Raw genomic sequence first — 70,831 nt, 5'->3', positions numbered from 1 at the left:
TGGGTACAAACACAAATAAAACTTTAAAAAATATGGGCACAAAAAGAAACTAATATATGGGTACAAATTAAAAATGAAAAGAAAATTGGTACAAATTAAAAAATATTTGCAAATTAAAAATAGGTACAAAAAATAAAAATATATGATAAAAATTTTAGCCATAAATATAAATATACTAATTGTAACATTTTTAACACTAAAGGAATATATTTAAAAATAAAAATATTTTATTATTCAAATAATTAATGATGTTATTAATACCCAAGGACCTTGATAAAAAATTGAAAATGAATAGGATTTTAATTAATGGAGTAACAAAAAGAAGAATGTGAACCTAATTTTCCCTTAACGTTATCAGTAGACCATTTCCCTCACTTGAATGTGATCACCATAAAAGGGGTGATGCCAACGTCACAGAAGCTTTTGGTTGTTGCTTGTAGGGTGTTAAGGCCATTATCGAGCATCTTTCATGTCTCCCAACAATTGTATTTTCTAGGTGTTATCATGAGCTCGTAGAGCAAATATGCTAAGACGGAGGCTTGGATCGTTTAAGGCCTGATATAGCAGTGCAACTTATCTTGAAGCTTAGATTTCATCCCATCTTAGCCTATTATTGGAAGGAAATATCAACTTAATCACAATCATATCAATTAGTGTCCCACCATGATATCAATTTATGTTTGCCTTAATAGGTTTTTCCATTAGTCAGTTATATTAGCGTCTAAGACTTCACGATTCTTACTTTATTAGGGTTTTTACAAAATTACTTGTCAATCAAGTAATCTCAATAATATCGCGTTGACATTCACAACATGATCTCATTGATTTCACAACGACATCTTACACATATACATAGTAATCCCTAATCGAGCTCTAATCTTTCTTAGATGGTGACATTGAAGGTTTTCGTTTCGACGTTTGCAAATCAAATCGGATTCATCATGCATTTTTTTAGTGGGTTTTCACAACAACACAAGAATATAAACAAAAGATTAGAATCCGTTTGAAGAATTTAAAAGAAAAATCTTTAGAAGCTTTTTTGTACCTCGTATTTTGTCTAATTCAATGCATAGACAAGACTTTCACATAATAAACATGAATAAGTTGAGGTTTTACCATAAAATTAATTGGAATATGGAACATAGTCTAACTACTTATAAGCACATGAGAGGTCCGTATTTTCCCCAGCGTGAGATTTACTGTCAACACGTCCCCTCACGTGTAGCGACTTTTTAAGCCTAATATGTGGACAACACAAATCAAGTGACGTCGAGGACATGTGGATGGTGGACTTCACACATGGCCAACCTACTCTCAATGACAATATGAGAAGTAGTCGAACTATTTATAAGCACATGCGAGATCCCTCCATGGGATACACTCTCAACAAAACATGCTAATTTTACATACAAAGTTTATCCCTGCCATTCGATTCATCATTTCCTTGTTTTTATATGCAAATACTCTCTTCTCTTGCGTATGGAATTTTGGTCAACTTTATCAAAATGCTTTTTGACAAACTAAAGAACGTGACAAATGATCAACAGCGAGAGAGAGAGAGAGAGAGAGAGAGAGTTTGTATGAATCTCCGTGTAATGGCCAAGAATGATCCAATTGGTAATTACAATGTTCCACCATAGAGTTTGTCTTAACTACTCAAATATCCTGATAAAAATAAAATGGCTCAAATTAGTACTGGAGTGGGCTTTGTATTCCAAAAGTCTAAGCAGTGCTCTTGTTTTTTTTTTTTTTGGAAGTCAGCAGTGCTCTTGTTTTTTCCTCCTTCAGGTACTTATGTAGTGTTTCATGTGTCTTGTATTCTGTAAGATTTGATCAGCTACAGTTCGTAATTTATCAGTTTCCTTTTTTTAATGAAGTCGCTTTATATGTTTTGGTGCACCATTATTCGAGTAGGGCAATTTAAAATATACGGTCATGTTAGAAAAAGAAATAAAAATTTAGTCTAAGGTAACTGTTAAACTATAGTTAGTCTATTCATTTGATCTCCAAGCAGGCATACTTGCCTTGCAAGTAATACAACACAATCACATGTACTATAATTAATTGGTAATGCTAGGGAGATTAAATTTGTGTATCACCAATAAAAATAAGCACGTTTATTAACGCTTAAGTAATAAACCAATCATTAACTTTCATGTCCTTTAATTTCAAAAATTGTCTATAAATTTAGTCTTCCTAGCATTATCCATAATTAATATCACAAACGTAATGAAGGTTTGTTACCATTTAGAAACAAGAAAGAGCTACATGTTTTCAATGGACATCGATATGGTCAGGACAGGGTAACATTATATGTCAATTGTAAACAAAAAAAAGGATTTGGGGGTCTTTTCTTGTTGCTATATACAAGAATGCTCTTGGTTGCATAACAAGTATCAAGAACAAGTGGCTATGAAACATAAATACGCGGACGAGATATCACAAATTAATATGTTCATCTTTACAAAAAGGTTAAGTAGAAGTTATGGACTTGAGTTAGTTGTCGAAAACGTAAGGAAACACTCATATCTTTAACGAAACAACATTGTGCCACAAAAATAGTTCAAGAGAAAAGCTCAAGCAAAACCCCCGAATCTCAATTTCCACTAAAACAGGTCCCATTTGCCAAATTTCACAACACACACACGCATATATAATGTCCTTACACGAAAAGTAGAACAACACTTGATAAAGCATAATAACGAAATATATACCATACTAGGGACGACAAAATACTCTGAAGATGAAACATTTGTCTGACCAAGTGCGAGAAAAACAACCACGAAAGAAGCACACAGAGGTAGCTCCAAGAAGAGACTTCCTACCAGAACACACAGCCTGAATTCCAGGGGATTGATCAGTCGTTTTATATCAAGATATCAGGGTCGTCCTCCGGCCACGTGTTCAACTGTTGCATTTCGGCTAGGGACATGTTGGCCAACATCTCTGGCGTGATCTCCCCAAGAAGAACTTGTCTGCGCAAATCTTTGTTCCAAGCGTGGTTAATAAGAGTTATTAGAAGTGAATACTTATAAGCCACTGGTTCCAACGTTTCATCGGGACCCCAGTGTTTAAACAGCGCAGCCTCCACTTGAGTAGCAACTTTACAAGGGTCAGATGCATTGACAGAATCCATATATCTTTCATCAACTTCCTCAGACACCTTGGACAAACCACCGGCAATACAAAGCCTTAGAACACACCGCTCTGTTTTGACAGTTTCAGAAAACAAAGCTAGCACTAAAATCAAACTTAAAAAGAAAAAAAAGGGAGAGATTGGGGCCGAATCAATCACCTCGGGAGGGAGGCAGCAAGATTTGCCGTGAGTTTGCTGGATACTTCTGCCGCAGTTCGGCTATGGGCATGTTGAGCAACATCTCTGGCGTGATCTCTCCAAAAAGAACTTGTCTGCGCAAATCTTTGTTGCGCCAAAGAGTATCTAACAGAACTGGACGCTTTACTACCAATGGTTTGTCATCGGGACGCGAGTGTTCAAATTGAAAAAGCGCAGCCTCCACTTGAGCAGCAACTTTAGAAGGGTCAGATGCCTTGAAAGAAACCTTATATCTTTCATAATCTTGACAAAGCTCGCGCAATGCAGTCCCTTATACGATCCCGTCCTGTCGTGACAGTTTCTGAAAAACAAAGCTAACATTATAATCAAAGTAAATAATTACAAAAAGAAAAAGAGAGGGGGAGAGAGAGATTGGGGGCGAATCAGTCACCTAGGGAGACAGGCGCTGGCGTAAATTGTGCAGGAGTTACACCTCTTCCTATGGGGATATCAATCAGCCATGGCACTCTCTCTCTGAGGTTGGGACATTGTAAAGGGGTGTATTCAAATTGAAATTTAAAAAAAAAATCCAAATTAAATCCTACGTATAGAACCAGATTTCATGTTTATAGATTAAGAAACCAAACAGATGCTTGCTAAGCTAACCAACTGTGGTAGAACCAGCACTAAAAAAGGGATAAAAGTAGCATTAGAATCTTACCATGTGGTGGGTAGATCTCTTGGTTTATCTCAAGAGTACCTGTAGCAAAATATGAGAGGGAGGGAGGGAGATGCAGGGGAAAGAGAAAGAATATTGTTTGGTGTGTAAATTGGTACGATTTCTCTTGAAGACATACTGTCGCCGGCAGTGAGAGGCGTGTTCATGGCAGAGGTGTGATGATTCTGTGCAAGGGCACATGCTTTTACCGTTTCATAACAAAGTGGGAGAGAGGAAGGGAGAGGAGAGAGAGGACTAGGGTGATGCATACCCTAATAAAGGTATTTTTCTTTTCCATTTAAACATGTTAGTAATTACTAATTAGTTTTCTTGTAAACCACGGGCAAGGATCTAATCCTTGGTTAGCAAGAAAACTAATTACTAACAAGTTTAAATGGAAAAGAAAAATACCTTTATTATTAGGGTATGCAGCACCCTAGTCCTCTCTCTCCTCTCCCTTCCTCTCTCCCACTTTGTTATGAAACGGTAAAAGCCTATGCCCTTGCACATAATCATCACACCCCTACCATGAACACGTCTCTCACTGCCGGCGACAATATGTCTTCAAGAGAAATGGTACCAATTTACACACCAAACAGTATTCTTTCTCTCTCTCTCTCCCCTTTTCCTTCCCCTGCATCTCTCTCCCTCCCCCTCTCTCTCATTTTTTTTTCTTTAATTTTGCTACAGGTACTCTTGAGATGAACCAAGAGATCTACCCATAAGATTCTAATGCTACTCTTATCCCTTTTTTCAATGCTGGTTCTACCACAGTTGGCTAGCTTAGCAATGAAATCTAGTTCTATACGTAGGATTTAATTTGGATTTTTTTTTTTAAATTTCAACAATAAATTTAAGGGCAGACGCCAAACCTTGATATCAAGTAGACAACTGTATAAAGGTTCTTTTAAAAGGGGAAAATTACTTGAGCAACGAATTCTCCATCTTGAAGTTTCTGAACACCTCCAAACTTAATTATGGTTGCAGTGTTATCCTGCGAAAGAAATCTCACTTCTTAAATGATACATTGAGTAAAACTGCATGCACTACAAACTGAACTGAAGCAGGGAGATACCTCATTATCTGCAAGATCATATAGACAAAACACAGCATTGTGTTGAAGAGATATGTTTTGTGAACCAAGAAGCTCGATTAGAGGCATGATACCACCATTTTGAGCAATGCCAGCTTGGTTATGTATTTCCTAATAAGAATCATTGAGGAATCCAGTAAGCTGTATATTCCTTTGAAAAATTAACCACCACTTAAACAAAGTAAAATAATCTAATGACAGAGCACACAAAATTGACAAATAACCACATGCCAGTAACCATTTATGATGAAGAAACAATATAGCCAATAAGAGATTTAACACTAGTACAAAAAAAACCTTGCATTACAAGTAGACGTGCCTATGATACTGCAGCCTTTCCCTTTCCTAAAAGTACAAAACAATCCGAAAGTACCATAACACTATTAGGGTTCCTATCAAAGATACATTATACAAAAACAAAAGTAAAAATGAGTTCTGGGATTGTTTAACAACCAGCCGCTATTGCTAGTATGATACTTGCAACTGCCTTATTATGCTTTTATACATATATGCACTAAAGAATCGAAAATGAATAAAAGTAAAGCTAACCTGTGCCAACCTCCCAAGCGTAAAGGCAGACATCTCCTTAACCTGTGCATCAGGTGACTTAAGCATCTCAATTAATGGTTTTAAAGCACCCCTCTGAACAATATGTTCCTGCATTGACCGCACAGTTATAACATCAAACAAAATCATCTTACGAAAAGAGGATGAGGGTAAAAAACACAAGTTTAACCAAAATGGTTTATTTTACCTTGCAATCTGTATCAGTTGCAGCAAACTGACCAAGTAATAAAGCAGCTTCTCTTTGGCTCTCCGTACAGTCGGAACTGTCAATAAAGAAATGAACAAGGGAGATGTCATTGTTTGAAAACAGCAACAACATGATTGTTCAAGGAAAAAGTACAAAGTTCAGAATCACCTGAGCAATCCAATAATAGGTTGTAAAGCACCAGCAAGAAGTACTAATTTCTTGATGTGTGGGGATGAGTGGACAAGATTGCCTATTACACCAACCTGATAAACCCCACAAAATTTCAGCAAGAGCTTACAGAACAATGAGGTCCGAACTCTCAAAATACGAGAGAAGAAATATTAAGTATATCTCAAAGCTCACCGCTTCAAAGGACATCACAGGATCCTCAGATTGAAGCATTAGTACCAGGGTAGGCAAAGCACCGCACTCTACTACAATCTGGAATTTTGCAATCCAAATCAGCTAAATACTAAAGATTCCTAAATCAGTTATGTAAAATCTCATAAGGAAAACTTAAATACCTGATTTTTGTTTTCATCATTTTTAAATGCCAGAGTCCGAAGGGCACCTGCAGCCGCTATCTGTACCTTTGTGTTGAAGAAGTTAAGCAGTTCAACAAGAGGAGGGATTCCACCTTCAATCCTGAAAGTCCAAAGATAAAAAAAGAGGTAAGTACCGAGACTTCCCTAATATGAGACTCGGGAGAGGAGATGCAAACAGACCTGACAAGGTTCTTAGTGTTGCCATTTTCATGGGCAATGTGAGCAATTGTATCACAAGCTCTCCTGATCACAGCATCAGGTGCCGGTGATTCACTTCCCCGCTTGTGCCTTTTTAACAGATCAACAAGATGTGGTAAAGCTCCGGCATCAACCACGAGTTGTTGATACTCCAGCTATATAACATAAACACAGATACAGAACAAAACCCATCAAATAAGAGCACACAAACTGAGATTAAACCAATTTTTTTCAGCATCCAAATCAAGAAAAAGCTACCCACTAAGAGATCAAACATTTGTATTGCAGTGAAGGTATTGTTTTTACAGAATCATAATCTTAATTAATGCCCCAAATATTTACAATCCTCATAAGATTTACCATAACAAAAAATTTCTTACAAATGGATACAAAGAACAGGCAAAACCAATTTAGTTACCGTACTAATGTAATAAAGGTGTTAAATTTACCTTAATGGCAATAAGTCCCAGGGCATAAGCACAGTATTTCTCGACCTCGTGCTCGTAAGGGATCGGACAGTTTCGGCCGTCAGCCGCCGGCGCCCGCAGATGCTTAACCAGAGCCGGAACAGCTCCACAGTCCACCAAGATGTCCACGAGCTCCTCTGCATCCAAATTACCAAAAAATACTTAAGCTCCAAACAATCTCACAAGATTTCGATCAGATTAAAGATGAAAAAACAAGTAAACTCCAATAACACCCGCCAAAAATAGAAGAAAACGGTGGGTACGCTACCTTCCTTGGCGGTGAGAGCGAGGCCATGGGCGGCCTGCTTGGCGAGTAGGCGGTCGGATTGGGCAGACGAGAATTTGGACTCCAGAATCTGAACCTGCTCGCGAACCCGAACGACGAGATCTGGGCGATCGTCTTGCGGTTCGACCACGGGCGGGACTTTCCGGTCCGGTTCACCCTCAACCCTTTCTTCTCTGAAGTCTTCTTCGAGCTTCCGCTTCAAGCCTCTTTTGGTAGTGACGGCTCGCGTCTGAGAGCGTTCCATGACGGATGGCAGAAATGGTAAATTTGGAGAGGCGTCGGGGATGGTTCGGGAATAAAAGTGTGGCGGATGGGATTTTCAGAAGTAAATCTGGGGTGGAGCTTAAATATCACACCGTTAATTTCTCATCTCCCGCCGAAATATAATTTCAGAGACTTATTACAAATTTCTGCTCCCGCCAATGTAAATTTGCGTTTGGTTTTTATTTGATTTTACTATTTGGGCCTCGTGTTTTCGAAAATCTTGTATTTTTCTTCTTGGGCTTCCGTAAAATGGGAGTGACTTGGGCCTATTAAGGTAAATTGAGCTACGCTTTATATTTGGTTGTTGGGTCTATTTAGACAAGTACTAGCCCCTCATTTTGGGGCAACTTTTGGTAAGATTTGGAACAACCACCACCAAGTCTTATGTCACTATTTATAGTCGGTTGTATAAATCTTAGAATGTTGCTGTGTTCGATTTTACACTTTTATTATGCTTTGGTAACCATTTGTAATTTTAGCTTTTTACTTTTTCTGATTAACATATGCGAAAATGATTAATAAGACAGAAGGGTGAGACGGTGAGTAAGAAACAAAAACTAATAATTAAAACAAAATTTTGAAAATGAAAACAACTTAAAATAGTTTTAGTTTTCATTTTGTATATATCTCTCACGCCATCCTTCCTTAACTCTTCTATATCATCATTTCTCTAATATAGTTTTCTCTGTATTTCTAACACAAAAATAAAAACGTAAATTGATAAATAAAATGGTTATTAAGCGAATCCTTAACGAATCTTGCTTTTTAGGGGTTTTTGAATGACATTAATAACTAGTGGGGAAATGTTCTTGTTGATGGCACTAACATTATAGGTAAATTGGCAAGGGAATTGTTATTAGCACTCCAAAAATCTTATTTGGCACTCCAAACTTTTTATAATTAGAAAGAAAAATGCACTTTGTGAGGAGTGTAGAATGAGATTTTCGAAGTGTTAATAACAGTTCCCATTGGCAATATCAACATTATTGACAACGTGTCAATACGTTATTTATGTCATGTGAAAGCTATTACGGTGGTGAGAAGATACAAACATAGTGAGACTTTTGCTATAGTAATAGAGATTCTTGATAACACTTCCAGGTCGTAGTTTTCCTTCTTTTTTTGTTTCATTCAATAACAAACGTCCATGGTTTCAGCTCGGTTAATTCTCAAATATCCTATAATTGTGTGTCATTAAATCGAATGAAAACTAATGAAAATAGCTTGAAAACTTTGAGTTTTAACGATAAGGACAAAATAAAGGGTAAAGTGAATAGTATCATATTTGACTTTTTAGTCTAAAAATATGGTATTTTGTTAAAGTGAACAGTACCGCGGGCTTTTCGTTAAAACTCCCTTAAATCAAACGATCATTTGATATTGATGATGGAAGAGCCATACAGCATAGGGGTTTTGTTGGGATATAAAAAAAAAAAAAAACAAAGTGTGCAGTGCCAGAATGATATAATAGTAAAGAGTACACTCGTAATGTACTGGCAATGGAAGGTGTAGTGAGTCTCGGCGGTGCAAAGTAACAAGTAAACAAAAGAGTGAAGAAGCTTCCCAAGTGGTTTTCAATAGATTGCATCAACATCATCAACAAGAACACGACCTCCATCTCTCCCCTTCAGATTCCCTCTCTCACAGCTAAGCCAGAGAGCCAGCCATTCCTACATGCACACACATATAAATATATACATAGTTTTTAACTTCGTGTAAAAAATGGACAGATTCACTCTGAATTTCACTCTTTAGAGTCTAAAGATCAGATAATCTAAACAATTAAAATTAAATTCGACAGTCTCCATTAACTCAGTCTACTACCCCATCTCACACAACTTAAGGACTCCAAATTCTCTTTCACACAAACCAAGAGCTCAAATTTCTTAGTACTTAGACTCTGAACACTAAGATCCGAAGAGAATCAAAATTAACGCAAAACTCAACAGTTTTGTCCTTCTCCCATTCTCCAACACATAAATGACCTTCTTCATCTACACAACATGGGCTAGGGCAGGTGTTTTGTCCTCGAATAATAATAAAATTATAATTGAATCCAAATCGTACAAATGAGATTTTTTTTTATTTGATCTTCTCACTATTACGTAATTTTATATGTTTGTTAATATTAGAATACTTATTTTATTATATTAAATTTGTAAATTAATTGGTTAAGAGAATTAACCTAATTACACAAAGTTTCAAGTTCGTTTCTCTTTCTAAATATCGTTAATATAGAATAATATATGATCTTTTAATTAATATCATATAGATATTTAATATATTGTTCATATCAAAGCACATCAATTTATAATTTTATATGATGATGTGACGATATGACGATCAAATTAAAAAAGATTTCATGTCACACAATACTATACTAATGCACGTGTAAAATGACCATGCCTGTCATATGAGAAGTCGAGTGGAGCAGGTTACACCATCGATGAGTCATATACAAGATTATGTGTAACAGTGTAAGCATCCATTTCCACATCACGGTAATGCTAAACATATTTTACAAAAGTCTCACATGCCATGCAACTAGAGTTCTAAACGAGTTGAGCCAAACCGAATATTATTGTGCTTAAATTTGATTTGTTTAATTATTTTTTATCTCTAGCTAGACTTCGCTTTTATGCAAGCCAAGCACAAATGAGTTTAAAAATTTCAGCCTAATGCAAGCTCGACTTGTTTCGAGCTGATATACAGCCCTACACGCATATGTTATTTCGTGACAAGTTTTTCACGTGAGTATATGTACTATTGAGTACATGTATACTTAACGGAATTCTTTAACAAGAGGGATCCTCATTTAAAAAAAAATGACAATACCAGCTTGACCGTTAGATTTGACTTTAATGAAATAGTGTGGTTGAGATTGTGTGGCATGTGATTTAATCTCAATCACACAATTTCATTAAAACCAATCCAACGATTAAGAGGGTGTTCCTCTTTTATTTTTTAAATGAGAATCCCTCTTGTTAAAGGGCCTGATATACTTAACTGTAGGGGCAGGTAACTCAATTGGCCAGTACAATAGTATATAGTACTACTGCTAGATGTGCCTGCATTTGTAGTTGTTGGGATCTCTCTCTCTCTCTCTCTCTCTCTCTCTCTCTCTCTCTCTCTCTCTCTCTCAATAATCCTACCAATCTTATGTTAATTTAGCTAATTCAAATCATTTAACTAAAACTAAACTTTAATTAGGCATTGATTAAGTTTAATAAAATCTGTCCTTGAGATCCAAAGAACATCTTTCGAGGGGTGAGCTAGCTAGCAATATGCTTCACGGGGCTCATACACGTACGTTCCTACACAGTCCACAATCGATTCCATTAACAGAAGTATTAAATCTTAAGTAATCTCTATTAATTAATTTATAAAGTAATTTAAATTAATTACTTTAAGGTCAATGGTTCTGACTGAATTAAATGCCAATTCCATTCGTGTGCGTGTGACCAAGGAGGACTTGTTTGACTAAATTAAGTTGCAAGTCAAACAACAATTTTATGCAGAGTAAGGACGCAAGAGTTCGTGAAACATACTAAGTAGGTGGTAGGAAAAAAGCTAACAATCTTCTTATTTGAACTTGCTAACTCTTTTTCTTAGTTTTTTTTTTTGTCACATTCTACATTATTACACATGATTTTTGCCTTTCATTTTCAAGGTTACATTTAATTTAAAGATCCAGTCTATCAAAAATTAGTTAAATTTTAAAATTATGTAGTCATCTAGCAGTTATTTAATAAATAAACGAAGTATATTATTTAACTAAATATGAAAAATTTTACAATTCGAATTTTAGCATTTTATGATTTAGTTAGTTTCTTGCAAAATTGTTCTTTAAAGAGTAAATTAAAAATATATAAGATTTTGTTTTGAAGAAACTGAAATTTTTCTCCATCTGATATCCTTTTAGTATGTTATTGGAAATTTCCTTCCTTATATCCTTTTCTTTTCAGTATTAGTTATTGGAACTTTCCAAAGGAAAGCACCATTAATATTACATACGAGGAACATCGTATGAGTATGATGGTGATCAGCCATGCACATGTGTGGCAAGTGGCTTGCTTAGAATAAATAGAGTTTTAGCGAAAAATTTTCGGTACTATTCACTTTAACGAAAAATCACATTTTTACACTAAAAAGTCAATCCTGATACTATTCACTTTACCCTTTATTTTGTCCTTATCGTTAAAATTCAAAGTTTTTAATTCATTTTCATTAGTTTTCCTTAAAATAAAAGCATGAAGCCACGAACCCTAACAAACCAAGATCCAAATTCACTCAAAAAAAAAAGAACCAAATTAACACGGGATGCAATACATCCTCTATAAAATATACTAAAAAATCAGTAAGATTGTAACAAGGAAACAAAAGCGTCACTATTAAACAATCATGAAAGCTTTTCTGGATTTTAGTTGGTACTTGCAGTGAGAGATTCCAACATCCACAGAAAACTCTGAAGCATGCCCCAGAGAGCCATACATGGTGCAGCCCATGACAATTAATATGCCTATGTATTAAACATATTGTTGGTGGCTTTTCATCTTTTAAAGTCATGTTCTAATTAGATGTTTAGAAACTATAATTTTTACATTATGTTTGGATGAGGGAAATGAACTTAGAATTTGGATAAAAATCAAAATTTATAAATTGACATGCATCAATTCTTTTGTTTGGATTGATAAACATAGAAATTTAGAATTTCCGCGTGAAAACAAAACTTGGAATTTGGGATCTCCAATTCTCAAATTTAAATTTCATGTAAATAGGTGTCGTTTCCCAATTTCTATGATTGAGAGTTTAAAAATAACAAATTCCGTATTCAATTCCATTGTTCCCTTAGGTTAACCAAACAAGAAAATTCACAAATTCTAGAAAATAAAATCCCGTCATTTCAATTACTGTCATTTTAAAATGCCTTACACTATGTTTGAATGAAGAAATTTAAGATTATTAAGAAATTTTAAAACGATTGAAATTGAAATGACGGAATTTTATTTTCTAGAATTTGTAATTTTTTTTGTTTGGTTAACCTAAAAGAACAATGAAATTGAATACATATTTTGTTATTTTTAAACCCTCAATCATAGAAATTAGGAAATGAAACTTATTTACATGGAATTTAAACTTGGGAATTGGAGGTCCCAAATTCCAAGTTTTTTTCCACATGGAAATTCTAAATTTCTATATTTATGAATCTAAATAAGGGAATTTGTGCATGTCAATTTATAAATTCTAACTTTAGTCGAAATTTCAAGTTTATTTCCCTCATCCAAACATAGTGTTAGTAATCTTAAATTTCTTCATCCAAACATAGTGTCAGTATTAAATATTTATCCTATCAATTACTGTACTTTCCCTATTTCAAGGGATCCTTGTGTACTCAAAAGGAAGCCAATTTAGTGAATTATATTCAATCTAAGAAGAGAGTGAGTTTTCTCCTCCTTAAATCAAGTGTGAGGCTTGGTCGTGTCGAGTGAATCCACAATTAGTGACGTGAGTGATTCCGTTACCTCTGGTTGAGTGATTCACAAGTTATCATCCCTCGTCTACATAGACTCTTGGGTTCTTTACTGCGTCAAGTGGTATCAGAGCGGGTTTTTCGATTTTTTATCAGAAATCCTGGTGGAAGCGATGCACATATCATCTGAGTTCGTCCTCAAAGTTGACTCAGTTATGGTGACTTCTATCTAGAGAGTGATACATCACTGGAAAGCCGTGGAAGTCTAGTTTCCAACACAACAAACAGTGTGTCAATCCAAGCTTTCTACATAAACTTATTAGCAAAATACTGAAGGGGGTGTGGTTGTGCGCGAAAATCTGCAAACGTCATTTCTTCCAAAGAACAGAGGATATACAAGCATCTTGCTCCCATGGATGAGAATCAGGTATCAGTAATTAATGTGAGTTAAATATTGTCGGAAAAGAATTTGTGTTCTTCTCAAAGAGTTGATTGGAATTTGCCTCCTATATATGATGAGCATTCAGATGATGGATACCTGATGATTCCTACCAAAGAGGGTTACTACAAGAAAATTTGTTCAGGATGTTACACCTCCCACCACTACACGAGGAGTCTTGAGCCACGAGAAAATCTTAGGACTATAGTTTTTCATATTATTCCAATAAAAGAAGACAAATCCTGGTTGGAAGATGATTTCAAATGTTGGTTGCACTACTACTTTGAAAATCTGGTTCGCTGTGGCATGTATTGACTCATTGTTTGCTCTTGTGAAGATATTACTGATCCAAGTTGTTGATACTCAATTCCTTTGAGAGCTCAAAGGGTTCAAATCTTGGACAGGTCGAAAGTCCAAATTCAAACAAAAATTAAAATTAAAAAAAAAAATTTGAACTCGAGGACGAGTTTGTTTGAGAAGAGGAGTATGGTTCAACCCATGACAATTAATATGGCTTATGTATTAAACATGTTGGTGGCTTTTCATCTTCCAAAGTCATGTTCTAATTAGATGTCTAGAAACTATAATCTTTAGTATTAAATATTTATCCTATTAATTATTGTACTCTTCCTATTTAAAGGGGTCCTTATGTACTCAAAAGGAAGTCAATTTAGTGAATTATAATCAATATATAATCTATGAAAGAGTGAGTTTTATTCTCCTTAAATCAAGTGTGTGAATTTGTCGTGTCGAGTGAATCTACGATTAGCTAGCGACGTGAATGATTCTGTTACCTCTGGTTGAGTGATTCCCAGGTTATCATCCTCGTCTCCAGAGACTCTTGGGTTCTCTACTGCGTCACATACCGATCGACCACTTCTTTTGGAAATTCTTTTGGATGATAATCCTAGCTAATTTGTCTCGACTATGTCAAGTGGTTAAATATAAATCTGAATTCGTATGCATGCAGTTACTAACTTACTACGATGGGATAATTATTTGGAAAGGATGCTATCTCTACATTTGTCATCTGTGCATTCACGTGTATTTAGACAATTCTTGATCATTTGATTAATCTAAAGTAATTTAATCCGTTCATGTCAAATTTAAATTGAGGACGCCTTCACACCATATCACTTTGCGTCTCTCTGCCATTCTCCTCACCCTTCTCTCTTGCCGTCTTCTCCCCTCTTCTTTAAATCACAAAGAGAACTTCACATGGATGTTGTGTGGTTTCGTATGATGGATGCGTGAAAAGGGTGACTAATATCAGTTAATCCTACTAATTATGAAATGATTCTGAAACGTCATGGAAAGTTTGTGCTACTTTCGAAACTTGTAGTAGTTTTTTGAAAACCCAAAAAATATTAGGGGTTTATGTGTATTTAACCCTATCGCAATATATATATATATAGGGCTAAATTGGATTGTTCATCCCTGTGGTCATAGGACACTTGCATGATGACCCCGTGGTGAAAAAACTAGGAATTAAACCCCTGTGGTCTAGAATGTTAGCAAATTTAGTCCAAAAGTAAGATTTCTGTTAAAGGACGGTTAAAAGTTGGGGTAAAACTGTATTTTCAGTTCCAATTGACATTGAATTGGGGCTTTTTTTTTATTTAAAAAATTAAGCATTATTTTTTTTGTTAATTGTTATAAAAAAATTATTTATTTTAAATGTCAATTGGAACTGAAAATACGGTTTTACCTATACTTTTAACAGTCATTTAACAGAAATCTTACTTTTGGACTAAATTTGCTAACATTTTTTACCACAGGGGTTTAATTCCTAGTTTTTTCACCACAGGGGTCATCATGCAAGTTTCCTATGACCACGGGGATGAATAATCCAATTTGGCCTATATATAGTATTAACACCTCCTATAGGGTTCGAAAAAGAGAGATGTACACGTACGTGTGCATGGGATCTGGAAGCATGGAGGAATGGGCGGCGTTGTGTGATTTGGTTTGGTATAATAAGAGAGATCAGCTGATCCTATCATGGTGACGATCATTTTCCCTGGTTTTGTTTTGTTATTAATTTTGCAAAATATTGGCAACGATGAAAATATATTGACTCTAAGGGCACTAGCTCCTGTTAGTTCAGTAGTGATGAAGGTGAGTAAGGTTATGGGCTGGAAGTAAACTAGGTGATCTAGGGTTTGAAACCGCCAATATAATGGTTAATCTTACACAAGGTCCTATTACATGGATGTTATATATCATCAAGTATTGAACCTCGTATCAATTTTATGTATCGATGCTAGGGTTTCTAGGTTTTACATGAATATATATTATGTCTTCATTCACTTAATTGATTTCATATCTTCGTTGACTTAATTGATTTCATATATTTGTTGACTTAGTTGATTTCATATGTGTTTTTGAGAAAGATTTTCATTACAAAATGTATACCGTCATCTTAGTATTCTGTATTATTTAAGTTGTCTCTCCTTTTAGGGCAAACTTTATGTATTTGTGTCTAATCAATTATTTTCACACCCAAAGAAAAATGAAAGAAGAAAAGGACAATTGACATTATGCATGGGTGCGATGCACACCCACTTGACATATATAACTATGAAATTTACATTAGATTTAAGGGAACTTTAACGAAAAGCTATCGGTATTATTCACTTTAACGAAAAATTATATTTTTACATTAAACAATCAATCTTGGTACTATTCACTTTACCATTTATTTTGTCCTTATCGTTAAAATTCAAAGTTTTCAAGCAATTTTCATTAGTTTTCCTTAGATTTAAAGCAATCAAAGTCGATAGTACTAGTATTACATTTCTTCCTCCCTTATTTAGTAAGGGAAATATCTTAGAGTTGTTCTCTATTAGGAATTCAACGAGAAAAAAACAAAGTGCGGATTGTCGACTACTTGATGCTCTCTTCCTCTTCCTTTATTCGAGTTTTGGAACCAGTAACGTAAAAAAAATCTTACACAAGCGGAGTTAGTTGTTCACTAATAAAATAAACAATTACAATCAAGTTGAAATCATTAATTGGTAGCTCAAGAATTAAAGAAAAATGTAATGTAAATGTCAGAAGAAAAAAAGGTAAAAATCATATTTATTAGGTGTCCTTAGACACACGGAAAGATCTTAAATTGTCATACCGACTGAAGGGCTTTATGGGGTGGAGCCTTTAACATGACCTTAAATTGCTCTGATGCATAAAGACATGGAGATGGTGAAGCAAAATTAAATATAGTCCTAGATTTTTATGCCTCTTTATAACTAAATTGAAATAAACGTAGCAAAAGCTTGTACTTCAAGTTATTATTTAGAGCATTTGTTTATATCCTCGAGGTTCTATATATGTAACCTCCTCCTCCTCCTATCCAAAAAATGAAGAAGATAATATATATACATGAAGTTGATAGAATAAAAACTTTTTAAGGATTCTTTGTTCCACAAGTATTGTAATTAATTGTACTTTAGCATCCTAATCCTTGAAACCCAAGTTTTTGTGACGTATATATAACAGGGTTTACTGTATGAACGAAGTATAGTGCTATTCACACACCCATTTTTACCTCTTACGCACCCTTGTTAATTTTTTGTCATTGATATTCTTCAATTCGTTTAATCTGACAGTTGAAAATTGAGAGGGATGTGTGAAAAGTAAAAATGAGTGTGTAGATGGCACTATTCATGAATGAAATATGTCGAAATTCTTACTATAATTAAAGGAAAGGGGGAGTTTCGAACCCGAAAAGCATGGGTTGAACTACAGCTTGTTCTTCCCAAGCTTAATCATAAGCTTAAAGAATAATTAGTCAATTATTTTAATTAATTAAATAGTTTGGAGATTAAAATATTAAAAATGGCTCTCAATGCTTGGTCTGATGGAAATGGATATGATTCTTAATAGGAGCATAACTTGGGTCTTAATCAAACGGTTTCATCACTAAAAAGTTGAAAATTTACTCTCTTTCTTGGTATCTTAGGTCTTAATCAAATTGTCTCAAAGATCAATTGATCATTGCATGTATTGAACAAGATTGCCCACCAAACCACTTTAAGTTCAATCTCTTTCTTCCTTTTGAGCAAGGATGATATTAATCAAATCGATTTAATGCAAACCAATTCACATATCTCCATCTTAACGTAGGAACTTATCTCTAGTTGTGTAATAAGTACTTCTCTCATTCGACTGCTTTACCCTTATGTTATCTTTGCTCTAAATATTTGTAGTTATGGGTTGTAACCACTACTACGCACTCACTTTATTAGTTTAATTAAGTTCTAGTTTCGGTTTTAATTACTCACATTTTCTTACATCACTTGTACTTTGGTTACGTCACCTTCACGTGATGGCCAGCACGCCTTGATTTCCAATCGGAGTGTGTCACCAATCGCTTGAAGATAGACACAATATATATCTAATCTCTTATATGAAATAAGAAATATATATTAAGTGGAGACCTCATTCAAAATACATAAATAGAGGTAATGAATTATGACAAGCCAACGACCAAAATTAATAACCATTATGGGTGGTCCAATAGTTGGGAATGAATTTCATACTTGTATTTCACACGACACGTCTTGAGTTCGATTCATAGTGTTGGTGAATCACACGATGATAGCTAGAGGAAGGCTGAAATGCATTTGTGAGTCATCTCGTCCCTCAGAATGGTGGACTGTCGTGACGAAACAACCAACTAATCGGCTTTTTTAGAAAGAAAAAAAGACCAAAATTAATAATTTAATTATCAATACGATTATTAAATTGTTAAGAACATAAAGTGACCATTTTAACATATGGGTTATAAAGCCAAGAATCTGCTTTACTAAAAGAGGAAACAAACACTGTTAAATAATAAGCATTGATATGAAACCAATAACTTAAATGAATAAAAAGGAGATCCTACCAAAAAATTGTGTGATTTTTAACCATGCACGATTAAAAGTGAAAGAAAAGTGGAGTAGATGTGTGATGGGGTAGAATAATAATATATGGCAGAGGTGTTCTTCCATGTTACTTGCACAGTTTTGCTGGTGGAGAATAATGACCTTGTTTTTAAGGATCGATATATGTGATGAGTTTTTACCCTGTCAGTTTATAACAGATTTGAAGTTAACATGGAAAGTCAGAGCACAAAATATGATGCAAAACTACCAGTTTTTCTAGTGAGATGAATCGAGTTGTACGGCATCCAATGTCAAAGAGGGTGAAGGTTTTCCTATATGATGTCTATTTTCAGAGCTGGTTTTGAAAATTTGGGGGCTTCTGGGCGAAGCTTTTGAAGTGGAGCTCTAGAGTTTTCGATCCCATGATCTTTGTACATTGATATGTATAAAAAAGAATTCGCTAAATACATAAAAATGTCTATTTTTACATTAAATATCACTAAAAATTAATAGAAGAAAGATAAATAAATATTACTTAAATATTACACGCTTCGTGGTTTCAAGTCAATAAGAATAGATTTGAGTTGTTTGACGTATTACCTTTCATGTACAAAACAAGTTTGTTGTTTTTTATTCAATTAATTATATAAAACAACTAAATCTTACAAATGTTGGGCTTAACTGCTCCACTCAATGAGCTATTGTATTTAGGCAAAAACTTAAAGTATGTAAACTTCTTATTTGAATTGACACAAAATTTATAAAATTAATCTTTATAAATATATAATAAAAATTTTTGGGGACCACCCCGAAGTGGAGGCCTTAGGCGGCCGTCTTCTCCTCGTACCTCAGGATTGGCCTTGTCTATCTTTCTTGTCATGTAAACGACAATGAGAATCTTCCATTTCACTAGGAGCACATATTATATTAGAGATTTATAGAAGAATATGCTTTTATACAAATATGTGTCTATCATTATCATCACGTTACAGTAACACCTGATAATCTTTCACTAACTTGCAACTTGCAAAAAGAGGTTAGCAACCATGACGATGGAAGTACAAAATAAATATTGCTCAATGTAATTTTTCTATGGTACGTACTTATCCTACCTAGAAAGGAAAAAAGCATTGAGCCACGTAATTTGGATTCTTCAACTTGTTTGGTACACACGAAACAAATCATGAAACAAAATGAGGTTAAGCAGTGAGTTAAAAAGAAAGGACTTTTTAATTAATTGTGGAGGCCCGAACGGCCAGGGATGAGGAATCGCCCTAAGACGTGAGAGATTTTCAGTGTGATCGGTACACGGGATGGTATATCACGCGTCATTAAACAAATTGTAGGATATGTGTGCTAAAAAGTTAATAACTTAAAAAATAAAATTTCCCACCGTTCCTATTAAAACACGCGGTTTTAATATGTGTGCTAAAAATTTCTCCTAAGATATGAGAAATTTTTCATTGTGACCGGAACACGGAGGGTACATCACGTGTTTTTATATAAGTGGTAGGAAATTTTATTTTTTAAGTTATGAACTTTTTAACAAACATATCCTACTAATTGTAAAATAACACGTGATATTATCCCGTGTATCGATCACATTGAAAAATTTCTCCTGATATATGACTCACTTGCCAAACTTGTCGGCCTCAGGTCGTTTCTGAAACACAACTCATACGAAAAGCAGCACGTATTAGGAGCCACCCTCGTTAGCCAATTTCAAGCCGCCATGCAGCCAACCTTATATCTTTTTTTATTTTCTCTTTTATTTTTCGAATATTTGTGTTCTCTCAATTTCTAACACCACTCTTTATTAATTCGACGATACAGGCGCCTTGTGAGTCTGTGACTATACAATTTCCACTGTTCGTGTATTATATTATATGTGTAATTAGCATAGAAAGATCAGCCCGTAGACCTGGCAAACAGATTTTGTTTGTTGTGTTAGTGTCGTACTTGTTATTTTAACGAGTCGTTTGTGTTAAACTTGTCATCTTAAATTATTCCTAACAGATGAGTTGATAAGGATAAGATTCGCTAGCGGATTGTGTCCTTTTGTGTTGGGTAACGGGTCATCATAACGTTAAATTTGTATGTATCATTTGTAAAGTGTAATTGACCTGTTAACATCTAGAATCGCAACGAATGAATTGTTGCAAAATGCAAAGTCATGGATGGAGATATTGATCATGACATTTCATTTCAAATAAGTTACAAAAAATGGTACAAAATAGTACGTACGTAGGGTAAACTGAGAGAAAGAGACAATGGAAAGGACCTGCTGCAAATTCTTATAGGGATGAATAAGTAGGTGAAAGAAATGGATGGACAACTGAGATGTGCTGCACCAAAAAACCAAAAAATTAGCACTTAGCCACGTAAAATATTAAATCCCAGTGCCAAAATTAGATGAGGTCCCCCCTAAACGGCCAACCTAACCTCACATTCCTCTACTCCTTTTACCATGAAAGCCGACGGAATTGAAAAAACCATGCACACTGAAATCCCTAGGATTCTGTTTTCTCTTCTCTTTGTGAATGTGATCCCCACGGAGTCCACATCAAACAGGTTGGCTGGCTCTACTCCACAGTACAGTCACACGAGAGAGAGAGAAGAACTTAGTTTTTTAATCACAATGGTATTTGAGATTGTCATAACTCCTTATTTTAGTCATTGAGATTTAAAATCGATATAAGTATTGATCCCTGAGATTGTCCACCGTTAATCATTCTGGTCCTTCGGGAGAAATCCCATTTGAATTGAGGGTATTTTTGTCAAATCAACACCTCCACTTGAACTGATGGTTTCTTCAATTTAACGGAGATTTTTCACAGAGTGACCAAAATGATTGACGGCGGACAATCTCATGGACCACTTTTATCGATTTTAAATCTCATAGACCATAGTGTGGAGTTATGACAATCTTAGAGATCATTCTGGTTAAAATACCGAAGAACTTTTATGACACGATTATACTGTTATTATGGTGTTGTATGTATGTGATATACCGTTATGGAAAAAACACGCAAATAATCTGTTTGTTAATACTATACCTTAAGTCGGATTCATGTGATATCAACCATGTAACTAACTCATGTTATAACATGTGTGTTAACAAAAAACCCGTAACAACCATCACACTCATAAACGTTTCTGTCATTTCTCACGCATTGTTTAATAAGCCGTAAATCTTGTCTTATTTATTGACACTATTGTCATTCCAACATCCGGTAGAAAATGGAAAGTATATGTATATATATATATTTTTTTTCGAAAGATAAGATTTTATTGGAATAAAAAGTTTAAATACGAATAGCTACATTTGCATCTTCTGCCAAGATATTGAAAAGAAACTCTGGACCTAACTCATCCCAACCAAATCTCCCGCCATGCTTAACAACGTACTCCGCCACTGAATGAGCTGCACGATTACATAGCCGAGGGGTAAAGCAAAACTTTACCGACTGGAATAACGTCACCATTCTCCAAATGTCATGGAGATAAACCTCAAGAGACGCATCAACCATGACCTCCTTATTCAACAACTGAATCAACCCCTTTGAATCCGATTCCACCACCAACCTACTACCATCATCCATAGCCCCACTATCAATAATTTGACAAAAAACAATTATGCATCTACTATGTAAGAAAAATCCAAAAGGAAAACAGAAAATTTAGGAACATATGCAAACTAGTGGCCTAGGCCCCTACGAAGCGATTCACATTAAGAGAAAAACTTACATGTATCTGTTCCATTCAATATATATATCATATTAGGCGCCCCAATATAAACGTAATGACAACATGCAAGTTCTTTACCAAGCCAATGACGGATACTTAATGGGACCTAGATGGTCCCAGGATCACCCGGTGTCTGAGAAATATACATGTGAGGTCTTTCGAGACTCTCCAAATGCCTAGTATGGATCTTTTTTGTGCCCACCAAGTGTTTGAAGAAATGCATGTCGTATATTGCGTCGACAACACTCCTCAAATTCTCTCAACAGTACTCATCAGACTGCTTCGACATATGTCAATATGTGTTGACATGTGCGTTACTTTGTTCAGCTGACAACAATTCGACAAAATGTCTTAGTGATAAACTGAATTTTTTTTGCGCGCTTCACGCTATATTTCTATCGAAAAAACTTAAACCTTTAACACTAGACTCCTTAAGATTCGAATCCTAAATCCGTCAATTAGACCTAACATATGGTATTAGGGGTGGGTTTGGTTTAAATCGGTTCGGTTTTTTGCCAAAACCGAAACCAAACCGAAATTTCGGTTCGGTTCGGTTCGGTTCATTTTTTTTCGGTTCGGTTTTTTTTCGGTTCGGTTTTTTCCGGTTCGGTTTCGGTTTTTTGTTTTTTTTTTCTTTCAAAAAATGAAAAACATTGAAATTTTAAATTTTAACATATCCAACACAATCATAACATAAGCATTCTAACTAGAATCAAAGACAATGAAAATAAACATTTAAAGTTGAACTAAAATCATCAATCAAGTCTTCCAAAGTCCAAACTAACAACCTCACAACACAAAAATCGTACAAATGACTTAGAAAAGTTAAATTGTATGATGTTGTTCAAAGATCAAGGTTGTTTGCTTGTAACTGCATGTTGACAACTTGATTAGTAAAAGTAATGCGTGGGTGGATTTATTTAGTGTGTGTTGGATTCTTTTCCATCACAAATTACCCAAGTAATCTACCCGAAATAAATGTTTATGGATTCTGTTACATATTATATGAGAGTAGATTTGGAAAAGAAAGCTGGGGCAGAAGTAGACAGTGCTATGGAGATGGATGTAGGTACTTCAGGAGGAGGTTTGGTTCCGGAACCTTATATGGGGGATAAATAATAGGTTAGGGTTTAGAGTTTTTATAGGCCTTTTTAAAATATTTTGAGCTTAAAGTTTGGCAACACATTGGGTTTAGCACATTTTAACTTACAAATTGGGTTTAGAAAATAATACCCAAAACAAATAATTTAATAAAAAAATTAATTTAATTAATTCGGTTTGGTTCGGTTTCTAGATCACTAAAACCGAACCGAACCAAAAGAATTCGGTTCGGTTCGGTTTTTTCAATTCGGTTCGGTTTTTTCGTTCGGTTCGGTTTTTTCGGTTTCGGTTCGGTTTGGTTTTCGGTTTTTTTCGGTTTTCGGTTTTTTGAACCCACCCCTATATGGTATAATTGAGAACCGAAAGGTGTGAAATTTAATGAAAGATGTGTGTGTGTGTGTGTGTGTGTGTGTGAGTAGAGTAGGTTTTGCAATTTAAGAAGATGAATGTTGAAAAGGTTGTTTGTTACAGGCTTACGGTATGTGAAATCTTGCTCACCTAATAACGGGATTCGGTTCCTTTTCTTTGCCTACATTAATTACTACATATTTCAGTTGTAGCTGAAAATAATATGCAAAAGGGTTTGCAGGGCCCACTAGTTTGATGTTCTCAAAGTACAACATGGTACTTTTTTGTTCAATTAGTCATGAATAAAATTACTGCATTTGCGATAATTATTTTGTTCTTAAATAGTTTCTGGGATAATTAATACAGTCTTTAATTTGCATAATTAAAATTTGGTTAAATCTTAGAATTCGTCTTTGAACTTTCAGCGTAGTTTAGATATGATTCGTAAATTAAAATTTAACAAAACGTGCGTCATTGTTCCTTTGCATGTCAGAATTTTTGGGCTCCAGATCTGCTGTCCCGGACTCTGTGTCTCATTTGTGTCTCGTTCTTAATTTTTTGACACGTGTCCCTTACTTAACGCCAACATCTAACACTGTTAAGTTTTAAACTACTTAATAAATAAATAAAAATTAAAAACCCAGGCATGGAGAGAGCCATTCGGCTTCTCCGCCTCGCCATCGCAAACCCAGCACGACAAACCCAGCAAAGAGCAAAGTAGAAAAATTCGAAAATCAAGCTGAAGAAGAAGATGATGACGATGGGTAATGGGTTGGTGAATAAAGAGACCGGCGAGATCGGTGGCCGGAGCCCACGTGTTTCTGCAATTGGGAACTAAACGGCCGGTGCTCTTATTTTTTAGTTTGCTTTTTTTTCCAGATCTGATCAAATCAAGAGAGAGATGCACCTGGGAGAGAAACGGTACGGTGACTTCTAAATCACCGTCCAACAGAAAAATTCTCAGCAGAGAGAGATGCACCTCACCAGTGAAAAGTTTAACTGCAAAAATTCTGGGTATCTGGAGTTTGGGGGTGGGTCTCGGGAGTTTCCTTATTTCTTTGATTTTTTTATAATTTATTTTATAAAAAGTAACAGTGTTTTGTGGAGTTAAATTGTAAAACACGTGTCATCAAACTAAACAAAGAGACACCAACGAGACATGGATTCCGGGACAGCAAACCCACAGCCGAATTTTTGTAAATTTGACTACATATGGCAGGGTACAGGGGACTCACAATAATATCCAAAATTGGTCCATTAAATTCACAATAGTTTATATTTGGTCACTAAACTTTTACCCTTATCACGGAACGCATATTTAGAATTAGATATGTGGACTCGCATGTGTGCCACATCATCATACTAACATAACTTTGGACAGAAATTAATGGCAGGGGCAATGGTGCATAGTTGTTAGTTTGTTCAACAAACAATAAGATAATCTACATTAAACAAAGTGAAAATGGATTCAAACACAGGACCTCGGGAGCAAGGATGAATGCTACCAACTGAGTTATAGTTTAGGGACCAAATGTTAATTAGGATGAAAGTTAAAACAATTGAACTCTTTTATGTGAGTCTCTTAGACCGTCATTGATGTGAGAAGTTACTTATCGTAGTAGTATATTTCAAAATAATTATACATTATCATGTGTATTTTAATTTTCAATGTTTGTCTGAAATATCTTCAAAGTGACGTAACTGGAGTAAGTAAATGTGACAACTCGTCCCTACTTTTCACTGGAATTTCTTTTTCATTGGTGTGTTTTGATGATTTTGCCCTTTTTGGACAAAAGTAGAATATGACGTGGACGTGGTTTTCAGTTTCATTTTCCTGATTTCGTATTAATTTAGTACTCGTCATCACGAGCGCGTGGACGCGAGTTAGACCCGAATCAGATTTGTAACGAAGAGTTACGCTCCGTTAAAGACAACAGGTAGATTTGTACATGTGTTTGTATTAATTTATCAGTGTTAGAAACATTGTGCTGAATAGATTTTCTGATTCCTTTTACTGTAGGAAATATGAAAAACCCTATCCCTATTTTTTCTTTTTAACCCAACCCGTGCCTTCCCTTTTTGTCACTCACTAATCAACTTTCCCTCAAACCTCTCACCAATCCCATCTCTTCCCACTTCCCTGCAGCCAATCAGAAAAAGAGGAAAAAGCACACTCTCTCTCTTCATTCCCCCACTCTCTCCCGAAGTCTCTTATTCTCTGTAATCGCCATGAATAAGCGCCAAAGCTCGTAGATTGATCCCAAAAACTTTACCATTGTGTTCCCCTCACCTCCATGAACACAATCATACCACTGGATCACGAGTTGACCGAGTTTTGGACGTCGAACTTGGAAGGTTCGACTCGGCTTAATTTTTTCCCGACGAGTTACAAGCGAGTTACAAACTTTTAGGAAGTTTAAGGGCCTCCATTCAACTCCTCGAGGCTCTTACAACAAGTTTAAGGAAGCTTTGACGTCAAAACAACCAAGTTTCTAGTAGCCCAGTTTTAGCCGTACATTTCGAGGCTTTTTCAGGCCACCTCCGTCCACTTTTTGGACTTCAAAAAGGCATAACGCGATTCTACTCTTCATAAGCTTCATTTCCATATAAATTTTGTAAAAAATGGTTGATAAATGAAGAAGATATAAAGGTTTGAAATTTTACCGTTTATGATGAAAATTTCCAGATTCCAACGAGTTCAGGCAGTGGACGACTGCGACCGGCAAAGACCATCGGAGAAGATGACAAAATATTCTGTCAACTTTGACGGAATATTCTAACGGCGTCAAGTAACGCCGTTAACTTCTGTTACCTTTTAACGGAATATTCCTAACGGTCGTTAGGCTTCCGTCAGCTCTACCTGCGTATGGCCGTGCCATAGCCGACGCATGGCGGTGCGTCCGGCGTCCAAAAATTGTTCTGAAAATTTGTGTAGGTCCACGACGTCGAGTAGATCGATTTCGTATAATCAAACCCTATGTTTGAGCAATCTACGAAAGTTTTATTTAAGTTTCCGTTTATGTGTTATTAAACTAAGTTAATTAATAATTTCACATATAGGGGAAACGTATCCCGAGGATCGTTATTGTGATATTAATTGTAGTTTATTTTTATACCTATATATAATTATAGTTTCCTTTAATACGTATTTACTTCACTTTTACGCTTATATTGCCAAGTATTGTTATCGTGATATTAATTGTGATAAATGTTGCTATATGGTTGAGATATTACTGTCATGACATTCATACATATATGTACATGCTCATCTTACTACACCGGTGTTAGTACTTGCCCCAGGGCTAGGGCCAGTCCTTCACGTGTATGTTCACATCGCATAGTTCGCTCGCCTTAGATCCAATTTAGGTGCCAGTCATATCATATAGCTTGCATTAGGCAATTGCAACTCGTATGTGATATGCTTCTGCACCAGCCTTCATGTGATCGTAGTACTAGAGCGTATTGATTACACCCAGTCTTGTTCGTGTTAGAAATTATCTGTATGAACTCATGTGTCAGCTTAAAGGGACGAGCACTTAGTTATACTTGATTATCACATGATTATATTATTGCGGCATTTGATATATCATGACTTGGCATATTTCTGGTTATATTGTTGTTGTACTTTTGTTACATACTTACGTAGTATGTTTTACGAAAACTATACTTGTTTTACAACGAGGGGTTACTATGTTCGAAAATAAAGGTTTTCTTACAAACGTTGTTTTGCTGGCCCACTCAACTTTGTTTTTCGACCCTCCAGGTTTAGTAGCTATGTTTACGTGTAAACGAGGATTCTGGCAAATCTCAGGAGATGGTTATCTTCAGTGGTATAACCCTCATCCTATTTACTATACTGTTTGATGCTCTAACATCATGTGTGAAATGAGTTCAATCCCGCTCACTCGCTCACTCTTTAGATTATGCACTTTTAGGTATAAATTTATTCACATCTTCCACATCACTACACTTTATGGTTTCGTCACCTTACAGGTGTCGACCAGCACAGCTCAATTTGAAATCCTAGTGGATATTTCGGGTCATGATGTGTCAGTAAACCTCATAAACAAATCTTAATTGTAAGGGATTCCCCTAAATTCAGGATCATTTTTTGACAAAAGCATCCAATGTCAAATCCAAAACTATATATCAATCACAAGAAGGATATGATTTTTTTTCCTTTTTATAGGCCTGTGGCTGCATGTGGCTGAAAAACTAACACCTGAAAATTTGCCATCTGCCATCTGCCAATAGATTTTTAAATTACATGCATATGACGTTAATTTGTACTATAGGCAGATCCTTGTGATCATTTCTATTTGTATTTAGTTTTGAAAAAGATATATTGACAGACCACCAGGTCGAAATGCAGGCTGACACTCGAATAATTGGGAAATGAAAACTAAGCTCCCAAGTACACAAAGGTAAAATAAGTGAGATTCGTGTAACTGGAACCAACATATGGTATTGTGAATTGAGATTCTATCCAGATTTTGGTGTACAGAATCGACGGACTTAGAGATCCAGATCATTCATTTAAAATTTTACCGTCCTTATTTGTCCATCACACTAACACGCCTCACACATATTAAGGATCCGGATCTCCTTTGAACTGCCCACATTTTTGAGTCGTCGGCTCCAGACTTGAAGATACATAGAGGATCTCGATTTCATTTCTCATCACATGACTAAAGTAACTCTAGTTGTATGATAGAATCTAATAGAGATTTTGGGTTTAGACGATAGTGGCCTCAAATTTACATCAAGTTTCAAAAAAGTTGATCGCATCCAAAATCAATTTATACGATAGTACACCAAAATCAAGTTTCATAAAAGTTGATCGCATCCAAAATCAAATTTACATCAAGTTTCATAAAAGTTTAGACGATAGTGGCCACAAAATCAATTTATACTACCAAAATAGAAAATTGATCGCATCCAATTCCTAATCTTGCACATGGATTTGGAACAATTCAATCTGGAGTTAATCTGATATGCCAGCACAATTGGTGTTTTTATGTTCCTTTGAGATACTTACCTACAACAACGCGGTCATTGTAACGCTAATTACATATTATCATATCATAAACAATGTTAAAACTCATAATATTTTAATGTTGATTAAAGATATTGTCACAGTTTCCACCTGGTGTAAGTTAGCTTTTCTACATCTTCCTTCGCGAAAAAGAGAAAAACATAATTGTGTCATTTAGTTGAATAATTAAAGATGCACAAGGGGTTATTATTAGCTGCTACTCGTAGTACGGTGAACCTGAGATCGGTTACAAATTACAGCTGCCAGAAAACCTACCAAAAGAGGAAAAATTACTGGAAAAAAAAAGAAAAAAAAAATCCAAATTCTAACTAACGGCCGTTAGCGAGGGGGCTAACGCCGGAGTCCTTGCAGGGACTAGGTGGCAGACTGCTCCTTCCACAAGCCACGAGTCGTTGCACGAAACCCTCGATTCTCTCTCCGTTTGTCTCCGTCAATAACCGCTTCCCGCCAAACGGTAACGACTCCACCCCTCTCTCCTTCAACACATCCGCTTCCTCCTTCGATCGCTGGACCGCAAACACTTCGCTCCCCAATCCGAACGCCTGCAACAAACGCCGTCAATCATTCCGTAACAAAAACCTTTAATTAATCCAGATTAAGTTAATCTAATCTCCATAATTATATACCTGAATTCTGACGTAATCAGCGCGGTTATAACAGAAGGCGTTTCCCACCATCTGGTCAATGGTCTCGGAAACTCCGTCGAGCACAATGTCAACCACCGACGACGGCGAGCACTTTCCGTTACTCCGCCCCGCCTTCCCTCCGCTCAACGGGCCGTTACCTAACGACAAAACCAGCAGGTCCTCGACGCCGTTGACGGAGGGGAAGTCGCGCTTGTTGTTGAGTACGTGAGTCACAGCCGCCGCCGTCGGGTTGTTCATCACCAGACCACCGTCCACCGCCGAGCACGATGTCTTTCCGTCCACGGAGATCAGGCTGAACGGCTTGAACACGCTTGGAGTCGCTGACGTGGCGCGGCAGACTTTCCACATTTCGAAGTCGAAACTCGCCGACTCGGACGCGTCGGCTCGGGAGAACACGAACGGGGCGGAACTTTTCATGTCGTAGCAGGGAACCAGGAGAGGCTTACACGTGTCCTTGAGCGTCAGGACCTTCCCGTCCTCCCTCGTAAGAAGCTCCGCCAACGCCTTCTCCATGCTCCCGCCGGAGTACCTCCGGCGCCGGCGAAACACTCCACCAAACCTCAATTTGAACATGTCGGCATTCTTCTCGGAAACCGAGTTCACAGCATCTCTAGCGGTGTAGAGAGGGCGGCCGGAGCCGTCATCGGCGACAAGCATGGCGGCGAGGACGGCTCCGATGCCAGTACCGGTGACGAGGTCGAAGAAATCGGCGATTTGAGCGTGGGCGTCGCCGGTTTTGAGTCGGATCTGATCTTCGAGGTGGATCAAGGCGGCTCCGGCGACAATGCCGGTGGTTCCGCCGCCGTCGATGCTGAGGATCCGAGTTTTCTTGGCGGTTTGGCAGTGGGAGAGCCACTTCTGCTCCAGCTTCGTGAAGATCTCTAAGGTTACCTTGCTCAGCTCCATTTTGTGATTAATTGAATGCTTTGCGACAAGTGAGAGCGTTAAGAGTGTGAGAGTGCTCACGCTTTGTTGCCGATAAGCATTAATGGCGGAGAACTGCTCGTCTCTCTCTTCTGGTTTTTCTCTCTGTTTCTTTCTCTCACTAGAAAATGGAAAACGAAGTGGGTTTTTGGGTAGTTGGAGAGTTAAGAGCTACCAAAAACAGTGGGAGTGGGAGTGGGAGTGTGAGAGTGGGACGGCCTGTTTGGGAAGGACCTTTGGTTTATATACGCGAACCCAAAAAGCGAGTGGACCAATATATTTTTTTAAATTTTTTAATAATATGAGCGAAAAGTTTAAAATTATTATAATAATTTAAGAGCTTACAGGATTAGGTTTCAGAACTATTAAGATAATTTAGGAAAGGGAGACAAGATTTTTAATTGGACTGATATTACTATTTGTGCAATTTCCCCATTTGTTATTATTTATTAGTAGTATCTCTACTAATTAATATGTCAATCAAAATCTTATGAAATTACTAGTTTAATCTTCTAATTAAAACAAAACTTAAATAAGAAATATGAGACAGAAAATAAAAAAATTTCTCACACTTTGCATGTGCCCATATGCTAGTTATTTAATAGGAAAACTAACGAAAAATCCAAAAAAAATTTAGTTTTAATGAAAAATGACAAATAAAGTTGTAGTTAATAGTACCAAAAAAAAGGTAAAAATATGATTTTTCGTTAAAAATTAACAGTAATTTTGTTAAAACTCTCTTATTTAATTTGCGCTTTTTACAAAAATCGTATGTGATTTCCTTGCACGTGCAAATGTGCGTGTAAATTTCGGGTTACGGGCAAGCGCGAACCTCGGCTTGTTAGCCGGCTCAGCTGCCGCTCGTCAACTGTCTTCCCTCCTCTCGCATATTTATTTACATTTACATTTTTTTTTTCCTTAATTTTTTTATGTGTTTTTTATTTTCTGTTCTGGTTAGATTGTCTTATAAATCAGATGCTGCCAAGTGAGGAAGGAGACTGGAAATAATGGTGAAACACCATGGAACTAAACTAATCCCAGTAGTCTTGCCAGACAGTTGTCCAAGATTTATCTTAATCCCCTTAATTAACTGATTAGCTGATCTAAACAGCAAACAATTCAAGCTTGCATTTTCATGTTTTTCTTTATTTCTTTTTAGAATATATCATATAATTTCTCATTGCTACGAATTGACAACTACTCACATATTTCTTGTTGTATAGTGTTATTTGTTTTTTCTCTCATATTACATGACTAATTACATGATGAGAATAGAAGAATACGAGATTAACGGGCCTAAAATAGATATGCATGTATATTGTAAGCAAGATGCGTAGCCAAATTAGCTAGGATAATGTGTTCTTCTAATGCACCTCAATCCGAATCTATATCCCTATTATTTAGATTAGGTTAGAATATTGCTCGAGTCACAAAAGTGTTCGATAGACAAGTATAGTACTAAGTGCAAATCTAGTTGTGCCTCAAATCTGGTGGTAGCTTATTAGTTTAGAATAATTTTTTATTTTTAAAGGCGGACAACTGGTGACAAATCCCGGTTATCCTTCCATTTTGGGAGCCAGAAAGACTCACAAGGAAAGTAATAAACGATTTGCAACTTTACATGCATACTCAATGATCCAATGCCAAGATAGATGTGTATTAATTGCCCAGCAAACAGACTTGCACCCTCAAATCTATGACGAAGTTATGAATTTTTTTCCCTTGCAAATGTATTAGGGTTTTCTTATTCTTTATCGGTCTACCTCAATTTTCGACAAAGAATTTGACTTATAAGCGGTTTTATATTTCTTCACTCCTTTGTCTCTTCCGTAATTTGTATTTATCTCTCTCGTCAATTGACTCATACAACCCAAAATAACTTAGAATCTCTCGCCGAAAAGTCAATTAACATATAAACTTTGAAGCTAATGTTAGCAACATTGGATACTGCTCCACTTGATCTAATGTGCCATATATTGCTATAATTGCAGGTTTATTAGTTCGTTGAATCTTAACTGATGATATGATGATCCGACAGAAAGTTCTAAAATCTCATGTCATACTGCTAAAAAATCTTGATTAGCATAATTAATTGATGCATTATCTAAAATCTCATGTGATACTGCTAGAAAATCTTGATTAGCATAATTAAGTGATGCATTAAACAAATCATGCGAGCTACAGCTAGGTTAAATTTGGAGATGGAAGTCTTCTTTGTTTCTCGACGGTAAAGTAAGACTAAGCTCATGAGTTTATTACCCTAAGTCGGAACAAGTTGATAAAATCCCATTTTTTACGTCTCCACGGGCGTTAAAAATAAAAGAGACTGATGGAGTTTCTCTGGCTTTTAGCTGAGTTGATTTTTACCCCGATGTACTACTTTACAATCTCTGCTGTGAATATCTGTAAGCCTGCCAAACAGTCTGTCCCTCATCACAGGGTATCCATGGCAGGATGCACAACCACACAGGCAAGCACACACCATATCTTAGTATTAAAGTCCCATCTCTGTTACAACTTCTGCATTCATATATAAATGATATATGAAAGATAGATTTGGTACGACATTCATGTCTAAAATCGGGACTAGGATTCTCTCATCTTCTCTTTCCATCCCCTTCCCTCTTTTTCTCTCACATCTTTTATTTTGTCTTTCTCTTTCTATATAAAATTAATATAAGATGTTGACATGGTTTAACCGTAATCGTTCAAATAGGAGAGAAGGGGAGGGAAGGAAAGGGGAAAAAAGTTGGGAGAGAATCCTACTCCCTAAAATCGAACCAGCAAAAAAAAAAAGTGACCTCCATCATCATACACAAAAAAAATATATCCTCTGATTTATTTTTGGGAAATTTCCTAGAGCAAAGGAAAGTGATTTCCCTCCATCATTATACAAAAAAAAATATATCCTCTTATTTCTTTTCGGGAAATTTCCTAGCAATTATTTCAATCCACCATGATGAGAGTATCAATCTCATATCGGAAAATTAAGGGACCTTGTATGTGTTTTTAATTATAAGTAGTTGGACTACTCTCTATATTACCAATTAATTTTATGGTGAAATCTCAACTTTCTTCATGGTATCAGAGCAGATTGTCCCGAATATGAAGCCCAACGGCTACACCTACTCCACGTCACTCGATTTGTGTTGTCCACGTAATAAGCTTGAAAATTTGTCACACATGAGGGGAAGTGTTGAGAGTATCAATCCCACATCAGGGAAATGAGGGACCTTGCATGTCCTAAGTACTTGAGTTACTCTCCATATTGTCAATTAATTTTATAATGGAACCAAAATATTGGAGGCATATAGTATAGGAATGAGTTCAGGTTTTGAGTATAGTGGGCTAAGTCTATTAAACTCAAAACACCAATGTAAACTTGAATCAAACCCAGTCATTTTGATTTATATATTAATTCAGTGTTACATGTTAGTGTTACATAAATTAAACTCAAGCAACCCAATTTCCATATACGAAAATCAAACTCACATAGAACATTGCGAAATGCCACAAAAACTGTGTTATTTATAAAAGTTTTTACTAGCATTTCAAAATGACATCATGCACTCTTCAAAGTGTACTTTTCTCGACATTTTGGTAGCCGAAAAAGTAATTTCTTTTTTCTATTTTTTGCTAGGTAATAAACTTTCTTAAGATAAAGAGAATTCCCAAGAACACTCGGAACCCATACAATCAAATATAAACGTTTGGCGTGCCTCACCAGGAAGCACCCTATCCCAATACAAATGTTTTCAACATTTTAACCAACAGAAGTAATAGCACATGCGAAGAAGTTTGCTTCTCTAAAAACATGTTGCCACGCTGATTAGAATAAAAAGAAATCGCTAGCCATTTGATGTCGTCAACAATAATTCTAAGCCTCCAAGGATCTTGCAACGGTCGAAAATCCCAGCTATAATCATCTTGGAGTCGCCCTCAACTTTCACATCCTTGATATTTCTTTATATTTCCAAATTTGTTATCTTTTTCTCATTGGACTGCCTAAAGGCCCAAAACTCCACCATCTTTCTTCAAGAGATTACAATGTGTTCCACCAAACAAATGGGTTACATGGACCATCCTTCAACAACTAATCACTTTTTGTACCCAACAATATCACTATCAAAGGCGTTAAAATTGTAATATTTACTTCTCAGTCAAGTCTTAGGGGCTTTTAGGCCTCATCATTATGTGAGCATGTTTGAAACGCGTATTTGGTAAGTTTCTTTTTTGCCAAGATGTTTGGTGGTATGTTAATTTGTTTAGGAAGTTTCTTCCTCTTTGTGGAGAGTGATTATGTGAAGGCCACTGCAACACTCAATAGGACCTATTCGGACTCGTTGGCAATAGGTTTGATTGTGGATGATGTGTTGCATGTGGCCTCCTCCTTCTCTAGGTTGAATTTTATTCATGTTTCTCGTTTATGTAATGAGGTTGGCCATCGTCTTGCAAAGTTTGGTTTGACTAGTAGCAATAATTTAGTTTGGACTAAGGAAGCTCCTATTCTCATTTAGGATCTCCTCCTCCAAGACATTTTTAGCTCCTCATGAGTTTATTTCGAATCAATACAATGCTTTTCTTTCAAAAAAAAAAAAAATTATTGTATCAAATCGACAGTATCAATGCAATATTTGATACATGGTTTATGCCACATCAAGATTAAATTGAAAACTATCAGATATTGATATAATGAGACAATATCTACATTATTGTCACATATTGAAATGACGTCGGTATAATGCGACTAATTGCTAAAGTAAATTGTCCAATACTCAAACCCAACAAACAAGAAAAAGAGAAGATCAAATCAAAGGGATAAGCAAACTTAATCTAATTAAAGTAATTAAGATTAAATACAGAGATACTTTGTTATTGATATATGAAACAGCATACAAAATATTAATAAACACCAAAATAATGATGGGGTTGGAGATATTAACACTAAAACCAAAATTAATAATATTTCAATAAAATTAAATGAAAGAAAGTATTTTTCATAACTTCATCTTAAGCAATTTAAGCAAGGACCGCCACAGCCATCAAAACTTGCATGATAGGTACCCTTTGGATGCGCCCTAGGATGGGCTGGAGTATGGCTTGTCCTTGGTCCGTGGCTTGGGAAAGGGCTTGGGCTTGGGCAATGGCTTTGAGTAGGGCTTGGATCGTGGCTTGAGGGGCTAGGCTTGGACCTGAGTGAGTTGGGCTTGGGTTCGAAGGGATTGGGCTCGGACTTAAAAGTGATGGACTAGAACTTTAAACGTAAAGAAAACTAATGAAAATAACTTGAAAACTTTGAGTTTTAACAATAAGGACAAAATAAAGGGTAAAGTGAATAGCACATGATTGACTTTTTAATGTAAAAATATGATTTTTCGTTAAAATAAATAATACCGGAAGTTTTTTTGTTAAAGTTCCCTTAAATGTATGCGCACATCGTGACCTTTACTAGAGTGAAAGGGTAACCATTGGATGTTTTGTCTTGCACTTTTTGAAATGTTTTATTTCCAGTTGTATAACACCTTGCTTATTGGCTTCGTACATAAAAACTGCAAAAGCAATTTTGCAATGCGTGTCAAAGAATCCGTTGCGATGACTTTGTGTGGCCTTAATTCGGCGTTGATCAGTTGTAGTCACCGATACGAATCTATTGCGTTTATCTTCTTTGTAACAGATTTGTGCTGGGGGCAACAATTTTCGTGCATGTGGTAGCCGTTTAGAGATTCAATCAAGTTGTTTGTTTAAGCATATTTACTATAGATCAATGTCTTGTTCCAGAAGCATTGTCCCCAATCGACACCTATATATTCGTTTGTATTGTTTGATGAAATGCCACTCTATCATTTCTTGTAAAAAAAAAAATTAGCTAAATGACCACCAAACGGTGTTTTGCTTTTTGTCTCTTCCCCTTGCATTGGCCAACCTGTACATGTACTGAAATGTGTACGGATGCGTACGTACTAATTTCTGCAATCATCTTATTGTATATCAAGTGACTTACTTTCATGGCATCATCAGAACAATTAGGTATTAGGGCTTACTCAACAATACGATTAAATTTAGTTTTATCGACATCTCTAACGGATAATTAAAGAAATTAATCCATGTTCTGATTACATTAAAACAACTAATTTTTCACTTGAAAGTGGAATATCTTAAGTTCAATTATCAGAAACGACATTTCTATACCAAATTATTGATAATTCATTGTGAAACTTAACCTAACATCCACCTCCAAGCTCCGTTATATAAAACAAATGAATAACAAAAACCAATTACACTATTAATAAAAAGAAGCAAGAACCCCCATAATCATCGCAAGTATAAGTAGCCCATTAGAAGACTGGACAAATGGAGCACTGCTCTTCTCGGATGAGACAGGAGCAGGTGAAACTGATGCATTAGGGTTTGAAGAACTGGGAGCTGGGGTGTGACTCGGACTTGATGCATTAGGGTTTGAAGAACTGGGTGGTGGGGTGTGAATCGGACTTGATGCATTAGGGCTTGATGATGAAGCAACAACTCTGATGTCAACCTTCTGGCCGGCCTGGCAGTGACCGGGGACACCGCAAATGTAGAACAAGTGTTCAGGTTTCGTCAACTTTATACTGTCGTTGCCGGAGGCGGTGGTGGTGATTGCATCCGTTGAGTTGCAGGCCTTGAAATTTCCGTGGGTCACTTGTGCCACATTATGCTCCTTGGCATTGTACTCAAAAACTGCACATGCAATAATACCACACTGTAAAGATAGTTGATTTGCGCTGCCACTAAAGAAATGTGGCGTTAGAGAGAAGCATTTGAAAATAAAAATATGTAGAGAAAAAAAACCTATCTAGTGTGAATAAAAAAAAGTTGAGTTTATGATTTTTTTTTTCTCTTCGAAACAATGTTTTAAGCAATTTTGACAATAAAATGGACTTTTAGGTGTTTTATTTAGGAAACAAATATGGTATCGAAAAACTCATGAGTGAGGATTATACGAAATTGAGAACACATCAATTAGTTCTTGGTTAGGTTGATATTTATTTCATTGAAGGGTGAGCTACCAGTGACAAAACCATCCGCTATTCCTTTTTTTTTTTAGAAAAAAAAAAACCTACCTATCCTCACATATTAGAAATAGTCTCATAATACCAAACTTCAAATTTTAAAGTTATTTTTTATTTTTTACAAACAAGTGATATAGGGTTTCACATCATGGAATTTAATTTAACAGTTACTCCCACAAGGTTCAAAATCGAACATCTTCTGACAAAGTAAAGACTATATCAAACAATCATAGCCCCATTTATCCAATAAGATTAAACCACAAGCATACATAACTGCACACAGGAAAGAACACAACCCTAATTAATCTTTATCAGAAACCCTGGTTAAATCCATATCAAACAATAGGGTGAAAAATAAGGGGAAAAATTTGCTTATTACCGATGGTGTCTCCAACATAAAAGGTCTTGCTAGCTGCCCATTCCTTGTAATTAAAACCATCTTTGGCTGTCCACCCATGGGAGTCACCCACCTTGTACACAGTACCACCAAAACACACCCCAGACAAAGCCACCACCATTACCACGGAAGAAACCAGTGAGTAATCCTTCACGAAAGCCATGGCTAATCAAATATTAAGAAAACACGGATATCTGTGACCACAGAAATTCAGTAAAATATAAAGATTATATCTCTGAATTTCGGAGTCAACTGTGATGAAGAGCACCTATAAGAGCATTTATATATGGTAAAATTCAATGGTGCAAATTGAGGAAATGAAATCCAAATATTATTCTTGACCAAAAAGTGGTAATTAAATTATGGTAATTACGAAAGCAATCTTTGATCGTTGATATGACGCGTCCGATCCAGCAATTCTTCTGGTATAGAATGATCATATCTTGATTCTTAAGTACAAAATCATATCTTATCAAAATTAAAAAAACAAGAATCGTATTACAAGGCAATAAATGTGGCTAGATTTTATGATAATGCAAAAAATCTGTTCACTCTTGTTTTGGTAGGTTGCAATCAATCCTTCCCATTTGTATAAATCTGGGTTAACCAGTCCAATGGTTTTGGTCCTCAATCTACCACAAATTAGGTCATCTAGTCCCCAATTTAACTAGAATACACTTTAGTCGACTTGGGTTCATAATTTTACAATCCTTTGAAACCAAACCAAACCCGAATTTCAGAGGTTGAGACGCACCAAACTATAAAAGGTTGGACTATCCAACTGATAGGATTAAAAGCACACCACAAAGTAACACACAAATGTCCTATTGATTTTCCTTATTAACACTAAGATTTGTCAATTGTAACATATGAAAATAAGGGTATTTCCCGTATAAGATTATTTTATTTAACTACTTAAAATGTCACAAAAACTGGGTTGCTGTCTCTACTGACCAGCCACCGAAAAATAATTGTTAGACCAACTTACACTTATCTAAAGTCTACGAAATTTTATATAAAGACACTAGACACACAGAGCTACACTCACACAAATTTTTTGGATTTTTGGAGTTGATTTGCTATTTAAATTAAATCGAACAAAAACAGGACAGAAACAGATTTTAAGCAGTTCACAAATTAAGAAAAACGAGTTAGGGGAATTGCTATCCACCACCAAATAATCATGCAAACATGTTATATTTCATTCAAATTCCTTTTATTTCCGGATGAAGATGCTCAAGTTGGCTCAATGTTAGAACTCAATCGATTACTCTTTCTTACGTAATATGTTAAGAGAATGACGTTTTCAACTTAACTTAGCCCCTAGCATGCAATCTAGAATGGCGTGTTCATAGATTTAACAAGTAGAAATCGTTAAGAACGAAAAGAGTTTGAGTCATCACAAGGCATCATAAGTACTAGAGTTGTCTTACTTATCCTAGAAATTAGTTCACATGTTAATTGCTATTAACAAGTACTACTCTAGAACATATGTAGGTCCTCATTCGACAAGGGCAGACACACACATATTCATAGCATTAGAATCCTAGATATGGTTACTAAGTACACATCCATAGAAAACACATAAAAAATTCATCAATGTGACAAGTAGTGAACCAATTTTCATCAATTCATAAAAGTAATTCAAACGAAATGTCATAACAATCTTGCAATCATATTCGGGGCTTCAAAACAGCCCCTAACTACTAAAAATTAGTTACACATAATCCTTAAATAAAACCAAAAGAAAGACATGAGTTTGAGAAGATAAAACCGAAAGAAAAGAATGCCAAGATTTCCTCTTTCATTTCCTTCCTTCCCCAACGCTGATGCCTTGTCCTCTTTCCTTCCTTTCCGCAAAGCTGGCTTGTTTTTTCTTTCTTTTCTATTTTTTTTCCTTCTCTTCTTTTTCCGCTGCAACCTACAGCCTTTTTGTTCTTTTTAACTTGCTGCCCCATTTTCTTCTCCTTAACTCACCTACTAACAGCCATTTACTGATGGCAATAAGTGAGAGGAAATGGTAAAACAATTGTAACTCTTTGGGTAGCCTTTATGCCAATTACTCCCACTTAGTCCTCATCTTTATTTCCATTTCCTCTGATATTTGAATAGGTGTCAGCTGACTTGTTCTTGGCTGCATCAGTTTTGGCTGCTAGATTTATTGGATTTATTGCTTTCAATGCTTTCTTGTCAGTTACAAACTGGTCAGCCTCTTGGGAACCCTTCAGTGTTAAAATGGTCATAACTTATTCTAGAAAAATGATATTAAATGCTCCAGAAAATAGACATCCGTAGCATTCCAAGCATATAAGACTCATTCTCTAATTCATTATGAGCTGTTCGAAATTTGCTTTCAAAGTTAGCTGATCTGCACATGCAATTTTGATGAATTTGTTACTTAAAATCCCACTTGTGCTATTTTTCTTTTCTTTGCTTGACATATCCCACAAAACACAAAAACGAAGTAAATAGCTCAAAAATATAAGGAACTAACTAAGAAAAGACAAGTGAATTTGATGTAAAATATATAAATATGAGCTTATCAAATACCCATACACTTAGCTTTTGCTAGTCCTTGAGCAAAACAAAGAAAACATGAAAAAGTAGCAACATGAAAAACATTAGCTTCCCCCTATGTAACCCTCATAGAATTTCATTCAAGAAAACAAATCATCAAGAACCTTAGCTAGCACCAAACAAGCTCATCTTCCTTATTCAAATGTTAGCAGTAACCTTTTAATCATCCTTGAAGTGTAGTGTGTGTAATAGCCATGCTAATGCAATTTCAAGTTTTTTTTTTTATAAAAAACACCGCATGCAAACTAGTGACCTTCTCACGGGACATACACTCAATCGCGCATATGTTTAGTTTAACGTGTTTCGCTCAAAGAATCAAATGTGAAAGATCTACCATAAGCTTGCATAAAGATCTCATCTCCACAATCATAATTGCAAAACTTAAATCAAAAGGACTTTTATTGGATGTAATTCTTCTGGTATAGAAATATCATGTCTTGATTCTTAAGTACAAAATCATATCCTATCAAAATTAAAAAAACAAGAATCGTATTACCAGGCAATAAATGTGGCTAGATTTTATGATAATGCAAAAAATCTGTTCACTCTTGTTTTGGTAGGTTGCAATCAATCCTTCCCATTTGAATAAATCTGGGTTAACCAGTCCAATGGTCTTGGGCCTCAATCTGCCACAAATTAGGTCATCTAGTCCCCAATTTAACTAAAATACACTTTAGTCGACTTGGGTTCATAATTTTACAATCCTTTGAAACCAAATCAAACTCGAATTTCAGAGGTTGAGTCGCACCAAAATATAAAGGATCGGACTATACAACCTACTAGAGATACACCTCTACCATTGGTTGAAAATTGCAAGTTATGCTGCCTCAACACGTGAATGGTCCAACCCATGTGTTTTGGTGTCCCTCCAACCATATGTGAAAGACTCTTTTGTAACGAAAGACACTACTGGATGGATAATGATAGTAGGACCATGTCTTGAATGCTAGAGAGGTTTTCTACTACAATAGGACCTTTGTGTTGTGTGTATGCCTTAAATTAGGGATAAGGTGCTTAAGAAAATGATAAAGCACATTTCTTTTATTTTCTCTTATACAATATTAACCATTATTGTCGTTTGATTTATTTAATTAAATAGCAGTGCGTGAGAATTTAAAATAGATACGTGAAAATTAGAACCCGAGTGCATATCTCCATCCCGTCTTTGGATTATCTAATCCGAGGATACAAACAAATCCCAAAATTAAAATAGCGAAGGCCAAAATTCTTATCCACACCCGGAGAACGTTGCCTCCTCTCCTCCCCTCAGTGGTCTTGCTTGTCATCTTTCACAGGCTCCGACCATTTTGTACTTGTATCACAGTCACCACTTCACTGTTATATGTTTTCTGAGATAAATATCTCAGCCCCAAAAGCTTCAATCCGAACAAAAGTCCTCGGCTTTCATGGCGACCCACTTCTCTCCTGCAACCCCTGTACGCTTCGTCCTCCAGCCCAAGCAAAACCCTCCCAAAACCCTCCTTTCCATTCGAGGTACATAACCCATTAGTCAATATACAGATATATGTATATGTATATTCATTGCATTCTTATTACTTGTAAATTGATGAACTTTATTATTTGCTTTCGAATTTCCAAGGTACCCTTTTGGAATTCAGTGCTGTAATCCTCCGTAACTAAGTGGGCTGAGTTTGTAATTCGGTTTTGTTTTGTTTTAGCATGCTAAATGCTGTACAATTTGAGAATTTTGCAGATTCTTTTGGCGGAGGACCGGCCTGTAAGAAATGCCAGCCAAGAACTGTTAAGGTGTGCTCATGGAGCTCATCTGCTAGCTATGTGAGGTCTGAGGACAGCGCTGCGAAGTTTTCAGGCAATCCCATTGTTGTGAAGAAGCAATTGTTCCAAAAGAGGCAAGTTTTATTTGTGCCGCAGAATTAATACTCTGGCTTCTTGTTCTTCTTCTTGTTGTTGTTTGTAATTTTGTAAATTGGGTTAGAATTGCATTTGTTGGCTTAACATATAACAACAATATACTTAAAACAACACGAGTCAGTTGTTGTTTGAGACTTTATATTTGTTGATGTTATCCTCGCAATTTGAGAATGCAATGGGAATTTGGGTTGCGTAGCGCAGCCACAATGGTTAAGGGAATTGTGATGAGTTATTGGTTGTGTAGTGGGCTGATTTACCTTCTAATGTCTTTTTTATGTCCAGAGCTGGAATTGTAAGGGCTGCTACTATCGAAGAAATAGAAGCAGAGAAGTCTTTGATAAAGAAAGATACTGTAAGCTTGATTTCATTAAAACATGTAGTATGAAATTAGGTTGGAGGGATTTAAGGCTCTTTGGATTTTTTGGTGGGGTAAGGAAGAACAAACTTGTATTGAGAATGTTAGTTGTATTTCAGGAAGGAAGGATGGACAAGACTCTTGAAACCGTACGATCCAATTTCAATTCTATTAGGACAGGAAGGGCAAGCCCTGCCATGCTGGATAAGATTGAGGTATGAATTAACTTAGGGGGTTGTCTAGCTACTTTTACAATTCATTTTTGTGTAGATTGAGAACGCAGCAGTGTTATTTTTCCTCTTAGATCAGTTATAACACAATACTTTTTTAGGTTGAATACTATGGAAGCCCAGTTGGCTTGAAGACCATTGCTAATATTAGTTCCCCTGATGCAAGTTCCTTCTTGGTTCAGCCATATGACAAATCCAGGTATTTCATAAAGTAAATGTATGAAACTAGTAATATAAGATCAGTGTGCCATGCTGCATTTCACAGCCTTGCAGTAGACATGTCTGCTTTGGACTAGCCACTGCTAAATCTATCCAAATTGAGAGGAGGAAAGGCACATTATAAACTTACTTAAGACCCAGCTGAAAACGCTAGCTAGTGGGCAAGAACTTCTCTGATAGGAGCTATTTAAGATTTTCTCTGTATGTATGTAGAATAAGTAGATGGCGTGCATGGTAAAATTAAATATGCTGGTGATTGTTCCAGTGAAATTTACTGCCTTTTCTTTTGATAACCTAAAAGAAATATGGATGCTGTTTAGCTGTAAAGAGCCTGTGTCTTCTATTGGAAGAATGCATTTGATATCAACTGATCATGTCGATTAGTAATCATTTTTTCTAAATGGTGCATCCTTTTTTTTCAGCTTAAAGGCTATAGAGAAGGCCATCGTTAGCTCTGATCTTAGTTTGACTCCAAATAATGATGGAGAAGTAATTCGATTGACTCTACCTCAACTTACGTCAGACAGAAGGAAGGTGTGTTCTCATTTTAATCTTCGAGTTCATTATATAACTGACCTAAGGACTTTTCAGCTCTTCCTATTTTATTGGCCAACGTACATGTACTGGGATGTAATAATTTGTATGATGATTTTATTGGATGGGAAAATTGTTTATACCTTGGTGATCATAAATCAAGGATACGGAAATTATGAAATATATCAAGGATATGTAAGTATTCTGTTTCTGATGACGCTAATAATCAGTCATGTTCTTTAACAAGTGCTTCCTTTTTCTTTTTCATTTTTCATTGCAGGAATTGTCAAAAATTGTGGCAAAACAGACCGAAGAAGGAAAGGTACAGACTTACTGTAGCATATTTGGCTGATTGATTGTTTAATGTTTTGAGACTTTCGTGGTTTTGGCTGTTGGACATTGCTTAACCAGATCACACAAACTGATATACTAAATAACTGATCCCCACCCCCAGCTCCCTTTCCTTTCCGTTGTTCTCCTCATGGCACCATATTGAAGCAAAAGCACATAGCATACACTGCATCTTAGAAATGCTGTCTTTGCTACCGTTAGTATTTCATTCATTTATACTTTAAGGCAATTGATCTTGTTCTTCTGAAATACCTATTACTCCGCTTTTGTAGGTGGCATTGAGGAACATAAGAAGGGATGCTTTAAAAACTCTTGAAAAACTTGAGAAGGTTTGAATCTTAAAGCCCACCCCCACAACTTCCCTTTCTTTCTCACTTCCTGGCATCTGCTTTACCCCACCCCCAACCATTTTACTTTTACTGATTGCCAACCTTTTTTTTTTTTTTTTTTTCTAAAGGGAAAAAAGCTCTCTGAAGATAATGTCAAGGACTTATCAACTGACTTGCAGGTAATCTATAGCTTTTGTATACTTCACTATTTTTATGCGAACAAAACTAGGTATCGTGGTTTCCGTGGTGACATAGAAACCAACTGACTGATTGGTTTCTTTGACATCTGTTCGAGTTATATCTGGCACCTATTTCTTGTTTCACGATTGATTGGAATTTCATTTCAAAGGTTACAGTAGAAAGATATATTCTCGAAATTTGTCATTTCTGGCACCATTGAACTTGACTTGAGTTTAAACTGTTACTGGATGATACAATGTTTACCTATTTCCTTTGCACAGAAATTGACGGATGAGTATGTGAAGAAACTTGATGCCATATTCAAACAAAAAGAGAAGGTAGTACCTCCATTTGATTATCTACTACATTTGCGAACATCTGCGTTATCTACAGCATAATTGTTGTGCATGCTGATTCTAATGTTAACCTAAGTCATTCGGTGATTTTTTTCGCCCACTACAGAATCAAATCTCGAAGTTTAACGTAAATTACAAACTGTGTTTCAGGAATTGCTGAAGGTTTAGTGATTGTTCATGCGCTGATGATGTAAATGGTTGAGCTTCTATGTCGAAACCTCTATAGGTGTTCCTCTTCCGTGTGCGAATAATTTGCAGTGCTGTTTATACCCTCCACCTTTACAAAGCACCTTTTTGAGATAACCAGACATTGGAAAATATATGCAATGTTCAGTTGCAAGGCTTTCAAATTTCAATCAGAAGTCTTTATATTCACTTCCGATGTTATTATTCTCGTAAAATAATGTAGATTTTCATGAAAAGGAAGAGAAAAACTTGTGTAAGGGGGCATACTTAGGGTATGAGACCTCTATATTTTGGTCTCATCCGATTTCATGTCAGTTTGAGAACTACCTTAGTCAACTTTCCGAAGTTTCCCTAAAAAGGGAAAGCATGTAGCACCAACGTGTAGCTTGGCTTATCTAGGAGAATCAATTCATCGGTCATAACATGGCATTTGTCCCATCGTTCGATTCATTGTCATGTGACCCTACCCTAGAAACCCACAAACCCAATCCAGCCTTACCCCACCCTCCAATACATAAAAGATGAAAGAAAAGGCATTTGGTGGATTGGTCCCGTCATATAGATATTCTCCTATATAACCCTATCTAGAAACGATATTTTGTCAATTCTTTCGTTAGCTCAAAGTATTTCATGTCATTTTTAAGAGTCTTTTTCCACCTATTTTACTTCGAGTCTTTTTCTCACAATCGCATATTCTAATCGGAGCATCTGTAAGTCTTCAATTTACATGTCAAAACCATTTTAACCGATTTTCTTTCATCTTATCTTCAATTGCGATCACTCATACTTTACCTCGAATAACCCTGTTTTTAATCTTGTCCCTTCTCGTGTGCCTGCACATCCAAGTAAGTATTCTCAATTACGCTACACTCATGTTTTACAAGTGTTGATGCTTGACTTCTCCGATCCATTACTTTTCTAAACAAATTCAACATGCCATTGGAAAATTTTAGGGCCATTGCCTTTTTCCTTGGCAACAAGGGTTGCATTGGTGATTGCTCCCATTTTTCAGTTCAAGTGAGTCCCTTTCACTGTATGCATATACAAAAGAAAGATAAGATAAAGTTTTCTTTGCTTTTAATTATTTGACTACTCACAACTCACAAGTCATATTCGTCATAACTCATAAGCTTCTTTCCAGATATTTAATCCAAAGAACTCCTATTTTTGGCCCACTTTCATCGACATACACTAAAGTAAAAAATCAGTTTCACCATGATATGTTTTCACAACCACTCATATGTTGCAATTTAACGCACGGAAGCTGATTTCAACACACTATTTTTCTCCGTATGAGTACTTTATATTTGTTTTTGACTTGGAATTGAATAAAGTTAAAAAAAATTAACGAACAGAAAGAACTAAGGTGTGCAAATGAGATAAATAGTGTGTATAAATCATTGCTCATATAATCGTTAAAGGGGCAATCAAAGTCAAGCTAGGGTATTTGTATTCGGAAGTAAAATAATAAAAAAAAAATGTTAATGAGTGCTACATTTGCAATGAGTGACCCACCTGAATGATATTTCCTACCGACTCATGTCCAAAGCCCTTTTCATTAAAGTTCTCTTAGCTTAATGGGTTGATTTTGAGTAACTTTTTAATTTAATAGGTCAGGTAAAAACTGATCCAAACTCAATAAAATCGATCTATTTACAGGTCTAATCAAAGCAATGTGTCTTTTCTTCTACACTTAAGTTTTGAATCCCCTCTCAATAGTTTAGATTGAAATAATCAGTTTAGATACCGCTAGAAGGAAAACAAATGATGAAAGTGACTTTGATTAAATTTATTTCTTCATGCCATTAACAAATTGAAAATGTTGCAATTGCATGTTTGATGCTTCTTTTGGAAGCCGAGACGCAAAATATGCATAAAATTTTGCAAAATAAACATTTGAGTTTGAAGTTTGAACATTTGTCCGGCGTTCTTATCGATCTCAGCTCATAAACAAATAGTATATCCAGTCTCTTCAAACCCTAAGCCAACCATGAATTCACCACTAAATTAAAAAATAAATAAATGTTCATATTTTAATTATTAAATTGCACAACTTTCCTTGACCACGACGACCTTCTCGACTAGCTGTGTGATTTTTATTTAGGAAAAACTAATAAAAAGTTCTAATTTTTTTTTAGTTTTAATGAAAAATGATAAATAAATGTGTAAATGAATAGTACAAAGAAAGGTAAAAATGTGGTTTTTCGCAAAAAATGAACAGTACCGGGAATGTTTCTTTAAAAATCCCTTTTATTTATAGGAAAACTAATGAAAATAGTTTGAAAACTTTAAATTTTAACGATAAGTACAAAATAAATGGTAAAGTGAATAGTACCATGATTGACATTTTAGTGTAAAAATGTGATTTTTCGTTAAAGTGAACAATAACAAGAGTTTTTCGTTAAAGTTCATTTTATTTATTTTAGGTAAAATTATTTAATTATCTAATTTTTAATTGGAAGCTGTGGGGTGCTTATTTTTAACTCATTACCGTTTCCAAAAGTGCTTTTGTACTATGTGGAGCATCAAAATGCTTGCCACATTAACAAATAATAATAATTCTTTCCACACAAAAATATGACTTTTGTCGATCCAAACAGCTTGCACTTTGGATCTAATTATTAAATATTTGTTGTTATTTTATATTATTTTACTAATAAAGTGCCACTAGGATGGATGATCTTGTCTTAACCCACTAAATACAATGTTCTTTCCCAATAAAGAATTTATAATAATTTTTGAGTTGTACAAGCATATTAATATGTTAAAAAATAAGTGGAGGATAGCTAAGTCAAATTACAATAAATTTAGTATAATTAGGCTCGTTTGGAAGTATTTTTAAAATGATTGAAAATGTTTTGGTAAATTTTTTTTAAAACTAATTCTCCAAAAATAAGTGCAAGTGAATCATGGAAACTTCATGCAAGAAGCATCAGTAAGCACTTTAAAAGTATTTTCAGTTATTTTAAAAGTAGTTCCAAACAAATCATAAACTAGTTTAGTAAGTTAGCATTATGTCAATAGTGTGCGTGAAATGTTAAGGAAACTCTCTCTAATTGAAACTCTCTCTAATTGAAACTCTTTATGAACTCTCTATCAATTCACAATTTAACGTCAATTCACGTGCTAACATTATAAAACATTGTGCAATAAATGAGGTGATAGAGAATCTCATTTTTCAGGACTCTCCTTAGCCTTCTTATGCTGAGCTTGTCTATTTATATGGTCATGGTTCAAATAAATTTTTCTAAGTTCCCAAAACATCATCTAAGAATTGACAACCGATGATTCCCACCAATAGCATTTCAACACGTGTTAATGAAGGCATTTTTAGAGATATTTAATGTTTCACCATTTTGTAGTGCTAATTTTATATATATAAATACATTACGAAATATTAAACACCAACAATATTAGATACCGAAAATCAATGTGAATATACTGAATTTTTTATATTCCTTGGTTGTTTATAAACATATAAATAAAAATCATACTCATTCCTCGAGGTTTACTAACTTCACGTATCACTTAACAATAAAATTTATGGGAGATGTCAGATGTGCATGCAATTAATTAAGGATTAACAAACATTAAAAGTATTGTTATGGAATAAACAAAGGTTTGTTTTGCTCATTATTTTATTTGAAAAAACAAAAACAATGAAAAGGGAATAAAATATGACTTTTCTAGTATTGGGCAAGTTGGGTGGATTCCTTTCTTTAGTTTTTCCTGGAAGAATGCGTACTCAAACTGTCAAACACAAGTGCTGAAAAGCCAAAGAAGCATGCTTTTTGTTTAAGTGCTTTTTTTTTTTTCTTTCAATTTAATTAAACAAAAGAAAGACCAAGCGATTAGTTTAAAATAAAGAAAGAACAAACGTGTGCAGCCATTAGAGAATTATGATACTGATTAGGGTTTTTGATCCCCACGCTTAAGTAATGATGATGCTCACCCGTAGTTATTACTCTTAGATGATTTTAACTTTTGAGATTTTATCCACTGTCAAATACTGGCACAATTTTACCTTAAAGAGTAAATCACGTGCTAGTATTCGAAGGCAAAATAGATGAAATTTCATTGAATACGACGAGAGGGATTAATGTACCAAAAAAAGATAATAGTTCAAAGGTTTATTGAATAAAATGAATATGTAAGTAACACAATGTTTTAATTCAATTTTTTTTTCAAGAAATAAAATTTATAAACCCCTATATTATAACACGTCATTTTACCATCTTGTTTCTTTTATGATACAATCAACGAGTTAATTATTGCAAAAGAGTGACCATCGAATCCACAAGATATCAAATAGAATGATATGTGCAATTCTCACTGCATGGGGCATATTTGTATCTGTATGCATAGTTAGAGAGAGAGAGAGAGAGAGAGAGAGAGAGAGAGAGAGAGAGAGAGAGAGATTCTGTCTTCCATTCTGTGAGTTTTGATGATCATGGAGAGAAGCAGAGAAACAAGAAGGCCAACCATGGCAGCAAGCAAAAAACAGAAGAGAATCGTGAAAGAGCAGAGCAAAAAACAGAGGAGGTACAGAGGAGGAGATCAAGATCAAGAGAGCACAGAAAAGAGCTTGGGTTTTTCCGACCACCAAGTTACGCCGCCGCTAAAAGCTGCCCGTGAAATGATAGGAGTTTCAGTTCCCAGAAAAGCTCGCTCAGGTAAACCAACGTCCAAATGCACTCTCTTGCTCTGTTTTTGGAATTCGTATATAAATTTGATTTCTTTTTTGCAGCTGCTGGAAAGAGGTCGCATGAAAATTTCTCTTCTGGGAGTTATGGAGGAGTTGGGGAGGAAGAACAGAGTTTTCAGCAGCAGAGATTCAAGGCTGCGTCGCTTTCTTTCTCAAATGTTTCATCAAGGAAGAAGATGGTCAGCTAGTTCTCTGTTTTTCAAAAAACAAAATCATGATTTGAAGATTTTTTTGGAAAGCTTTGAGATTTGAGCTTATGAATTCATATTTTGCAGAAACCAAATGGACCCAAGATTCGGATTCCAAACCCGTCGAAATCTTCAGGGCCTGTAGAAGAGGAAGACGCCATTGAGATTGAGATCGCTGAGGTTCTCTATGGCCTTATGAAGCAAACCCAGAATTCGAAAACTTCGAATTTCGAAGCTAAATGTAGAACTGGTATTAGTGACTGTTTCCTGTATTTTATTTTTTATACAAGCGCTGTTCTACTTTAAAAACAATCTAAATTGCAGGGAGGGTATACGAACTGAGCTACATAAGGATGCGCATCCGCTCTAATCAATATGGCTACGCCCACGTCTGAGTCTAATGATTTTTCTCTTTCGTTGTTCGTATTTTGCAGACTCCGAGGAGAAGAAACCGGATGCTGAAAGTGCTTCAATGGCGGTTCAAAGCGGCTCAGTGGCTGAAGCAGTTGAAGTTGAAGAAAGTGACCGGCCGGAAAAGATTGAAGCTTGCTCTGAAGGTGCATCAGGGTCAATGGACTCGCACGAGGAGAAAGCCGGAAATCCATACGTGGAAGAAAAGAGCAGCATCGCCACAGAAGCCGAGTTTCCGTGGGAAGATTCGACAGGGACAAACGCGTGAGCATCAAAGAATCTTTGCTTTTGCTGTTTCCTTTTTTAGTTCGATTGATATCCGTCGTTGAAATATCCGATTGATTCCGTAAACCCGAAAACGAAATCTGATTAGTTCTTTGTTTTGATGGGCGGAAATGGTCAGGATTTCAACTGGGTTGGAGCTTAAGAGGAAGGGAGAGGAGGAAAGGTTTGAATTTGATCTGATGGTGAGTTCTGGTTTCTCGGGTTTTCGCTTTTAATTGCCTTTAGAGTAATGCTTGTTTATCTGCATTTTACTGATGCGCTGGGGCCGGATTTTCGACCAGGCTCCTCCGCCGGTGGAGCAGGATGACGACTTGACAGATTCTCCACCTCCTACCCAAGATTTAGATATGGTAAGAAGACTCACCCGTTGAATTCTTCAAGGCTCGTTTGATAACTATTTCGTTTTTAGTTTTTAGTTACTCATAACTGTTTTTCCCTGGTTTTAATGCAGAAGATTGAAGTTATGGTCAAGAACGAAGAGAAAGGGGAAACATTTGCGGAGGAAGTTGTGCTAGAAAAATCCACTGCGACGTTGCAGGTTTCCATTCTTTTCGCTACGCCAAAACTTTCCTTTTTCTTTTGTTTTCTTGAATTTTTAAGGCTGAAATTTGCTGCTGTGCGAAAATGCAGCCTTCCGATTCCCTTCTGTTTCAGCTGCAGCGGAAGAGATGCGCAACCCACCGTCACATTGCTCACAACATTTACTTGCATCAGAAGGTTGCAAAGACAAGCGATTTCTGGCCGGCAGCAACTGGTTCTGTTCCTCTTTGTGGCACCAAGCCAGACATCCCATTGCCGGGAAGCTTATCAGGTCCAAATCTTCAGCATTCGCAGAAAAAGGAGCAGGCTGCGTCGAAGTTTTTAAGTCATAGTGGAAAGGAAAGAAGTTCCGAGGCTGCGAATTTCGTAGAGACATCACATAAAATGCAGCTTTCAGTTCAGCCATCGTATCCTGGTAGTCAAATGGTATGTATTCTACACCATTTGCATTACAATTTTCGGTTGAGCGGATGTAAATCCGCAAGTAGTGTTTTGAAAATTTATCACCGTTCTTTCTTAATTGTAGCATGGACATACTTTCGCGGTTGAGGATCAAACAGCAGTTACACCAACCAGTAATCAATTCGTCCCGTTGAAATATGCGCAATCAACAAACAATGCAGCACTCTCTAGTCATTCATCTGCTAGACCTCTGGAGAGTTCTTTAGTGAACTTTAATGGCTATCAATTCCCTGTTTCAACTCATATAGGAACAACACCAGTGTTTGGAAGAGGAAACCCTGCTCAAGTATTGCCTGTATTTAACACGCCTTTCTATTCAAATCAAATGTTCCACCCTTCCTATGTTCAGCATCAAGTCCAACCATCTCATCAAAACGCAAACGCTTCATCGCCTTCTCACAGGCAACATGAGTCCCATAAACTGAGGGAAGCACAATTTAGTAGCAACAGTTTTTTTACCTCACAAAAGCAGCATGTCTCACCATCGCCTCAACAATGCAAGCTCGAGGGCGAAGCGAACGTAGAGAATGCTGCATCTCCTGCTGCCGCTCATGCTCAGAACAGTGTTTATGGGCAGACTTTTTCGGTTCCATTTCAACCCGTCAACTTTACCTTGATGCCTTATGTGACAATGGGTGGTGGTGGCAATGGAAACCGTGTTGAGCAATCACAGCAGCAGGGCTTAAAGGGTGGAGTTGAGCTCATCCCATCTAAGGCATTTGGCATATCATTTTCCACCGTCACTGGAAACAACGGCTCGGGTACATGCTTGAATTTTTCATCCAGGGAACAAAATCCTGCAATATTTCAAAGCCTCCCAGATATGGCCCAGCACGGGTATAAAATCACACCAGCACCTCAAGCTGCACAGCAAAAGAATCACCACCACCAAGTATCCCAAGGGAAGACCGATGGTGGTTCGAATAACGCTGAAGATGGGTCAAGAGCTGCTTCTGGGAAGTCTTCATCAGGTATTGGGCAGAAGAAGACCCTTGTTTTCGACAATTCATCGAGAACTCTCAACTTCATGTCATCAAATTCTCAACAGCAGAACATGTTCCAGTTTCAGCTGCAGACCCCGCATCTGTTGCAAAAGCAGCAACCTGCTATTGCCGCCAAAGTCCCGAAAAGCCCCCCAGTTTCCTCACAAGCTCTAATACAATGCAATAGTCATCACCAATCTCCTCAGTTGAAGAACTCAACAGTCATGAGTTTTCCCCTGCAACAAGGAAGAGGTTCACAAGGTCAGACTCAGATATCGTTCGGGAAACCCGAAATCAGCCTTAGCACCACAAGGGCAACAGAGACCCACTAACAACCACTCTTCATCAATTTCTGCATGACGGTCACATAAACCCAGAATTCTTCGCGGAGCGGTAATGGCCCAATCTCCTCCTCTGCTTGGAGGAGGAACTTACCATCAATCTTGACCACATGTCCCAGCCACATTTCTGAACTCAAGTACTAGAATAACATTTGCCGCAGCATATGCTGTGACTCTGCTAATTACTTGCTCTACAAGTCTCACAATCAACAATATTCCCCGTTGCACCGGTACTAAATTTTTGATCCCGAAAAGGGTGGTGCAGCTCCGGCGGCACGCTATCTCGAAGAACAAAAATTTGTTTAAGATCAGTAACCCTAGTTATTGCTGACAAAGTGTAAGTTTGGGATGCCATCTGATGGTGATGTGTAAATATGATAAAGCTTTTTTTCTTGACTATGAAGCAAAGCACTCAAATTCTTTTTCTGTACAAAATTATGAACAGCAAATTTATCCCTTTTTTTAATTATTATTTATGCATATCATTACTTGTAATTTTGTCCAGCATGCTTGAATTGACCTGCATTTTAAGAATAAACCAAACTCACTAGCACTAATTAAAAGATTAAACAACTTAATCCAATCCTAAATCCGATTCTCCTCGCCTTTATAAATAAAATCGAGTTGTTGAGCCTTGGAAGCATGAACTTCTTGATGGTTGGTTGCCTGGAAATAGAGATAATCGAGCTATACGCGCTTTACACATAGCAAACAAACCACACATCATTCATAGAGACTATGTAAAATGTAAATTTTGGATTTGTTTTCTCATGAAGATTGAATTTTGTTCTTGCGAACGATGTTTTAATTGAATACGATTAAGCATGAAATGGAAAAAAGTACACAAAATCTGACTCATTTGGATGTCTCCCATCTACTTCTGAAGGAGAGAGGCCACATTGAGCTTCACATCTTCTTTGGCTTGTTTATCAAATGGCTCCTCGCCTATATACAAATCCAGAAGCGATCGGCACAGGAGCTTGCTCTCTATGCTTCCCACCTCCTTTCCGTCAACTGCCAGAGTTTAACATACGTTAAGGTTAAACATAATCTTAAATCTACGAACTAAAATTAGAGCAAACACTTGCTGCAAACCGTTATGAGGAATCAGTGAAAATTAATATCATCTGTTGTGATATACTTTGAAGGAACTGAAACATAAGTCGTACCCAGTGCACAAGGCTCCCGCTTTACGCAGGGTCTGGGAGAGGTGAATGTCGGCTAGCCTTACCCTCATTTATGAAGAGGCTGCTCCCAAGTCTCGAACCCGAGACCTACCGCTCAACTGAAACATAAGTGAAGAGAAAAATCTTACTTGTTGTGCGAAGTACATAGCCCCGTTCCCTTGAGAGATCTATTATAGATCCCTTAGGTATTTTATATTCGTCTTTGAATTGGGACGTGAACCTACAATTAATCGGGCTATCAGGTTGATAAAATTGTAATGCAAATTGTGACAGTCTGCAAATCAAGTCTTACAAACAGAAAACAAGAAAATTTATCAAGTGAAGACAAAAATAGCAAATGCAAGCTGAAAATAAAATGATTTACCTTTTGAGCAATTCTTTGTTATCGGATCCTCCAAACTTCTGCAGTCTGCTACCCACAGACTCCTCAAAAGCACTACGTACAGAACCAATGCTCAATCTGCCGTAAACTATTTGAAGCCTAACTGTCATACATATATCAGCTTCCAGCAGATCATTACTATACTCCTTGTCCTTGAGTTCCAAAACGGACAAATTCCCATATTTCTCGCCAAGCAAATTCTTTATGTCATTATAATCAGCATAAACACCTGCAGATGCACACAACTAGTGCAATGAAATGTACCGCAAAGGCAGTCCACATGGATAACATGGACTTAAGACTACCGTTGTGCTAAGTGATGAAATTGAGGTTCCACCATAAAACCAATTGGCAATATGGGGAGTAACCCAAGATCATATAAGCACATAGCAAACCTTGTCCCTCACCGATGTGGGACAACTCTCAACACGCCCCCGCACGTGTGGCGGATTTTCAAGCCTACACGTGGACAACAACTGGGTGACGTGGAGCGTGTGTGGCCGTTTGGCTTCACACGAGGACAATCCGCTCTGATACCATGATGAAATTGGGGTTCCACCATAAAACCAATTGGCAATATGGGGAGTAGCCCAAGATCATATAAGCACATAGCAAACCTTGTCCCTCACCGATGTGGGACAACTCTCAACACTAAGAGCCCCAAGATTAGCGGGAATAAGAAAACAGACATTATTATGTATATGAGGAATCAAATCGTGTGAAGCACCAGGTCTCTACAATAAGTCACCAACATCGATATTGCCATGACATGTTAATTTTGACCGAAAGTAATTAACTATTAGCAGTATTACTTCTCATTGCCTCAAGTACCATTTAATTCATGCAAAACATAAAAAACCCAGAAAAAACTATTCGTTCCAAAATATAATTAGCAAATTCCTAATCCCCTTTTTTTATAAACGTATAATCAACATGAAACCCAGCAAGGTTATAGTAAACTTAGCAGCATCGCTGCTTTTGTTCCAAAGTAAATATCATCTGATATATTAGGCAATGTTTTTTTAATTTTAGTCAATTTAGTGGCCAAGAAATTACAAAGCTTCAATCTTCTTAGCATTTCAGATAACCAACAGGTAGAATGCATCAATCATCCAACTTTGACCAGATTACACTACTTCCACAGCATTGTATACGAATAATTCGATTCTGTTTCCGAAACCAACCAAACCAATGCAAAGTAACTAGCAAAAATCCACCAAATAATACTACTTCTACAGCATTTTACCTGAAAATTTCGAATCTTTTTCGAAAACCAACCAAACAAAATAAAAACCAGGCCTTATCCCACTAAGTCTTCCGTTACAAACCATTACAAAATTAATCAATCCAACTGAACACGAAGTAGCTAGCAAAAATTCGACTTCTTTCTACACTGAGCTAGCAATGTAAGCTTTAAACACTGCAATTTCGAAAATTCGGCAATGGAAATAATGAAATAAAAAATGCAAGATAGGGAAATGATATACCAAATGAATAGACATCGATGTTCTTCAAGCCCATCACTCTTTTTCTCCGCAACCCAATTCCCAGAAGCCGCCGAGACTCCGCAAGAACGGAAGGAAACGAAGCACCGGTCTTGGAATCGACGACCGAGCTCGGTGCGTCGGTCAGAGAAAGCGATCCCCAAAGCGGCAGCGAGCGATTGGCAAAGAAGGAATTGAGTGCGTTCTGGAGAAATGGCTGTGTGGAGCTGTGGGAGGCAGCAGCGACCCCGGCGACTACGGCCACCCCGGAAGCTATGGTGACGGCGGCGGCGGCATAGAAAGGGCGTGACGTGGCGGAGAATGAGTGGGTGGGAGTGCGCTTCGGGGGCTGAGAAAACGAGAAGGGGAAGCGGAAAGACACCATTGTTTTCTTCTACTCTGAAATTTGAAAGGTCGGTGAAGTGGGCAGAGTTTTGTACTTCTGGGCTATGGAGGTTGACACGTGATCGGCACGTGACATATGGTAATCGGCTAATGGATTTGTGTCTTGGGCCTAGAAAGTGGGCCTTGGCAGATGTGCAGTATTATGGGTTTGGGTTTTGAGTTCATTTGAGCTTCATCTATGTCCATCAACGAAACCAACCCTAGGACGTACAATATAGAAGGTAGTGAATCAATACATTTTAACGTGACCCACTACCCATGATGTGAATGAATTTCGAGATAAAACCGTTACGCCTAGATGGATCAATGGGGGATTATCTCTCCAAATTTATTGGACTTAAAGTCGTTAAGTTTGACCAATATCAATGCTCTAGTGGCTCTACCATAAAAAGTCTTTGTCTTCTTAGCTAGCAACTTGTATCCAATTGAAGGTTTACCTTTTGCTTTGAACCCTCTATGGCTCTATACTTGTTGAAAAAATTATGAAGTAAAGCTTGTTAATTGTTTTTTATGTAAATTTTGAACAAAACTAGCCAGGAACAAAATGAGTTTTTGGTTGCTTGTCTAAAAAGTTAGACAAAAAACAACAAATTTAGTGGATATTATTTGCCTAAATCGACTTTTAAATTTATGAGTGTCAAAATATTATCCTTCATTTTTTATTTTTTACAAGAAACGTTAGAATGATATTTTATTAATCAACACAAACAAATACAAGAGTGCCAATTGGGTATATTACTTTAGTAATCAATAAATTAATCTAAAGTGGTTTTGCACAGATACACAATTGAGTAAAACCCTTATACAGTAACCACAATCACAACAATAAAATGGGCACCAGTATAGATTTTGTCACAAACGGTAATAGGCGCAACAAACATATATTGACACATATTAGTCAGACTCATCGATGAATAGTGAGTTCACATAAGGTCATCGCAAAAGATTGAGACCATATAAAGTCATTATTAAATGATGAGACTTCATAATTCATCGTTCTCAAGCAAAGACCACAACACTCGCTAAGCGAGACAATAGAAACTAAATTAATCCAAAATCAGAACCACCAGTCGGGTAATCACTGTGGACTGTGGAGGACACTCTATCAAACGCCATGTGTGCAATTACATCGCTCTAATGACAATCACATCTTCCGCAGGTCAAGGTCAGGCCGCCAGTTCTAGACATCTAAGACAGTGGAGACACAAGAACTCGGCACATAAGGCGGCGGTGCCGCCGATAGGGAACACCATGCCTTTGCCACTTGCAAAACCCCATGCCTTTGCCTCCCGTCAACGATCTCACTTGCATTGTCACTGGATCCACCTGCGGCATCGGCTGCGAAATCGCCAGGTCTCCTACTTCTCCTTCCTTCACATCTTCAAACATTGACGAATTCATTTTTCTTGTTAGCTTGTTTATTTTAGTATATATAAATCAACTCGATTCGCAAGATTGCATTGGGATTTGGGGCTCCGCCCCTCTGTTTGGTTACTGAGAAATTTTGATACCCTGGTGGTGCCCATTGCTCAATTTCATTTCTCAAGTTTGAATTAGATTTGCTTGAACATGAAAACTGAACAGGCAGTTAGCGGAATCAGGGGCGCATGTTGTAATGGCGGTGAGGAATACGAAAGCGGCCAATGAGCTGATCCAGAAGTGGCAGAATGAACGATCTGGAATGGGACTTCCTCTCAATACTGAGGTATCTTATTAACACCCCAAGGGCCACCGCCAATTATCCACCTTTGATTTCATTAAATGTATACAAATAAATAATATTGTTTAGGTAATGGAACATGTCAAAGTACAATTTTACCCATGTATTAACAGATAGTTAACGGAAAAATCAATTTTGGACTAAATTTGCTAACGGAGTACACCACAAGGGTTTAAATTCGAGTTTTTTTAGCACATGCGCTATCTTCCGAATACCTTATGATCACATGGATCATTTATCCGATTTGGCCTTCCTATGAATGGCGTATTCGGTTACATCTTACGTGTTTAGAAATGGTAGCTATCATGAGTGAGACTTTGTTAATCCGGAATACATGTTTAATACTCTTAATTACCATGTAAAAGTATTTAAATAAATACTAATATTTTATGGTCGGTTTGTCCTTTATTAGTTGTGGTTGTAATACAGTCGTTAAAAATAAATATGTAACATTGTATGCTCATTTGCTCCAACAATACATCAACCTGTAACAAGACGTAAAAAGACACGCAAATTGTCACCAAATTAAGTATGGCATTTTACTTTAAAATGACAGACTGCTTTAGTAGGTAGAGCGTTATCTTCAACTCACTACATTTTGGATTTAAATTCTCCTCTTCTTTTCAGTATAAAAAGAGTTTTACATTTTTTTTTATTGATGAGGTTACCATAAGAGGAAACCATGACTGTAACTTTTGCGATAACTATATTGTTTGTCGCTAAGTTACTATATTGAGCTTTTTCGGGCTTCTAAAGAGTGGACTGTCGTGGCAAAGTCACCAGCTAGTCCCTTTTTTGACAAACAAAAGAAAAGGAGAACCAACAAAAGCAACAAACTACAACACAACAACGACAACAAAGGCCAAGCTAAAAACAAAAAATATAGGAAGGCTGTAAACAACAGCAACAATCCAACCTAACAACCAATACCAAAGGGGGAGCAACCACATAGAGATTATCCATTCTTGAAAAATAGGCATATTCGCAATAGAGAGCGGAGTCTGCATAGAACATAGTCGCAAGTGTATAGAGCTCACAATGGTTTTAAAGACAATAATGAAGTGGAGGTGTTCATTTTTTAATTTACAATTAGTTCTTTTCTTCCAAATAGCTAGCATAGACAACAGCTTAGAAGCACAACTTCCTAATAGTAACATTCAGAGACTTACTAGTTCAATTATTAGCAGCCCAAGTGATAAACTCATGCCAATCCAAAAGTGAGATCAAAGAAGAGGTTAAATTCCTTTTAAAGCATATTTGTGGCTTTTATGTTTTTTTTTTTTAATCAAGAAGCATATTTTGATATTAGTTCAACGGAATCCCAATATTTAATAAATTAATAGCGTGCAATTCTTGGCCAAAAAATAGCATGCAATTCTTGACCTAAAAAATAGCATGCAATTAGAATACTAATTTTATTTGATTTCGATCCTATAAACTATAAAGCATCGCCACGAGGAGTACAAAACAAAAACAGAGGTGTGGACAATAAGGCATCTTCAGTAATCTAATTGTATTCAGAAAATTTCTCAGATATGTCGTTGACTCGTTGTTATAATAATGTTCTTAAGTAACAATATTACAGTATAAACTCGAATATATTAGCATAACATGATTATATCTATTATATATATATATATATATATATATATATATAAAGTGAGTACCCTAAAATGATGAAACATTCAAAATACCATAAATTGTCCTTTAAGAATTTCATAAATTACAATTGAACCAAAAGAAGCTAAAGTATTTAACCATATTTTTATTTTGAATGAATTTAATATTTAAAATTATAGAAAGAAAAAAAACAAAACCTCCCACGTGGGTGGTTTCACGTTTTTAATTCATTTCTTTTTTTTAAATAATTTTTTTAATATGTAAATTAATTATTTAAATAAAAGATATATAAAAATGCCAATTGCCACACGCGTATGCGTGTACGCGTGTGGCAAGAGGCTAGTATATATATAAAGTGAGAAGGCAAAAAAGGGGAAACATTCAAAATGGCAAGAAATGACCCTCCCTAATTAAGAATTTCAAAACAAAACAATTTAATTAATAAGGGTAAAATGGTAAACTACATCATTTTGAAGATTACAAACAAAGCACCCACTACTTGGGTAGTTGATAAAATTAATACTAATATTTGACAAAAAAAATACTAATACATAAACATAATAAATAAAAAGCCAATTAGCACGTGTGTTAAGGGGCTAGTATTTATATAATACCAAAGACTATTAATAATTATTTTGCTATTCATAGTATAATGTGACAATTGCTATAGTATTAATGTTATTTGAGAACACTAACTACATTTATCTCAGAGCATTTTAACTATTTTTTCGGTGTGTAGTCAAATTATGATTTTGGGAGATTTTGATTATTTTAATAAATTTAGGGTTATTCAAACAAAATTTCAAGTGACCTCTGAAATTTAAACTGTATTCAATCAAGATTAAAATCCTTAAAAATTCGGGTGTATTCAATTAAGATTTTAAAGAAGTTTATACATTACAGATGTATTCAATTAGAAATCGATTTTTTAAAAGTTGAGGAAATTAAGGAAATTGGAGAGATCTCATAGTGTATTCGAGGGGAATTGGAGAATTTCAAAATTTTCATGGAATGATTAAAATACACTACGAAATCTCTTTAATCAACTCGAATTACTCAACATTTGTAAATTCTTTAAAATCAATTTCTAACAGAATGCACCTAAATGTTGTAAACTTCGATAACATTCTAATTGAATACACCAAGATTTCTAAGGATTTTAATAAATTATCTTAAAATATTGATTGAGTATACTTTAAATTTCAGAGAATCACTTATAATTCTGATTGTATATCCTAAATTAATTAAAAAAATTAAAATCTCTCAAAATTCATTGAATACACCTTCATTATTCTATGAAGTCAAATGGCCATGTAACTGGTTTTTTTTTAAAGGTACGTAGGACTATATTATATAATGAAATATGTTAAAAGTATAACAAAGAATTATTGTTGTGACAACATTTTTCAATTTTAATGGTTTTTTTTTTTTTTAAGGGGGACAATCGGTGGTAAGCCATAATTATCCATTATTTTCAGGCCCTTAGGGGCTATGAAATTTCACTCTGCCCGTAATCACAGTCAATCAGATTCACCAGCTCAGAGCATCGAACCCGAAACCTTTTATATTTTTTGTTTATTAGGAAATCACAGTATGTGCCCTTACTATTGGGCCACTATTGTTGTGGTTTCAAATTTTAATGTTTGCTATCGATTGGTTCTTGCTCCATGCATAAAGGAAATGAACCAAATAAAAAAAGAAAAAGGCCTCCCAAAGTTCAAGCCAATTGCTTCAATAATTTACAAAAATTGATAAACCGCGTTGTAATTATTTATGTTTGTTTTCTATACATTCGACAAAAATTGAAAGCTGCACCACTTAACAACGTAATTATATTTTAATACGACTATGCACTTATTTATTCATATTGGTCCCTAAGTTAGAATGAAGATCCTCTCCGGATCCTCTTTGAGAGGATTTATGGAATCTTCAAATTGTGTCTGTTCATTGTATATCGTGCGATCAATTTTCGTCGAATACTGTTTATTTTTAAATTTAAATAAAAATATTTAAAATAATTTTTGACTGCATGATATACGATGAACGGATACGGTGGTCGGGAATCCTCACAAAGAGGATCCGGAGAGGATCCTCATTTCCTAAGTTAAAATTATTTTGTTGTTTGTGTTTTTTTTTTCTTAAGAAAACTAATAAACAAAAGGAAATAAGCATCTTCATCCTCAGAAACGAATGGGATTCTATACAGGAAGAAAACAAACACCAAAAAGAGATACTAATCTTTCACTTCTCGTTTGACACACGTCATTTATTAAAATAAAGCTTAATGTATCTCTCCCTAATTATATGTAGTAATTACTAAAGGGCAATTTCTCTCATCTTTTATTGATGTGACATCATTCTACTGTACAAACGTCATAGAACAATACTCTCTTTATCATCAGCTGAAGGTATCTTTAGAAAAGTTCGTTGCTTTAAAAACCGTTTAGTCATCTAAATGAATAAATATAATTATTGAAAGGCTATCATGAGGATGATATTAATTACCATAATCGTCTCTTTGTTTTATACCTATACAGGATAGATAAATGGTCTTTAAATCAAATTATTTTTCTTAAAAATAAACTTTACATGATAAAAAATGTATAGTTAAATAATGTGACGTTAAATAGGAAAAATAACTCTTCTATTTACTTGAAATGAACAATATTATTTGTTTGACATGAATTTAATTGCATAATGAATTTAGATGATTATTCTCTATCTACCATAATAATAACAAATAAAAAAGAGCATTTAGCAGCAATAATCTCTCTTCAGATAATGGTTGCACTTTTGATCCCACTTTTAAAAGCAGTTATTTGGTCAAAGGTAATAGAATCTTTATTATCTAGTTGTATATCAGTGCTCATTTTTTCTGGACAGAGGTATTAAAATACAAAATCTGTATTACAAGTATATATATAAAAAAAAGAATAGAGTAGATAAATAAAAATTCATGCTGCCCTAATCCTACAGCTAAGAAGACTAAAAAGTTGTCAATTAAGGAGCATTTAACAGATTTTTTAACAAAATTGTGACGGAATGATCACATTGATTTGCGACACTTATTTTTAAGGACTACATTGATTGATTTTTAATTTTAGGAACCATCTTGATGGTGATAGTCAATTTCAAAGACCATTTATGATAAAACCCCTTTTTTTTATTTACAAATGATTAGGTAGATACTTCTTTTACATCATCTTAATGCACTCAATAAAGGCATTGTGTAGGATGAATAATGCATCATCTACATAACCATACAAACACATCTCTCTCTACTCTCTCTCCCACTTTGCCGCTCCTTCCCTCTCTTCCTATTAGATTAAAATAAGCCACAATAGGTTTCCCTAGCACTACGTATTATATTGTTTTTATACTATTTTATTTACAAATGATTAGATAGATGCTTCTTTTACATCATCTTAATGCACTCAACTATATTACTATAGTGCTAGTTAGTAGCCCAAAAGCGAAGACAACTATCCCTAGAATAAAATAATTATATATTCAAATAATTGTTGTACTAAGTACTTTTGTCAAATTTCCTGTTCATTGATTTTTAATTAAATCATTTATAGATGCAAATATATAATTCAAATGTGAAGAGAACATATACTATGGTATAGTTAGATAAATAACTAAACATGTTATACAGGGGATAAAGTATAATTAGTTTGTAATTGACGCACCCCAACCCAGAATGTCCACTAGGACTCCGAATTGAGCTGCGTTGGCCGACATCTGGAAGGTGACGAAGCCATAAAGTGTGATGATGTGGAAAAATGTGAATATATTTAAACCTAAGAGTGACTAAATACCAGAGTACGCTGGTGAGCGGGAAGGAACCCACTTCACACGTGACGTTAAAGCATAAGTAAGTACAATAAAGTGGATTAAGGATCGTACCCTCGAAAGAATCTCCAATACTAAGAATCGCCACGAATCTTCGACGATAAGTAAGCTCAACTAATAAAACCTGGAGGGGGAAAACAAAACAAGGGTGAGTGGCCCTAGAAATGAAATTTGAATAGAAACCATCTAAAACATTATAACCCCTCGCTGCAACACCTATATAGATTCCAGAAAATCATACCACGTATCAATGTGAAATCAAAAGTATATCAACAGTAAACCATAAATATACCATAACACAGCGTCTCATCAGCAATATCAATAATCATGTGATTAATAACCCATACTAGCACGCAAGTCGGAGTCACCTATGGTGACCTGTACGACTTATCCATATCTCATCACATATGCTAGCTCATAAGTCGAGAGTCACCTTTGGTGACCTGTACGACTTATCCATATCTCATCACATATGCTAGCTCATAAGTCGGGAGTCACCTCTAGTGACTTGTATGACTTATCCATATCTCATCACATATGCTAGCTAATAAGTCGGAAGTCACCTCTAGTGACCTGTACGACTTATAAGTCGGGAGTCACCTCTAGTGACCTGTACGACTTATCCATATCTCATCACATATGCTAGCTCATAAGTCGGGAGTCACCTCTAGTGACCTGTACGACTTATCCATATCTCAATAAGTATACCTGCACACGAGTTGGAACCACCTAAAGTGGTCTGTACGACAGGACTGGGTGTCAATAAATACGCTCGAGTGCTACGATCACGTGAAGACTGTGCGAATAATCGCGGGTCATCTACGAGTCAGAACCACCTATAGTGGTATGTACAACAGGTCTGTGCACCTACCTTGGATCCAAGGTGAGCGTAAGGTGCGGGAGGTGAACATTAAGTGAAGGACTGTGCCCTGGCCACGAGCGGGAGCATTAACACCGGGGTGCAGGTTTATGAGCTCTAAATGCATTTCATCATATCTCGCATAACTAAAGCAATCTCATATGACATATACAACTCATAGGCAACCTGTACGACAATGTCGGAGTTGCCTAAAACATAATGTGATCATGCCATAACTCAATCATTTCAACAAATACCATAACTCATCTGAACTTACTTGTGTGTTCCGCATTCATCTTCGCACTTCAAAGCATTCATAATAATTTTGTGTAGGTAGTATACACATGGATATGCCATAATGCAAATCTAAAACTCAACCATATCGTAGTATTTTTCCAATATATATACATATATATATATATATATAATGTGGCGTAAAATGCACAATCTATAACGCCCTACTCCCGAGTTACTTATTTTCGGAAATAATTATTGGAGATAAGTCCAACTAAACACTAGTTTAATTAACTGTCATTACTTACGTTTCCTTATTTCAGTTTCTTGATTCCTTCCACATTGATTTATGACCAACATCCAATTACTAAAAACATAAGGTTAAATCTCATATTTTCACCAATTTCCTTCACATTGCTCAATTCCCAAAACAAGGTTTTTGTTTCAAATAATGTATGGATGCATCTAACGTCTCTTTAGACTGCCTACGTACCCTAAACAGGGATCAAGCCATTCGTAGTTCACTATAGTATTTCAAAGCATTCACATTAATCATAAGCAATAATCGATTTATAAACATTTATGGAATTGTCTATCACATAAATATATAAAATACACGATAGAATGGAAAAGATCCACTCACCTGAGGTCCGTGCCACGACTCCCTATTTGTCGAGACATCACGAACCATCGCCGCATGTGGCCAAGTACAATTTGGCCGGAAAAAGCTCCAATTTTGCTCAAACCCGCCGGAACCCTAGAAAATGGTGTGCTTCAATTCTTCCTCCTCGATGATCCACCGCCCCTACAACTGATTGGGCTTGTTCCATACCTCAAGGAAAGTCTAATGGTGGTAGAGATGGGTGTGATTAGTTTCAGATTTAGGTAAATTGAACCCAAATCCGCCGCACCCCCCGTGCGGTTTCTCCCAATTTTAAAGCCAAAACCCTTGATTTTTGAGGTGTAATAGGAAGATGGAAGGGCTAGATGGTGTTTGGGAGTGGTGGCTGGGTCTATTTCGTGGAAAAATCCGATGGAAACCATCGGAAAGTATGGTGGAAATGGGTTGAGGGTTGCGGGTCGAAAACGGGTCAAGGGGAAAATAGGTCATGGTTGGGTGTCACTCACCTTTCTCCTTTCCCTCCCTGGTCTCTCCTTGATTCGTTCCTCACCTCCCCCACTCATTTCCGATTGGGCAGTGCCCATCCTTTTTTTTTTCCTTTCTGTCCAGTTCTCTCTTCTTCTTCCTTCCCGTAGACTTTTTTTTTTCTCAACCACCCTTAAAATAATAGCAATAATAATTCATACGCGTTGTGAACTAGTGATCAACGGAAATCAATACCCTCGCCTCTAGGGTATTCTCGTAAATTCACATTTTAACATTTATAAAATAATAAAATTTGGGACGGGTCGTCACAGTAATACAGGTAAATACAAATAAAAAACATGGAGGAAGATTAATTACAAAATCTATGATATAGGAAGATAAGCAATTGATTTAAAATAGATTATCAAAAAAACATTTGATATAAGTAAATAGAATATAATTAATTTGTAATACAGGTATAAAAAATATAGAGTAGATTAATAAAAATTCATGCTGCCATTTGACCTAATCTTATTAAAAAAATCGTACGTATATGGTATCTACATGCCATTTATCCAAAGGAATCCTCATTTTTGAGGAAAAAAAAGGGGGCTAGTTGTAGGGCTCATTCAATGTCGAACTTTAACAATCTGAACTGTCTATTTTAGAAGCTTCGATTCATATATCATCCTTGCAAAATTCAATTTAATCTGAAACCATTTGATTATTACGATGAAATTTAATTGTTTCTTGTAAAACAAAGTGTTCGTCAATTTTTTTGAACTCAATTAGATGTCTTACATATTTCCTGTCACAGCCCGTCCCGGAATTTTTAATTCCGAGGGCGTGAAATTACGAAAATGTCCCTAAACGAAACTAAAGTGCGTAATTTGACGTTGATTTATCTAAGCTTCTAAACTATTGGTAATTAAAATATCATTTAGTTTAGGAACTTAGACCTAGAATTACATTTTTATGTTATAATTTCGTGGTTGGGGTTTAGGTAGGACCTCCCACCTCATTTCCATCCCCATTTCCCGCATACTGTCTCTCTCTCTCTTCTTCGTAGTTCTTCATTCTCTGTCTCTCTCTCCCTCTCGAACGTACGGACACCCCCAAGACCCTTGAAAACTTCACAATTTAAGGTCGATGAAGGTACCATCGTGTTCGTGAGGACCATACGAACACATCCATACTGTTTTCAGGTAAGAATCCCCTCGATTTCACGTAGAAAACTCAAGCTCCGAGATTGCTACTGTTCATGAACTTTGAATTGGTTATGTTTTAGGCCAAACCAAGCTCACAGTGAGCTTTAGGAAGTCCTAAGGAAGCTCGGAGTGCTTCGTTTGAAGGAATTGGACGTCAGGATCACGAGCTGCAAATTTGGCCGGTTTTCTTCGAATTTCTCCGGTGAGATTTTGTGGTTTTTAGACCTTAAAACTAGTCCAACGTGTTAGTACACACTTAGGGCTTCATTTAGGTATAAAGTACGAGAAAAATGGATGAAAAACGAGTGAGAATAGTGAGTTGGAAAAATTTCCCAGTTTTCCGGTGACCGGAGTCCGGCGAGGGAAGACCGGAGTCCGGCGAGGGAAGACCGGAGAAGAAACAGGAATATTCCGTTAGTTTTAACGGAATATTCCTAACAGCAGTAACGGTATAGGGTTAAGTTTAACAGAATATTCGGGGTTTTTAACGGAATATTCCTGACGGCGTTAACTGACGCCGTCAGCATTCAATGCACGTGGCCGCGCGTGGGGGCGCGTAGACCCGTGCCTATTTCGGCGCGTGGGGGCGCGTGAGGCCTCGAAAAATTATTTTAAAAATATGGTGATGATCCTGAGGTTGTGTAGGTCACCGTGGTATATAACCCAATTTGAGCAAAATATGAGAAGTTATTAGCTAGAGTTGGTTTATGCGTTAAATAACGTTATTTCGGTTACTTCTCGTATAGGCGAGGCTTATGCAGACGTTGGGCATGGCTAAGGGAGGCTCAGGGACCTACGAGACGTCGACGTATCTGTGAGTGGGCAGTTTTGTTTTCCGTATATATATATATATACTTGACATTTTCCCAGAAATCGAAATTTAATGAAAGTATGTTTTCAAATGCCATGCGTAGATTCATATGAAAAATGTGATTTGAAATGCCATGCATGAAAGTATATGAAAAGTATATTGAAATGTGAATCGAATTGCCATGCATGAAATTATATGAAAAGTATGAATTGATATATGATGCATATGTATGAATTGGTGCGGTGGACGCACAGGTGAGTATCAGGTGAGTATTTATTATTGTTATGATGATGTTGAGATATGATGAGCTCATAACCTGCACCTTGGTATTAGTGCTTATATTATTCACCCTGCATCGCACGCTCACCTTGGATCCAAGTAGATGCTAGTCGTACAGACCACTAGAGGTGGTTCCGACATGCCAGTCGTACAGACCATTAGAGGGGTTCCGACTGGTAGGTGACCTTAGATTATGTGCACAGATGATTGATGAGAGAAGCACTAGAGCGTAATATTAACCATTAAGTCGTACAGACTACATTAGGTAGTTCCGACTTATGTGCAGTGTAGTGCCGTACAGGTCATACTAGGTGACTCCGGCTAGAGGAGATTTTGAGCTCTAGATTCAGCCGTACAGGACCATTGTAGGGTCTCCGGTTGATTATTTTCTTCCACCTGATCTATGTTGATGCATTAATACTATACTGTTGAATTTAGACATGGCATGGCATATTTGTAATGAAAAATGTTGAGATAGTGATTTGAAGTTTTGAGAATATATATATATATTTATATTTTACATTTCTGGGAAAGTATACAAGTTTTACGGAGAGGGGTTACAACGTATTTGAGAAAGGCTTGTTTTGAAAAGATTTGTTTTACTGACCCACTCAACTTGGTTTTGCGCCCCTCCAGGTTCATGATTGCAGAGGTGTGGTGACTACGAGGAATTCAACGGTGTTCTGACAGAATGGACAAAATTAGGTCTCACCTTCGGGTGTATCATCTTAGAAGTTGTAAATTTAAAGCTTCCGTACTGTGTAAATGGTTACGTCACTTCCACGTGACGGCCAGCATGCCCTCCTTCGGGACGGGGTGTGTCAGTTGGTATCAGAGCTTAGTTGCAATCCTGGACATCTTGAGAATTTCCGAGTGAATTCTGTCAGAACTATACCGCCTCGTAGCAAGCCACGTAGTTCAGATGAACCTAGTCTCCCTGATATAGCAGTGTAGGGGAAACTATTACTATGGTGATTCAGTCTATTACCTAAATTAACCATTGGAGACTTATTATGAGTTGAATTTGAATCACTTAATAGAAATGATGAACCTGAGGGAGCGGAGTTACGGCTTAACCATTTGGAAAAGATGTTTCAGATTTTGCAAGTCAAAGGAATCTTCCTGCGGACAGATGGGTCGAGATGACTACCTGGTTTTGGGTTATGAACTTGTATCCTGGTGGAAACAGGAGTATTAATCATTGACACCGGAGGAAACAGCCGATTGAGAATTGTTTAAGGACTTGTTAAGGAAAAGAATTATTCCTCTGGGATATTATGATGGTAGTAAGCAAGAGTTTGCAAATGTGAATCAAGGAAGATGACCGCAAGTGAGTATTATAGAAAGTTTTCAGACTAGCCTCGTTTCCATTCAGATATTGCTGCTATTTTGGTTGAGGTGTTATGTTGTTTTAGGCTGGGTGACAAAAGGAAGTGGTATTTTTGGGTGACCACTATCCATTGTATTTCTTACCAAGAGTATACGAGATGTTGTTGAGCCTTGAGGACTCTGAGAATATGATCAGCTAGAGTAAAGAGAAATAAGAAAAGAATGGGAATTAGATGAAAGACGATAAAGTTAATGATCTGTCATATCAAGGATATCGAAAGACTCAGAGCTTCAAAAGAAGTGAAGTTAGAACTAATTTTTCCAGCTGAGGTTTTAATGCCACTGGTCAGAGTCAAAGTGATAGATTTACCGGTAATCCCAGATTTCAGAGACAAGGTGATTTGAATAAAGGAAAGGTACATTTGTGCCGTATGTACAATATTAGACACTTTGGAAAGTGTGGGAATCAGTGAATGTGTTCATGTGGACAGATGGGACATAGAGTTACGAATTGTCCCTAGAATCAGTTGTACCCAACAGTTTTCCATGACACCATAGTATCGATTCAGCAGGTTTACGAACTTAGTAGTTTGGTCGGATTGACTGTGGGTACAGAGATATTTGATGAGTTAAATGTTCAGCCGTACAGGCCACAAGAGGTGGATCCGGCTGACACATGAGAAATTGGTGAGTTATAGGCTCGGCCATACAGGCCACAAGATGTGGATCCGGCCGACGTATTACTGGGATAATTGTTGAGTAAGTCATACAGGTCACTATAGGTGACTCCGACTTATGTGTTAACATGGATGGATGAGCTTAGACTCAGCCGTACAGGTCATACTAGCTGACTCCGGCTGATATAATCCTTATTATGGACGATGTTGCCAAAGAAAGTAATGTTGGACCATGATCGAGGCGTATATGTGTATTTTTAATGAAGAACAAGATGATAGTATTACACCTTCAGGAATTGTTACTTACTTATCGAGACAACAGTGAGTTATCTGTATTGCGGGCTGCAGACCGTAATATTTATAACTTATTCGTTGGATCTGTTAAGCAAGTAAACAGGTAGGTTACCTACATGAGTTTGGTGTTATTCAAGGTGTTCAGTAAGGGTGAAAGATATAGTTATGCCAGTGAATCTTATTTCGTGGGACATCGATGAATTGGAAGTGATTTTAGGCATAGTTTAGTTGCGTTCCAATCATGACAAGATGGATTGCTAAGGGAAACCAGTTACTTTCCATCGATTTGATTGATCAAAGGTTACTTTGGTGGGCATGCAAAGTGGATTGAGTTAAGCCGTTATTATGCTGTGAGAGCAAAGAGATTGTTATCAAAAGGTTACAAGGGTACTTAGCTTATGCGGTACTACATAATGTTGCTCCTAGTAGTTTGGAAAATGTAAAGGTGAGTGAACACTTTCTTAATGTTTTCCCTGAGAGTTTACCTGGATTGCCTTCAGGCAGAGATGTGGGGTTCACTATTGATTTGTTGCCAGGTATAAATTTTATGTTAAAGATTAGTTCATGATTAGTTAAGGGAATTGGAAATTCAGTTGAGAGAATTGGTTGATAAAAGTTTCATTCAACCTA

The 70,831-nt window shown here is 36.3% G+C and overlaps 7 protein-coding genes across 9 annotated transcripts; 2 read left to right on the top strand and 5 right to left on the bottom strand.

Annotated features, from left to right (window-relative positions):
• Window positions 1-2,662: 2,662 nt before the first annotated feature.
• Window positions 2,663-3,604, bottom strand: LOC103408108 (transcription elongation factor TFIIS-like). Its single transcript, XM_008346974.4, has 2 exons — window positions 3,296-3,604; window positions 2,663-3,207 (listed from the first exon to the last, which is right to left on the bottom strand). Exons 1-2 carry the CDS (start codon window positions 3,375-3,377, stop codon window positions 2,867-2,869), a joined length of 423 nt encoding a protein of 140 aa, XP_008345196.3. The 5' UTR covers window positions 3,378-3,604; the 3' UTR covers window positions 2,663-2,866.
• Window positions 3,605-4,778: 1,174 nt separating this feature from the next.
• On the bottom strand, window positions 4,779-7,665 carry LOC103427424 (ARM REPEAT PROTEIN INTERACTING WITH ABF2-like). 3 transcript variants are annotated; one of them, XM_070818508.1, is made up of 10 exons: window positions 7,318-7,665; window positions 7,032-7,186; window positions 6,565-6,737; window positions 6,364-6,484; window positions 6,203-6,280; window positions 6,008-6,102; window positions 5,840-5,915; window positions 5,635-5,742; window positions 5,068-5,196; window positions 4,779-4,986 (listed from the first exon to the last, which is right to left on the bottom strand). In XM_070818508.1, the coding sequence occupies exons 1-10, from the start codon at window positions 7,577-7,579 to the stop codon at window positions 4,900-4,902; spliced, it is 1,284 nt and encodes a 427-aa protein (XP_070674609.1). In that variant the 5' UTR covers window positions 7,580-7,665; the 3' UTR covers window positions 4,779-4,899. The 3 variants fall into 3 exon arrangements, with proteins under 3 accessions (XP_070674609.1, XP_070674611.1, XP_070674610.1); XM_070818510.1 differs by lacking the exon at window positions 4,779-4,986 and adding an exon at window positions 5,383-5,430 and having other exon boundaries at window positions 5,079-5,196; window positions 7,318-7,664; XM_070818509.1 differs by lacking the exons at window positions 4,779-4,986; window positions 5,068-5,196 and adding an exon at window positions 5,256-5,430 and having other exon boundaries at window positions 7,318-7,664.
• A 21,115-nt stretch (window positions 7,666-28,780) lies between these two features.
• LOC103432431 (probable inactive patatin-like protein 9) lies at window positions 28,781-30,424 on the bottom strand. The gene is made up of 2 exons (XM_008370625.4): window positions 29,255-30,424; window positions 28,781-29,170 (listed from the first exon to the last, which is right to left on the bottom strand). Exons 1-2 carry the CDS (start codon window positions 30,179-30,181, stop codon window positions 28,937-28,939), a joined length of 1,161 nt encoding a protein of 386 aa, XP_008368847.3. The 5' UTR covers window positions 30,182-30,424; the 3' UTR covers window positions 28,781-28,936.
• A 5,940-nt stretch (window positions 30,425-36,364) lies between these two features.
• LOC114824141 (mavicyanin-like) lies at window positions 36,365-38,178 on the bottom strand. Its single transcript, XM_070818607.1, has 3 exons — window positions 38,019-38,178; window positions 37,628-37,839; window positions 36,365-36,916 (listed from the first exon to the last, which is right to left on the bottom strand). Exons 2-3 carry the CDS (start codon window positions 37,806-37,808, stop codon window positions 36,483-36,485), a joined length of 615 nt encoding a protein of 204 aa, XP_070674708.1. The 5' UTR covers window positions 37,809-37,839; window positions 38,019-38,178; the 3' UTR covers window positions 36,365-36,482.
• A 3,192-nt stretch (window positions 38,179-41,370) lies between these two features.
• LOC114824062 (ribosome-recycling factor, chloroplastic-like) lies at window positions 41,371-45,044 on the top strand. Its single transcript, XM_029100351.2, has 11 exons — window positions 41,371-41,716; window positions 41,937-42,093; window positions 42,398-42,467; window positions 42,590-42,685; window positions 42,802-42,899; window positions 43,342-43,453; window positions 43,734-43,775; window positions 44,077-44,133; window positions 44,262-44,312; window positions 44,595-44,651; window positions 44,820-45,044. Exons 1-11 carry the CDS (start codon window positions 41,629-41,631, stop codon window positions 44,835-44,837), a joined length of 846 nt encoding a protein of 281 aa, XP_028956184.1. The 5' UTR covers window positions 41,371-41,628; the 3' UTR covers window positions 44,838-45,044.
• Window positions 45,045-49,194: 4,150 nt separating this feature from the next.
• LOC103432515 (protein TIME FOR COFFEE) lies at window positions 49,195-53,265 on the top strand. Its single transcript, XM_029100349.2, has 9 exons — window positions 49,195-49,528; window positions 49,603-49,739; window positions 49,836-49,998; window positions 50,183-50,423; window positions 50,563-50,626; window positions 50,726-50,794; window positions 50,896-50,982; window positions 51,075-51,410; window positions 51,511-53,265. Exons 1-9 carry the CDS (start codon window positions 49,300-49,302, stop codon window positions 52,759-52,761), a joined length of 2,577 nt encoding a protein of 858 aa, XP_028956182.2. The 5' UTR covers window positions 49,195-49,299; the 3' UTR covers window positions 52,762-53,265.
• A 242-nt stretch (window positions 53,266-53,507) lies between these two features.
• On the bottom strand, window positions 53,508-56,242 carry LOC103427399 (fatty-acid-binding protein 1). The gene is made up of 4 exons (XM_008365452.4): window positions 55,827-56,242; window positions 54,322-54,568; window positions 54,086-54,177; window positions 53,508-53,784 (listed from the first exon to the last, which is right to left on the bottom strand). Exons 1-4 carry the CDS (start codon window positions 56,206-56,208, stop codon window positions 53,645-53,647), a joined length of 861 nt encoding a protein of 286 aa, XP_008363674.3. The 5' UTR covers window positions 56,209-56,242; the 3' UTR covers window positions 53,508-53,644.
• Between the last annotated feature and the right edge of the window lie 14,589 nt (window positions 56,243-70,831).

The sequence above is a fragment of the Malus domestica genome, chromosome 03 (genome assembly GCF_042453785.1).
Source record: "Malus domestica chromosome 03, GDT2T_hap1".
NCBI classification, from domain to species: Eukaryota; Viridiplantae; Streptophyta; class Magnoliopsida; order Rosales; family Rosaceae; genus Malus; species Malus domestica.
Note: the sequence above shows the minus strand (reverse complement) of the source record. Positions and strands in the feature narration are given on the sequence as shown.

Excerpts from the sequence above, each read along its gene's own strand:
- LOC114824141 (XM_070818607.1), bottom strand. The coding sequence starts at position 37,808 with ATGGCTTTCGTGAAGGATTACTCACTGGTTTCTTCCGTGGTAATGGTG. Across the intron at positions 36,917-37,627 it reads TTATGTTGGAGACACCATCG|TTTTTGAGTACAATGCCAAG; the intron begins GTAATAAGCAAA and ends TTGCATGTGCAG.
- LOC103408108 (XM_008346974.4), bottom strand. The coding sequence starts at position 3,377 with ATGTTGCTCAACATGCCCATAGCCGAACTGCGGCAGAAGTATCCAGCA. Across the intron at positions 3,208-3,295 it reads CTTGCTGCCTCCCTCCCGAG|AGCGGTGTGTTCTAAGGCTT; the intron begins GTGATTGATTCG and ends CTGTCAAAACAG.
- LOC103427399 (XM_008365452.4), bottom strand. The coding sequence starts at position 56,208 with ATGGTGTCTTTCCGCTTCCCCTTCTCGTTTTCTCAGCCCCCGAAGCGC. Across the intron at positions 54,178-54,321 it reads AACAAAGAATTGCTCAAAAG|GTTCACGTCCCAATTCAAAG; the intron begins GTAAATCATTTT and ends GATTAATTGTAG. Across the intron at positions 53,785-54,085 it reads CTATGTACTTCGCACAACAA|TTGACGGAAAGGAGGTGGGA; the intron begins GTAAGATTTTTC and ends AAACTCTGGCAG.
- LOC103432515 (XM_029100349.2), top strand. The coding sequence starts at position 49,300 with ATGATCATGGAGAGAAGCAGAGAAACAAGAAGGCCAACCATGGCAGCA. Across the intron at positions 50,424-50,562 it reads GATTCGACAGGGACAAACGC|GATTTCAACTGGGTTGGAGC; the intron begins GTGAGCATCAAA and ends GGAAATGGTCAG. Across the intron at positions 50,627-50,725 it reads GGTTTGAATTTGATCTGATG|GCTCCTCCGCCGGTGGAGCA; the intron begins GTGAGTTCTGGT and ends ATTTTCGACCAG.
- LOC103432431 (XM_008370625.4), bottom strand. The coding sequence starts at position 30,181 with ATGGAGCTGAGCAAGGTAACCTTAGAGATCTTCACGAAGCTGGAGCAG. Across the intron at positions 29,171-29,254 it reads CTGATTACGTCAGAATTCAG|GCGTTCGGATTGGGGAGCGA; the intron begins GTATATAATTAT and ends CGTTTGTTGCAG.
- LOC103427424 (XM_070818508.1), bottom strand. The coding sequence starts at position 7,579 with ATGGAACGCTCTCAGACGCGAGCCGTCACTACCAAAAGAGGCTTGAAG. Across the intron at positions 6,281-6,363 it reads ATGATGAAAACAAAAATCAG|ATTGTAGTAGAGTGCGGTGC; the intron begins GTATTTAAGTTT and ends GCAAAATTCCAG. Across the intron at positions 5,197-5,634 it reads CGCTTGGGAGGTTGGCACAG|GAAATACATAACCAAGCTGG; the intron begins GTTAGCTTTACT and ends GATTCTTATTAG.
- LOC114824062 (XM_029100351.2), top strand. The coding sequence starts at position 41,629 with ATGGCGACCCACTTCTCTCCTGCAACCCCTGTACGCTTCGTCCTCCAG. Across the intron at positions 42,094-42,397 it reads AAGCAATTGTTCCAAAAGAG|AGCTGGAATTGTAAGGGCTG; the intron begins GCAAGTTTTATT and ends TTTTATGTCCAG. Across the intron at positions 44,313-44,594 it reads ACTTATCAACTGACTTGCAG|AAATTGACGGATGAGTATGT; the intron begins GTAATCTATAGC and ends TCCTTTGCACAG.